The sequence below is a fragment of the Rhopalosiphum maidis genome, chromosome 3, assembly GCF_003676215.2.
Source record: "Rhopalosiphum maidis isolate BTI-1 chromosome 3, ASM367621v3, whole genome shotgun sequence".
Classification (NCBI taxonomy): Eukaryota; Metazoa; Arthropoda; class Insecta; order Hemiptera; family Aphididae; genus Rhopalosiphum; species Rhopalosiphum maidis.
Genome location: NC_040879.1, coordinates 66117006 through 66189094, shown reverse-complemented (window position 1 = coordinate 66189094; position 72089 = coordinate 66117006). Strand labels below are relative to the sequence as shown.

Sequence of the window (72089 nt, the reverse complement as noted above, 5' to 3'; positions counted from 1 at the left end):
TATTTGTAGATTTGACTTCTTTATCAATATTTTCTAATTTTATAAAAAATTGTTTCACATGTTTTTTTTTTTAAAACTAGCAGTATCAGATTAAACTAATTTTTACTAGTTATACACCATATTTATTAAAATCACTCAATATTTTTATTTAAATCATGTAACATAAAAATTAATTTAACATTTTTTTTTAAGTGAATTATGAAAAATAAGTTAATTTAACCATCTAAAGATAATTTCAGCCAATATTATATAATATTCAGACCTTGACTATTAATTTCGTTCCATACTATACTAAATCTGAACTACTACTACTTTCTATTTTTATAGAAATTGTAATCGGCACTTATTAATAAAACAATCAAACTTAGCAAAATCTAAATAAATAATAACATTGTATTTCATTTTCACCATAACATTAAATTAAAATATAGGTATTTGTGTTTTTCTTTATGTGTTAAACATTAAGTTTTAAATTTTCTTTGCAATAATAAATTAATCTTTTCTTAGTAAAACTTAATTTTTCATTATATTTAAGAATAATTAAATTGTTTTATTTACATTTCAACTAAAGTACTATGATTAAAATTCCTTATAAAGAATACCTTAATATTTGATTTCATTTATATATATATATATATATATTTATATATAAGTATATGTATTTATTATTTATTATTAATAATTATCTATAAAGTGTAATAAATGGGTATTGTTTATTATATTTATGAAATCTAATTAATAATTTATATTTTGTATAGGAACCAGCCAACTACGAATTTTCTTACGAAGTTAATGCGCCGGAATCTGGTGCTATTTTCGGTCATAAAGAAAGTCGTCAAGGTGATGAAGCTACTGGAGTGTATCATGTATTATTACCCGATGGTCGAACACAAATTGTTGAATACGAAGCTGATGAAGAAGGATACAAACCTAAAATTACATACACTGACCCAGTAGGAGGATATGCCGGTGATCGCCAATCTGGAAATAATTATGGTGGAAATGGAGGCATTGGTGGTTCAGGAAGTTTTGGGGGAAGCGGTGGTAATTCGGGAGGTCTTTACAATAATGGCGGTGGATCTAGCAACAATGGTGGAGCGTATGGTGGTTCAAGTGGAAGCAGATATGGGGGATCTGGAGGAAGTGGTTTGGGAGGAGGATATGGTGGATCAGGTAGTTCAAGTGGTGGGCTAGGGGGTGGATATGGTGGATCCGGTGGTTCAAGCGGTGGTCTAGGAGGTGGTTATGGAGGATCCGGTGGATCTGGTGGTTCAAGCGGTGGTCTAGGAGGCGGATATGGAGGATCCGGTGGATCTGGTGGTTCAAGCGGTGGTCTAGGAGGTGGCTATGGAGGATCCGGTGGATCTGGTGGTTCAAGCGGTGGTCTAGGAGGTGGATACGGTGGGTCCGGTGGTTCGAGCGGTGGTCTAGGAGGTGGATATGGTGGATCTGGTGGTCTAGGAGGTGGCTATGGAGGATCTGGTGGATCCGGTGGTTCAAGCGGTGGGCTAGGAGGTGGATATGGTGGATCCGGTGGTTCAAGCGGTGGTCTAGGAGGTGGATATGGTGGATCCGGTGGTTCGAGCGGTGGTTTAGGAGGTGGCTACGGAGGATCAGGAAGCTCAAGCGGTGGACTAGGAGGTGGCTACGGAGGATCAGGAAGCTCAAGCGGTGGACTAGGAGGTTTATATGGTGGATCCGGTAGTTCAAGCGGTGGCTTAGGAGGTGGATATGGTGGATCTAGTGGTTCAAATGGTGGCTTAGGAGGTTTATATGGTGGATCCGGTAGTTCAAGCGGTGGTTTAGGAGGTGGATATGGTGGATCCGGTGGTTCAAGCGGTGGTTTAGGAGGTGGATATGGTGGATCTGGTGGTTCAAGTGGTGGCTTAGGAGGTGGATATGGTGGATCCGGTGGTTCAAGTGGTGGCTTAGGAGGTGGATATGGTGGAGCCGGTGGTTCAAGTGGTGGCTTAGGAGGTGGATATGGTGGATCTGGTGGATCCGGTGGTTCAAGTGGTGGCTTAGGAGGTGGATATGGTGGAGCCGGTGGTTCAAGTGGTGGCTTAGGAGGTGGATATGGTGGAGCCAGTGGATCAAGTGGCAGCACTGGAGGAGGATATGGTGGATCAGGTGGTGCTAGTGGAAGTGGTTTGGGAGGTGGATATGGTGGATCTGGTGGTTCAAGTAGTGGTCTAGGTGGATCTTATGGTAGTAACCGTAATAGTTTAGGAAGTGGGTCATCTTATTAATACTATATTTATTGCTCAAATTTATAATCATCTCGTTATAAAATCTAAACTAAACGTTTACTATTACTCATGAAATGAATAAATATTACGATACCATTTTTTAGTTGTATCGATATTACTATTCCATTGATAGTATTATAAATAGTGATTTTATATTCACAGATTTTATATTTGTGTGTTTTGCACAGTTTATTTTTTGTTTGCTTTACACGTATTTCTGTATACTATTGAGTTACACATATTTGTATGTATAAATCACATTTCTTTTTTTATCGGTGAATGTACAATTTTCTATTATTTTTAGAACTATGGTTATGATGTTTATTAATTTTATAATCATATATTTAACATTAATTTAATCATTTTAATACTTGTTTGATTTATAATTGTTTTATTTGAATAAATCTTATTTTTCTATTGAAATTATTATTATTATTTTTTAAATTTATTCTTTACATAACAGCATACCTAATATGCATTAATATTACACAGGTCATAAATATGTTTTCAATTGATTATCACTGCAGTAATCAATACAGAAGAGTCATTATCTATAAGACATAAACAGCATACAAATAATTGCAAACCATAATTTTTAGATAAGTGCATAATTATTGCTGCTTTTATATTCCAAATTCTATTAATATCTAATAAGTTTTAGTTTACTTCCAATAAACAATATTCATAATTATATTTATTGTTTATCTACAAATGATTTATTGAAAATAACAAATGGATAATATGTATTAGGTACGATATAATTCAGTATTTTAGATATAAAACAAATTAATAACATATATGTATAATAAATCCGTTAACAACCAAAATTAAAATTAAAAGTAAACAACAAATACCAAACTACATATTTACTAAATAAATAACTATTGTTACGTGGCAGTAACTATAAAACGTTAAATACTTAGCTATATTTGATATGGTGTATCTATGACAGATTAATGCCAAACAGAAACGAGGATTTTAATGTTAAAAGGCAAAGGTTTATCAATGAGGACCCATAATTTTTTATCTAACATCTTTTCTTTAATTTACCCATTGTTCTGGTTCTAATACATTGTATGGCACAATAAACATCTTGTGTATATAGTGACATAAGAAGACTCGTTAGCACCCCCAACAAACTTACTTATTACTCTGACAAGATATATTTTTTAAGAATACAATTTATACATTATAATATAACTATCAGTTATTATTGAAAATTTTAAATTTTGAAAATTTTCTTTTCTGGCTTTAAGGGTGGGAAATTCATAAAAATTTAATAAACTAGTAAATTTTATATTCATTGTCATTTCATATACATTTCTTTCCTGTATTATGCATTTATGCATGTGAAATTCTTAATAATAAACACACATTTTATACCGAGTAAAATTTAACATAATTAAGATAAAATATAAATTAATATTATTTTACTTCTCTGATTAATAATATATAATCAGTGAATATGAAGTATTACAATACACAGAATATGTCATAAAAAACTTTTTCAGTACACGTATATGTGACAAAGAATTATTATTATACACTTTGTAAAGTAATCACAAATATTTATGTAAGAGAAAAATTAATTTTTCTATGTACTTATACATATTCATTATCTTGTAATTATAATTATTTATGTATTTCAAGTGCATGTTGTGAACCAATTCAAAATCATGAAAATCGTTAACGATATAAGCAGAAAATAATATTATTTGTACTATTATTTTTTTCGAAAATCTTGTTTTTTCATGACTCAAAGTTATGTAAAAATATATTTTCAAAAATTTAAATAATTTTCAATATGATGATTTTAGAAAAAAGTAAATTAAACAACAAAATGTGTAAAAATAAGCAGAAATTTTGACTATAAAATGTAAAAATATAAATATTGACTAGTGTAGTAATCGTAAAATATAATAATATAACTTTAACTGAATACGTTTAAGATTCCATACACGAATATTTAATCAACTAAAATTTAACTTCAAATTATTAAAAAAGAAATCATATACCTATCTATTTAAAATATCATTAAATGTCTATAAAAAAACTTACGTGAAATCGTATTAAATTTTCAAGCTCTTTGATTAAGTCTAAACATTTTTATCCACACTTGGAAAAAATAACTAAAACTTACCTGTCAATAAATACCTTACAGTTAGTCAGATATTTTCAAATTTTACCATAAATATTTTTAGAATAATATAGCAAAATAACAAAAATCAACTATGGATATTTATCTTTATTATATGTTTGAGTATCCAATATCACTTAAATCTAAATCATACATGAAAAATGATTATAATTTTTCGTTGAAAAATGTGAACGACGTGAAAAGATAATTTATTTAGTCAACGTCCGAGATTGATTTGTCGTGTAGACTATAAACGCCTTGTAATTTTATTAATACTCAATTTAACTTACATTAAAATGGAGTATGGCAACTCTGATGTAATATTTATGCATATTATCCAAAGACAATGAATTTTAAATATTATGCATAATAAATTAATTGTTAATTAAAAATTCTTAACTGATAATTGTAAGGAACGATTACGAGGAGAAATGGAGATAACAAAGGGAAGGTCGGCGTCGCTCTGATCAGCATATTATCGCATATTATAATAATGATCAATAGACAGTCTATTGATGGAAGAAACTGCTTTTTGGCTCAAACACTGGACATATTATTTTTTAATTTCCAGTTAATTATCTTGGTACGTATCTTGTATCAAATTTGGTGATAAAATAAAAAAATTGAAGTAAAAAAAATAACCATCGTAGAACCTTTAATAAATGGTCCAAGGTTGTTTACTCGGAAACTTAGATTATAAATAAGAAAACTATGAAAATATAACAAATAAATAAAAATGATGGGCAAGTAGGTACCGCTTTGCTGTATTGTAATCGAGTGAGCACTGTTATGAATGTGATGGATGTGTTAAATTTGAATTCAACGTTGTATCATTGTTTGTCAAAAATAAATCTAAAAGATTTAATCAGAAGATGGTCTTTCGGCCTATATTACTAAGTATAGTGCATGTCATGGGTTTTTATATTGCTATTAAAGTAATGTATTTCACTGTTACTATGATGGTAGGTTAATTTAATTTTTGCTTAAAACATTGCAAATTTACAATCATTTTATCATAAATAATATTTATTTTGATTATAATAATATAAATTTATATGCTGCATATTATACCATACTATATTATTGTTGTCAATAATAACACTTTAAGTCAATACCAACGTCCAACTTACTGTAGAAAAATGTGAATAGGTTCATGGTATTATAAACAGTGAATGTATTAAAATTAATTTACATCAGTGTTTTCCAACCGGTGGTCCGTGGATCTGTCATAGGTGGTCCCCGATTCTGCCGATTCATCCGAGAATTGAAAACTGGTCACAAAAATCATATTAAAACCATTATTAGTGTAAGATAAGTAAATAATTTAGTTTAGCATTAACTATTGAGTATAATAATAATAAAATAACAAAATGTAACGTCAAGTCGTACAATTATAAATATACACATTTTCTTTTAAATTGGGTTTGTGTAATTTTTTAATCAAGGCGGTCCGTGACCAACTAAAAATTATAAAAGTGGTCCGTGGTGGTAAAGAAGTTGGGAAATACTGATCTACATACTTAAAAAATGTAATTGCATATAGTGTACGTTACAGATGTAAGTCCCTGCATATATATATTTTTTTAAATATATTTCTTTTTTAGAAATCATAATTGGCTATGAGAATAATATAATATGACTTTGCATATTAGTGGTAGTCATAGGCATTACAGTGAATACAGTGAATATAAACTAATATTTCTACGAAAATTACATTATTAAAATTGTCAAAGTTTTCGAGAAAAGGCTCTTGTACGTAAATAACAATAAAACGATGACCACTTACTTTTTTTCATAGACATTTCGCAAGAAGGAGACGAAGGGCTGTATAGGTCTCTCAACTACCCCCATAAATACGTATGCCATTCACCAAAGGTGTGAAATCGATTGGGTTCGAGTGGTTCATATTATTATAATGTTATATTCTATCACATTAATTGTAATTGTTTGTACACATTATGACAGCAAATACACTTGAAACGTATAAACGTGGCAATAACACACGCGTCTAGTGGCAACCGACCATTTTATTAATGACGTTGAGAAGTTGTCTTGGACATAATAATATAATATACGGACGAGTGTTTGCCGTGTCCGTGCCTTTAAGACGTATATACTACGTCTTTGATAGCGGTAGGTACCACGAAAAACGACCTCCCCGATTTGGTGTCGTCGCCGACTACCTACTACTGGTTGTGTACGTTTCGCCCGTCGATTTTTTCGTCCGAAAAAATATTCGCGAAACAATCACAATCGCAATTTATTACAACATTGACGAGTCTCTCCGCGTTCGGCGTTCGACGGCATCGCCATGAACGGTCACGCTGTGTTGCTGTTCGCCGTAATCGCCGTACAGTTGTACTTGGCGTCTGACGAGGTCCGGTCGATGTGGACGAACGACGACCACGCCGAGACCGGCAACAGTTTGCACACGGTGTCGACGAACGCGATCGGTGCGATCAGCATGTTGCTGACGGTCGCGTTTGGCGTCCGACTGCGGCACGTCCAGCACTCGCTGAGCCGCGTGGAACGGTCACTGCAAGTAGCGGACAACCGGAACGGCGAATGCGCGGGCGTCGTGGCAACCGGACGTTGGTCGATCGAATACCGAACCCGCGCTTGGCTGGCTCTGGCCGTCGTCGTGTTCGGTTATCTCAAGTACGGTCTGCTGATGGAGCACGGCCGGAAGAACGCGACCGCGTCCGCCGTAGTGGCGTTGCTCAGTACGATATCGATAGTCGGCAACTATTACGTGACGCTCGTGTTCGTGGATCACGTGTTTATTGCCAAAAGGTCAGTGACGCACCACCTACTCTACAGCTCTATATAGATTCAGGAATGCCTATAACGTTCGCGTAGCCCATAGTGGTCGTAGTGAAATTATGTTTGCTGTTTTTTGCTCCGAATCAAATAATAATATTATACATGATTTGTATAATGGGATATCCATAAACATCATATCCGACGATTGGGTATTGTCGGTATTGATAATTGTATAACATGTTCAAAAAGACAATCACGATGATTTATGCTGCACAAAACACAAATACTGCTTCAACGATTCACCAATATTATTGCTAGTTTAGTTTTACTATCCCGAGTTAATGATAATAATCATTATTCATTAGTATTGTGATTAACATTAGATAGTGGCGGTATTACGTTTAATGAGACTTGTAGATACAATTTTTAGAAAGCACTATTTATAATATCTGTAATCCGATTTATTAACCATTGAGTAATTAATTTTAATAATTCTAATTGTTTAAAAAAAAATGTTTCACAATTTTAATTATAATTTTTGAAGTCATTATTGTTTTAGATTACAATGAATAAATTTAAATATCATTATTATTTTTTTTATTAAGGTGTACTGACTTCAATAAAATGGATTATTCTCAGTGTTGCGTTGATTGAAAGCTTCTTCTTATGTTGATTGTTGTTTGTTGAAATGTCTTGATGAATGATGTGTTTAATTGTTATTAATAAGGAAGAGAGGGTTCTTTATGTAAGCATTTTTTAAACGTAACATAATGTTTAGAATATTTTGACTTTTTTGAGCTATTTAAAGATATTTTTTATTTTTTAATTTTATCTTTTTTTTTAATAAACGTCGATAAGCAATTTTTTGTCAAGTCAAAAAAATTAAAAGTTTAGTACAAAGTTCCTCATTAGTTTTTTTATAGCCATTTAAAATATTTAAGTTAAATAGAGATGATTTTTTTTTTATGTATAAGCATTTGCAGTTAACATTATGACAAAATTCATGAAAATTTGCTAAATATTTTGTAGTTATAGGTTCATAAAAAATTTCTTTTTTTATCTTTGTACATTATTATATTTTAAAAACGTAATTAAATTTTCAAGATATGTAGATCTATTTTATCATAAAATATAGCTATAGTTTATAGGCTCTTTACTCAGTCATTTTCGTATTCAATAATCCATCATTGAAATTGATATTTAATACAGACATTATAGTGACCTACCCAATGGGCAATGATTACATACGTACACTAGACACAGAAGACACCTAAAACTATAAACAGCAAAGCAGTTACTTACTTTTCCAGAGTTTAATACTGATTTTATATCTATACTTTAACTATTCATAATCGGTGATGGAATAGAATATATTATAGTTATTCAACACAATTTCTAGTTATAGTATTAATGCAACTTAAATGTAATTACTTCAATTTAAGCAATACTTTAATACGTTAAATTATTAAATAATGAAATTAATTACAGATTTTAATCTGTTACAGATAATAATAATCTTAGCGCATAATTACTTTGTTTTTAAGGAAGTGTTTAGTAAGAAAAACTCAAATTAGAAATCAATATTTATAATACACATATTTTATTTTAATACATAAAATTAGTTCATAAAACAATAATTTAATAAATTAATTATAATTTAAAATTACAATGTTAAGTATCAATACCCATTAGATCCTTGACCAGAAGATTCTGATGAAAATCCTCCTGGAGAATTTTTGCCGAATCCGTTATTTTGTCCGGACCCGCCAAAATCTGATTCTCCGTATTGCCCAGATCCCAAACCGTTACCAATACCATTTTGTGCACCATATGGAGAAGAACCTCCTCCATGAGAACCAAAGCCTCCACTATTTTGGCCACCGTATGAACCAGAACCTCCTCCGTTCAGTCCACCATAAGCGCCAGAACCTCCATTGGTTTGACCACCGTAGGATCCAGAACCACCACCATTTTGACTACCGAGACTGCCAAAACCTCCATTATTTTGGCCACCATAGGATCCAGAACCACCACCATTTTGACCACCGGGACTGCCAAATCCTCCATTATTTGATCCACCGAATTGTCCTCGGCCATTTCGTCCGGATTTTCCAAAATAGCTATTGAAACTTACTTTGGCAGCAGGAGGAGCATTTTGATTTGGATTAAAATTTCCACCATTACCTCCATTACCCCCATTTCCATATCCTCCACTACCTCCTAAACCACCATTACCTCCTAAGCCTCCATTACCGTATCCTCCATTACCTCCTAAACCTCCATTGCCATATCCTCCTGAACCTCCTGAACCACCATTACCTCCTAAGCCTCCATTACCGTATCCTCCATTACCTCCTAAACCTCCATTACCATATCCTCCTGAACCTCCTGAACCTCCATTTCCATATCCTCTACCACCTCCTAAACCACCATTACCTCCTAAGCCTCCATTACCATATCCTCCATTACCTCCTAAGCCTCCATTACTATATCCTCCATTACCTCCTAAGCCTCCATTACCACCTAAACCTCCATTTCCATACCCTCCACTGCCTCCTATACCACCGTTCCCATATCCCCCGTTGCCTCCTGCACCGCCGTTCCCATATCCACCGCTGCCACCTAAACCACCATTTCCATAACTACTACTACCTCCTAAACCATTATTTCCACGTCCATTAACACCTCCACTTCCGTATGCTCCACCACCACCACTACCACTACTACCAAAACCTCCATTTCCATATCCTGCCCCACCTCCTGAGCCTCCACTTCCATATTCTCCATTTCCTCCTGGAAAACCACTGCTTCCAAAACTATTACTTCCACCCCCATAATTTCCACCGCCATTGGAACCACTATTTAAGCCATTGGTTCCATATCCTCCAAAACCGTTATTGGATCCACCAAAGCCACCATTATTATCATTGGGGCCACAATTTATGCCACCTGCATTTTGACTTCCTGAATATCTTGTGTTTCCATTTAAACCGTTTCCGTAGCCACCCTTTCCGCCTTGACCTTGGCCAGGAAAACCGGATGTAGGATTATAACCATTGGCACCAGAACCACCATTTGGTCCTCCGAATGCTGCAGACCTTCCTGCAGAGGAAGGAGAGTTATATTTTCCACCTGACGATGAATAACCTCCTTGTCCCCCTGACTGTTCATATTGCTGGCAAATACACAATCTCAATAGACATACCACAATAATTAATTTCTGAAACAAAAATAGTTCTACTTATTTATTTATTTCCGTACTAATTTATTTATAAAATATTATTAATGAACCAAAATGTTATATTGACCGATAAAATACATTATAAAAAATAATGGTTAGCAATAACCTATAATTATATCTTTAATATAACCTAAAGTTACTCAATAAATTACTGATTTATAAGAAAGTTAAGTGTAATAAATAATAATATATTGTATTCAAAAACTCGTAGTTTATTAATGTACATTTCGGCTTGTGACTTTATCAAGTATCCTATATTATACAAGGACAACCAGTGGCGTACTAGGATTTTTTTTCTTAGGGATAATATTATGTATTTACCCAGAACTCAGACACTCTAGAAGATTTCACCCTAAGATACCTTACAATTGTGACTTTATACCTAACGTTTTAATTTATAAAAATAAAATACTTTGGCTAAATTATATATACATCTAACTCGTTACCTGAAAGATTAAATATGTTGTAAAACAAAATTAAATACTTATTAATTATTACTATTGAGTACGTATACATTGCATTGCAAATATAAGTGGCATTTAAATTATATTGCTTTATCATATGATTTATACATATTTTACGTCATAATCATTATTCATTAACATCAATATCACAAAATTAATATTTATATTTTATAGTCTTACTCATCAATAAGTTAATCTGGCAAAATCTTGATATTCTAGTAACATACCAATAATATCAACCCATTTAACCTATATTCTTACTCATGTGGCTGAATGTACTATTCTTATATTTTACTCGTAGTAAAAATAAAAATTAAATAAAATAAATATGAATAAAAATAATTAAAAATAATAAATATTTATATTTAAATTGACACATTAAATATTTTTTAAATTTAAAATATTGCATGTTTGTTTACTCATAAAGTCTCATAAATCATAACCAATATTAATTTTTTGAGTACATCGTATCCATGTATAACGTTTACATCTTGCTAACGCTTAACATTACCTTTAAATATTATGATAATCGAATATTTAACTGTTGTTTTTAATATTAGACTAAATAGAATAATTTTCTATCTAAGTATTACGTCTTTTAAATTATTTTAGTTATTTTGTATAATATTTATTATTCGCCGTAATGACATTTTAAGACGAAGAACTATAAGTACGACATGTATTTTTAAAATTAAAAAATACAGCCATTCATTTAAAATTATTTAAAAATTCAACGTGATATATTTTGTTTTTTTCTCTTGGACCTACGTGCAACATAATATATAAATCTCATTCATATAATACTATTTACATAGTTTTTGAGTAATCTTAGAGTAAAAATATCTGTTATAAAATTTACAGAGAATAATATTTTTGAAATTTTTATATTTTATTATTATTATTTGACTTTAAATTCAACTTTAAAAATAAAAAAATAAATGTTTATAGATTTAAATGGATATTAAAGCAAATTGATATAATACCCTTGAAAATATTATTCTCATTTTTTTTAACAAGTTATTTTACATTAAAATTAATCAAAAACATAAAAAAATATTTGTTGTGTACGCGCTTTGTGACTTGTGTATATTGTGTGTGGGTCAATGAAATAAAATAAAAAGTGCGTTGACATTATATTAAGAAATTTATTAAAAGTGTGCGAAATCATAAAAAAAAAAGGTTAGGTTAGAGAAGATTCAACTAACCCACCCATCTTCTTTAAATGAGCCACTGCAGATCATAAAACTGATTTAGAGTAAATTACTCTAAAAACTGTTTTTTTTTTAATTATATCATTAAAGCATGTCAAACTCTTTAAATAATAATAGTAATAATATAACTCATTCTATACCACCAACGAGATTTATTTTAAAATGTTTAAACTTTATCTAGTACATACATATTCGAGTCTACCCGATTTTAGTATAAAAACGTACCTATCTTAAAAACTCATGATTCTTGAAATAGTCGGATTTCTTTTATTTTATAGATGAAGACTTTATACAAATCAAATAAGACTCAAATTAAAAAAAAATACTTTACAAGTACTAATAAAGTTAAAATTTAAAAAAATTTTGAGTTTCACGAAATAAAATTGTTTTGTCACTATTTTAAATTAATTCAAAAACCAAAGTTCAAATGTGAACTAAATAATAAAGTTTTCCTGTTTTAAATATAGAATAAAAAATAAAATATAAAATCTATACTACTTATCTACGAAGAGCTATCATTTTCCTATAAATACATTTTTGATCGTTCAAGTGATGTGATTCTATTTTTTCACACAGTAAGGCCCCCTCTGCACCACGAGATAAGAAATTTCCTTAATTTGTATCATTTAATAAATAACAGGGTTTGACACGCTTAAAAGGATGCCACACGCCACTGCACAATCCATAACTTATCTATGTAAATAGTTTTGTGTGTGACAAACTCACGGCGATAATATTCATTGCAGCTAATTTTCTGCACATATATCGAAGAAATAGTTATTATTTTTTTATTATTATTCAAAGAAAATTTGGCTTAGTTACAGCCTTTAAATAGCGGGGATGTGATGTCTTTTTTATTAAAATATATTACACGAATAGTTTAAATTAAAAAAAAAAAACATTTTTGATTGAAAATAAATGTTTATAATATTTAATTAATAAGCAATTGGTAAAATACATTACATTTGAACATTTTGTGTCAACAACCAAAATAATAACCAACATTCGTTGACTGTTACATTTATAGCATAGATATCCTATATAATATTATGTAATCATTCAAAACAAAGATGTGCAACTGTAATATACATGTATTACCTAGTTTATACTTGGTAAATAACAGTTAAATTAAATACATTTGAACTATTTTAAACATTTTATTTTAATGATTGTATATTAAGAAATATTATAAGCCGCAATAATGAAAATTATAAAATTCGGAAAAAAAAATGGTTTTCAAAACCAAATTTTGGTAACAAAAAGAAACTGTCACATCACATAAGAAGTGTACAAATTATAATGATATACCCTCCTGCGGGGGTTTAACGATTGATATATTATAATATTTGCATTGAATATATATTAATCATTGAAAAAGATTAAATAAGTTATGGAATACCTGCCCACAAAGAAACGTAACTTTTTTTAGAAAAATAATGTAAATATATTAAAAGTAGTGATGATATCTGCTGTATATTATGAAAGATTTGTATAAAACATTCAGTCATATAGAGAATATAACCGATACAAATGTGTTAACCTAATACACCTATTAAAAATAATAATAATAACATTTAGGTATAGCTAGAGGTGTATGAGTGTAAATTTGTATCTAATGTCTTGTAATCTGTTCAAAAATAATTTTTTTTTTTTTTTTTAGAATTTTAGTGCCTTTAAATTGTTAGTCACTCGAATTGCCACTTCCTACCATCAGAGTACACAGCACTGTAACGTAATGTCTATCAGGTATAATGCAAAAGGCCGGGTCGTATATACATATGGGAGCGTCGTCTCTCGTGTCGTGTACTCTCGTGCGCCCTTTTTCGAAAGTCCGTCGTAATCGCGGTATCGATAACTGGTCCACTGCAGACCACCACTCTGCAGACAGCAGTTAGACCGAACTCGACTTTTAGACACACGACACAGAGGGCGACAAGGCGTAAGTGAAGAAAATGCTATGGTTACCTTGTTAGCGGTCGTCATCGTTGCGGGAGCGCGGTGGCTCGGCGTGCGGCTGTCGGCGGTCGGCCGGTTCGGCCGTCACGTGGACCAGATGGACGGCTGTCGCGGGACGTCGTCGTACAACCGGCGTCGGGGCGTGGACGTTTGTGTGTGCGTCGGAAGACGGTTTTGAGCGGACGACGGTGGCGGCGACGGCGGCGGTTGTCACTTAGACGGTCGGAAGCGTACGAGTGTTGCGGATCGTGTGCCGTCCGGCGGTATATATACGCGGCCGACTGGCGCCGGGGCCGCCGGACAAGAGTGGTGTGCCGCGAGTGTGCGAGTGTGCGGCCTTCCGAGCCGCCCGGGAACAATGACAAATCGCATTAATATAATATGATAAACGGCGATGATGTCACGCGCCGCAACCTTTTCGCGCCGTTTACGACGCCGTCACGAAGGGTCGTCTCGAAGCGCACGCACAATAGACGCCGGTGACGTAGTCGCACGCGACGCGCGCGCACAGTCGTTCGCCAGATATTATATCGGGTCGGGCGGCGGCGAGGAATCGGTTCGCTCTGAAAAGCGCGCCGACGGTCGGTACCGAGTTTGAGCCTTGAGCGGATCACCGCCGAGTCGCACCCACATTATGTCGTATTATTATTATTATTATTATTATTATTGTCGCGCGCCGCCGCTAAGTCTCCGGCAATTTCGCGCCACCGGACGAGACAAGCGGAAAAAAAGAAAACCAGTCACCGCAGACGACGATAACGTTTACACATCACAGTGACATTAAGTATATATATATATATATATATATATATATGTGTGTGTGTGTGTGTGTATAAAATAATACAAGTCGTCTCGAGGACTCTGCCGCCGTCTGTCAGTCACTATCACGAGCGACGACCTTCGGCGCCCGTCAAACAGCCACCTACTCCTCCCCAACCCCCCCGCCACCCGACACGTCATTCGCACGAGGATACTCGTAATACCGTAATATGCGCGTGTGTTCACGTCATATTAATGTTCTAATATGTTAGGTATCTGTAGGGGAACGCAAACTTTATAACAATACATTTTCGATTATCATTGAAAATTTATTAGCCCCAAGAAATCATGTCCGGACGCTTGTTTTCCACACGCATTTTTTCAGAAATTCCGTGTTCGCTTTTACTTTGGCATGATCAGTGTTTAACGCCAACGAATGTCTCGTTTGATTGTAGGCACACCCGCCCACTGCATTATTTCGTATCGATAAAATACATTAGAACAATCAATGTAAAACAATTGATTGATACATTTCTACGTTGAAGTTTTTTTCGGAGACATGGTTTATGCGGTTGTAGTTTTAGAATGGTTATTGGTCATATTTATACAGTTAAATTTTAAAAAAAGAAAAGTTTCTAAAATATGTGCCGGTTTGAATTCTTTAATTGTTATTTGTCATCATAATAATATAATATATTAATAGGGTATAGTATACACAGATAGTATTTCTATCTGTTGAGTGTTATAGGTAATAGGTATACATTACAAGGATTAAATGAATGTAAGAATAATTATTATACTAATGAATATTTCAGTACTTGACGTCCATTTCAAAGTTATATAGAAATCGAAAATTTCGGTTAATGATGTTCAACATTTAAAAACTCAAATTGATAATTTATATCAAAATAATAACCTATAGATAGATAAATTTGAAATTTGGAAAAAAAACTGAATTTGACAATTGTCAACGCTCAACGGGTATATAAAATATAACTATAATAATAATAATAATAATAATAATCGGTAAGAAATCAATAAGTTAGAAGTGCCTAATAACAAAAGTAATAAATACTTCATAGTTGTAATTCGTTTTTTTTATATAATACGAGTAGCTATACCGATTATTGGTACGATTAACAATCGTTTTGAGCCCAGATATGATGTATAACATACTGATATTATTAAGGAAATGCGAATATCGCCTATAATATGATTCTTTGATTGAAATGATAATTATACTGGTTCATATTAAAAGTTTTAAAACTTTGAATAATACGTATAATAGACCCCATTTCTATACATCCGTTATAATACTTTTGTACCTATAGTATTCTTATTAATAGGTATTTCGTGTATCATATCAAATATTTTACAACGTTAGGTTATATAAATATACAAATTTGTATATACAATACAATAAATAATATAATACATAATAGTCTCGTCTCACGTAATCAACAAATTGTTATATTTTCATTAAATTCTTCTGAACAATTTTGTTAAGGAAATCCACGATTATAATAATATAATATTGACAAAAACGGTTTTTATATATTTTTCTCTAAAAAAAAATATATTAAATTTCTACTTATTATTGTTATAAATTATCATAACTTATATAATAAATTAAACTAATAATTTAAAATACTTTGTGGTAGTACAGTCCACATGCATAAATACATAATCATAAAGTCGGTTCATTTTTGAGTTGACCTGTTATTCTATGATCGGTTTTTACATTCCTAATAAAACTAGTATAAATACAGAGGCAAATAGTCCATGTAACATTTTATCTATTTCGATAATATACTTAGCCTAATATTGAATTTTCGCTTGGGACGACTTTAGCTAGTTCAATTAAACCTTGTTTTCGACCTTGGCGTTAAACGAGTTGTTGGTTTAACCTTTGTAAAGTTAGTTAACTCGCGAGCAAACGCAGAGTGCACCTTATATCTTATGTACCGGTATGGAGAATACTATTTGAGTATAGCCGTGTCCCATTGTCCCGATTGATAGAAATTGGTCACTTTTGTCCAATAATTTTGTTTCAGTATTACGAAATTTATTCGGTTATTCGTAACGACGTGCCTGTACAATACGTATATATTAATTCATATTATTACTATTTTGGTCTATCTGTCTACGGACGAGTTATACCGGGACAGTGGGACACGCGTCGCATCTGCTATTTGTAATATTGGAATTCAATAATCGTTTTCATCATCAGAAGCATGTATTTTACGACGAGGTAAATGGTATAATGCACATCATTGCAGCCGTACGAGTACTAAAAGCTGTCTAAACATGAATCGCTGCTATACGTAGTATCGTATAATTTCGTAACTGCTCGGGCGAAAGCCGGCGGCGATCCGAATAAAAAATATCCGAACACGCCGTATAATATACGATATAATATTATTATATTAATAATATGTCAACGGTATTGTATTTTCAGACTGTTGTACAAACTGAACGTCAAGATAATGGATACGCTCGGCTCGATTTCGGCATCGTTTCTGTCGGGATTCTCCGTGTCGACCGCACGACTCGCGTACCTGGACATATGCGACGTTTGCACAACGCTGACGAGAGCGTTCCAAACGCAATTGTTCATCAACATCGTCGGCAACGTGTTCGGCGTCACGTTCATGATGCTCTCCGCGTTCAACACGCTCATGTCCGACGGCTCCAACACCATCCGAATCACGCTGTACTTTCTTTACGAGTCTCTCGTACGCACGCTGCAGATGTACTTCATCATCGACGCTTGCCATACGACCGTCGAACAGGTAACAACCGCGTATACAGTAGATTCTCGTTATGTCGAATCTCGGGGCGGTGGGGGGGGGCAGGGAAAAGTTCGAAATATCGAGTTTTATTAACATTAAAAAAAAAACTGAAAAATTTGGTAAATAATTTGAATGCTTAAAATTCGTAATTTAAATTCTTAAATTACTAATAATACATAATATTTTATATCTGCAATAAACTATAACAACAATGAATAAATTATTTTTTTTTTTTTTAAATCTGTTAGGTATCAAAATTTGTTTAATATTATTTTCCTTTTTTTTTTTAAGAATGTAAAAAATTAATTGTAAGAACGTATTTTAATTTACGCTTATTTTCCATTTTATTATATGTGTGTAATGTGTGTACGAATGACTACAAACGCGTGAAATCATAATCACTATACTGAATGTACTGCTTAATACTTTGTTTTTACCGTAATAAAAATATTATTTTTGTATATTCGAGATAACAAAAAACGATTAATTTTATTTCGAGTTATCGAGAGCAAAACGCTATTAAGTGTAATGGTCGTTTCAAGAGGATTTCGATGTAGTTCGTGATAGCGAAGTACGAAATAATAAGAGTCTACTTTATTATAATATATTATGACATAACTTTGCGACGAAACGATGACGCGTACAGGTCACGTAAAATCGATCGACTTATTTATTTGTACGCGAATCGCGTTGTTTTACGCAAACGACTCAATTACGATGTCATAATATTTGATTTATTAATTTATTGTTAAAATTATAACTTTGTGCCACATGTGCACGCATGTTGGATATAGGTATACTATGTTAATGTGCGTATAATAAATTATCATACCATAGTGTATAGTGTGTACACTGTATACGTTGGCGCCTATCGTTTTGTTTTTGGAGCTATTTCTACAGCTGTAAAACGTGAATTAAATAACAAATCAACTAAATTCGATCTCCACGTTCTATTAAACCATCTAAAAATAGTATACTAAATATACTAATATAACATCTATAGCCAATCGATTTAAAGTTAATTTTATATATACACGAGGAGAACATTTAATGTATATAAATCTAGTAAAAATATTGTATTAGTTTATAGTTGACTTTTATTAACAATATTGATGGCTAGAGAAAATAATAATATTAATATATTGTTTAGGCGAATTTCATTAATATCACATTTCAGAAGAAAATTAATGAATATAATGAAGTAAACCTCACAAAAAGAAAGGTATGCAATATCATAAATTACAATATACATATTATATACTTATTAATATTATTATTATAATATAATATACATGTAAATATTAAATCTTTTTTGTATCCTGCAGTAAGTTAGAAAATAAAATATTACCGTTCAAGAGTCTCTCATTTTCTAACGCAGTAACGTCTCACGCATTCTGGGGTTTTAATCGAGCTCAATACACTTTTTAAATTTTAAATTGTCAACCCATAGGTAGGAACTTATACCCTCCCAAAAAATACTCACAGTACCCTCCTACTAGATTTATTTTATGATATTAATTTGATCATTTTGTCAGTTTTGTGTATGAAATTTTAGCACTCCATAAAATTTAAAAAAGTCTTTGGCTATATGTTCATTGTAACCTAACCTATATGATTCCCCGATTATGTAATTTCATGCAAATTTCAGGCCTCTATTAACTAATTCTCTATTAAAATGGCCATGAAACTTCAGTTATATGTATACTACAATTTACTACAATATAATAATTATTGATGTTAAACCTTTCTTATAGCTGATGCCGGACTTAGGAATTATACAACCTTTACCAATAACAAAGTTTTTAGTTTAGGATACAAATCAATTATATAAACTCTTGAATTTTCAATATACTTGCGGTCTAGAGTCTAGACCTATTTGTGGTCATGCATAAATACACCACTGCAGCATAAACAGGACACAGCCTCTTTATACTACATTAAATATTCAAACTTGATTAAGTTTGCCTTAAGTTTAATCGTGTTGATTGATAGTTTATTAATAGCATTACGTTCTAAGAGAGGTTGTTAAAAACAAAAATAATGATAAGATTTTTTACCAACGATTTATTATATCACAACATATTTGAATATTGATTAGAAATTATAAACTGTTTACTAATTAATTATTTATTAATACTATCTGTTTTTAATCTACTCACTATTGATTTAGGTTGATTAAATATTTCGGTACACAATCTTATACAAACATGTATTGATTATCTATGCAAAATAACATTTTTACTACTTTCAGTAAAGAAAAAAAATTGCAGATATTTTTACTTAAAAGTAGAACTAATACTTTTTTATTTGTATAGGTACAATTATTCATTTTGGAGATGTTGGATCATAAAATAGAATTTGTTATTTATGGTTTCATATGTCTGGACTTTGAAATGTTTGTATCGGTATGTCATAATACATTCTAGCATTATAAAGAACTATTTATATGAAATTTAAAATATTATAATTTCAGATAATGGGTACCATAGCTACGTATTTTCTGATTTTGGTTCAATTAGGATCTTCACCAGATGTCTTGGTAAAACCGTTGAACACAACAATACCCATTGCAAATAATACAAAATTAAACTAAATTACTATTATCATATATTATTGTCTATTAAGTAGTACAATTCCATTAAAATTAATGTAATGTTTCTTTCAGTCATGGGATACAACTTGTTAGCTATTTCAAAATTTTGAATGACTTGTTATAGTAACTACAAAATAAAACAAGCATATTTATCATAATAGTCACTGGGTTGAATGATATTTTTAAATTTTAAAGCAATTTAACTTTAACAATGGCGCTAAGCTGTACACAGTTTGATTTTTCAAGTATGAAAATATATTATGTTAAATATAAATTAAAGCTTATACTCGTGAATGTTTGTCACAAATTTCTTAATAACTACAAAATAATAAAAATTGAATAACTGTATACTTATAATAAGAGTATAAGATTCACATTTATTGCTATATAAGTATATTATAATTTATATTTTATTAAAATTCTTTTTTCTATTAAATCACTTTTATAAACGCCTAAATAAATAGGTTTTCATATTTGTTTAACATTAACCTTAAGCCTAAAACTAAGAGTATAATAATAATAACAAGGTTTTTAGATATGCTTTTCCAGGTTCATTGTTGAAGGTCACAACTACTATGGCATTATTACGCTTGACGTCTGTCCTTTGGTTAAAAACATAGGAAACTGTCAAACAGTGTTTTTGATTTAACTACTGCAACCAAAAAAACTTTCAAATATAATATCACGATCGTGATTTGTAAATAAAGCAAAGACATATGAATAATATTGTTATAATCTTACCCATTCAAATGGATTCAGATTAAAGTATTATACCAATGTAAAATTAAACAATAAAGGTGTATTTACGTAGATACGATAGATCGTATAATATTTATATTATATTTTGTTTAGATATGGCACATCAGACATAATTTGATATACCTAGTTTATAAGTTATATGTTTATGTATTCAATTAATTAATAATTATAAAAAATGTACTATAGACTTCAATGTTGTTGTAGTTTTTTTTTTTAATAATTTTTAATTTCTAAAACCTACTTATACCTACTTCAAATTGTACCATACAATAGGTAAACTATTGAGACAAATAGATTTTAAGTTTGCGTAGTTGAAATCTGTTCGAATATTAAATTATTACAAAAAAATATTGAAAATGAACATACTTACCATTCATTTAGTATAATCGAATAAATAATTGAATATGAAACAATTTAATTTTAAATGTTTTTATTTAGTATAGATGCGTACAAACAATAATATAATTATAATCACTGTCAACTGAGTTTTAAAATTTACAGGAATACTGTTAAACGGTTACTCAAACATAGAATGAGTCGCTTACAATACAAAGATTAGTTGACTTTAAAACGCAATATATTTACCCGAAAAAGAGATAGAGTGTCCGTTTATTTAAAAATACATCGGCCTGTAGTACAGTTTTCTTTAAAATTTACAGTTAGAACAACTCATCTAAACATTTTTTTTAAGCTTATTTAAATACAAATGAATTCAAAATTGTGGTTTTTAATAATCAACACTTTTATATATAACTGTATATAACTTTATAAATAATCTGTAATAGTGAATATTATAACATATTATCATATTATAACTACTATAACTTATTATTATAATATATTTTACTATTTTTATAGTTGATGTTATTGTATAAAAAAATTGAGATCATCTGTAGATTATAATAACAACATCTGAAATAAAAAAATAGTTTAGACACACTTTTGGATTCCGGTTTTTAAATTTACAAAAAGAACCAAAATGTTTGTAAGTGATGAAAAATTAAAAAACTAATAATAAATTAAGAGAGCTTTTTTCCATTTTAATATTTGGCAACAGCGTCAGAGAGTTTAACTAGAACCACTAATAATTCCTAGTCGTTTCATTCAATTTTCAATATTTTTTTTCATTATTTCTTCACAGTTGTGTGTAATAGTTTTCACCTTTAATCATTAAAAATCAAATTTTATTGTATATAATTGTAAACCTATATTTTATACTTGGCCAAAACCACCAAAATTTAGATTTATTGGAATTTTTATAAAAAAAAGCATAAAACGTAATATTTTAGCGATTATTTATAAAAAAAAAAACGTCTTACTGTATAATTATTAACTTTAAATGAGGTTTATCTTCTTCTTCTTTTATAAGTTGTTAAATAGAGAACTTATTTTATAATATTGATGTTTCTAAATCAAAATATAAACGAGTAGTTTTTGAGTTACTTAACTTGAGTTTTTGATGTGAAACATCAAATGGCGTGGTACGGTAGTGAGACCGACTGTGACGTGGCGCCACGCCCCACTCGTGGCTTGTCAGCTCAATTCACCGAAGCTCGGCAAAAAATTGATAATAATAATAATTAAAAAAAAATAAATAACAATAATTATAATAATAATTTTTAACATTATTATAAAAAGAAAATTGTTGATGTTTCACATCTGCCAGGCGTCCCGCGACGGCTCAGTTTTTAAATAATTATTCTAACCAAAGTTAGAAGGTTCATGATAATTAATAAGTTGGAAGATAATTATTATTTTACCAAATCCTAGTATCTATATAGCACTTTGTTATAATGATAGAAATAATTTAAAAATTGAGTTTAAACATATTTTTAGTGAAAAGACAGTATTGAATATTAATGACAAAAACTTATCATCATCTGCGACAGTTTATTGTTTTTATTATTTTAGTTTGAATTTGCATAACATTATAAATACTTATATACAGATTTTACCAAAATCTATTGATTATAAAAATAGATAAAACGATAAAATATACATTATATTTACTACGTCATGTAATAACCTTATTAATGATGTATTTTTATTAAAGTATAAATGTTAATGAATTTTCATCTACAAAAGAGCCAAAGTATAAGTTTTAAAATAAATTATACATTTGAAAAGAAAGTTTTGGAATAATACTTTTATAGTAGAAAAAATCTAATGAAAATCATTAAAAGTATAAATTTTATCAAAAATTAATACTGGAAAGGATACAAAACATACCAGATAATGACCACTAAGTGGTGAAAAAGGCAAATTATTGGAAAAAACATTTTTAAAATCAAGATCTATCTACACTACTTAAAGATAAGAAAAATACAGATACCTAACCCTGCAGGTCTTACTATTAGGTAAGATTAGGCCGATTAGGGTCAGTTTTTTATGAATATAAAATATTATATATAGTATAATATACTGACAAAATCTAAGACATTTTTGTCAATCAAAATGATTGAAATATTTTTACTTGAAATTAAAATTGTACATTTGGTTTAATTAATTATTAGACTACGAGTGATGTAATAATTAATGTATTATTTTTACAGTGTGCGAGCTGCTATCTTGGTAGAATGCGTTGATTAAAGTTTTGTGTAATCTAATTTTTTGATTAAAATAATCGCTTAGTGATTACAAACTACATAAAAACAATGGAAAAATTCAAATGTTTTGCTATAACTTAATTAATCAAATATTTTGCTTACTTGGTATTAAGCGAGTATCCTGAAAAAATAATAAATATAAAAATGAAATGTGCATACAAATCCGAGCATATCAGTTTGTGGTATTTTATCACCAAATGTATTTTTTTTTTAATCAGTTGCTATAAATTTTAGTTTTTTTTTAGTTCATAAATTTCATGCGTCATGCCTATATTTATTAATTACCTACTAATTATACAGTTAGTAAACAATCTGTTTTAAACGTAAAAAAATGTATGTATATGCGACATAACGAAACGTGCGCAATTATAAAACATAAATTTATATTCGTTATGTAAATGCATTCAAAATAAACATTATGTTAATAAAAAAATATAGTTTATAAAGTAACACAAAAAAAAATCGCCAGTATAATATGTAATTCGTAAGAAATAAGTATAGAGTATATGATAATAGATCTGTAGCAAATCACCCAAATTAAAAATGTACTTTTACATTTCTGTATCTTAAATTAGTATCATTCTTAACTTAACAATAAGCAATATGTGCATAATCTCAAAATCTAAAACGTGAACTTTCTGTTTAAAATAAATAGATTATTTTCAACAACAAGAAAATAAATTAAACAGAATAACATACATGAAAGTGATTTTTATATAAGATAAAAGAATAATAATTTTTTAATAACGTACAATATTGTGATTATATAATATGAGTATAAAGCAAAAGGAAAAATTATCAAACAACAATTGTTAAAAATATCGGCCTTTTACATTAACCCAGGACTGATCCTGATATTTGACAAATCTCGTAGCCGTACATAAAAATCCGAACTACAAAAATATTAATCGGGATTTAAACAAACTATTTTATTTATCCTACGTTTAACGAAATCAATTAAATTCAAAGACAGACTGAAAGCCAGAGCCGAATTATTGGCCCATCGGGATGCCTGAAGGCTGCTATGGCCGCAAACGGTTTTTAATTTTGCCATAAATTGTCATGAATTTTTTTTTTTTACACACCGAACAAAATATCATTAGTTATTTTAATAATATAATATTGTCAACGGTTAACAACGTTTATATTGTCAACTGGAAAATATTTTATACAATTGGTCGTGTGAATTATAGAAATAACACTAAATATTATCAATCAGAATATATATATATTGTTATTGTCAAATAATGTCAATTGATTATAATCAAATTTACAATATTATTATCGTTTTTAATAATTATCATAATATTGACAATAATTCTTATTTGATCGATAAGAATCTAATACATTTTCAATGTCTATTCATTGATATGTGTCTATAGTACTCGTGTAGTTTATTTCGATTTTCGATGGTTATGTGAACAAGTTGTTTCCTGCTGTCTCAGTTTGTTTAGTTTGTCTCATTGTTTAGCGTGAACTCAAGTTAAATAACAAACTAAAAGGTAAATGAAAATGATATGTTTTATTTGTAAAATGATTGTTGGATATTTATTGCAAGCTCTAAATGTTCATTATAAAATCATTCATATGTTAAAACCGGATAGTGCTTAAACATGCTTAGAAAATAATTACTCTCAAACATTTAATTGCTTGTCTTCGTTTAAACGGCATTTTAATAGAAAGCACGTAACTTTTAATATTGTTACACAAAATGCACTAAATAATGACGTGTTAATGTCAAATGAAAATAATTTCAATAATCACATATAAACCCCCCACAGTGTGGAAGAACCCCAGCAAGAATTGATGATGAAACTCGAGGTATTTTTAACTTTGAAAATGCCACTAATTTAGTATATGAATCAACCGTTAAATTTATTATAAGTTTGTATAACAATAACAATTTTAATAAAAGTGATGTACATTACATCCAATCTGGTATAAAAGAAAATATTTTAATGCCTTTGGCTTCTATTCTTAAAAATACTGTTGAAAAAAATATTAAAGAACTAATATTACGAACAACTTTTAATGAAATTGAGAGCTTAATATTGGATCCTTTTACTTACTGTAGTACAGAATATCACTTAAATAATTGGTTGATGGAGAATAAATTGTTATAAAATTTTCATAAATGCATTTATTAATATTTATTATTTACTAATTTATCATATTATAATTATTTTAATTTCTGACACGGACTAATATATACTATATTTACTATCTAATACTAGTTATATTATATCTTAGTTCGTGATTTCTAACTTCTTATCATGGCTACGGTGATTATACGTGTATAATATGCCTACATATAATACCAACGTTGTAGCCGTGAATCGAGCTATGATAAAGAAATTATCTATAAGTTAACTATATTTTAAGTAGGACTAACAAATTGACAAAAAATAATAATAACGTGTAGATAAAAACATAAGTTTTTTTATATCATAAAAAATTGTATATTTAAGTTGTTATTTAATCTCAACATTTTATTTATTGAAATATATATATTTATGTTGAAATTAACTAAAAATTAAAAGAAAAGGAATTGGATTTAATAATCTTTGAAAAATCTTGGTGCTCTTGTTTTGGATAGTTTTTTTGAGTTAAAAAGAAAATGCATTACTTAATAAAGAACTCACATTAAATTGTTTTGCTACATTATTTATGTGCAAATTTTATTTTAATAAATATAAAAGTCAGTAAATAAAATTGTATTTGTGGGGGGGGGGATTGAACCACCTATTGCCTTAAGAAAACACTAGTACGTAATATTTGTTTATGTGTCGGTCTAAATAATTTTCCCGGGCCGAAAAATTCTGCCAATCTGTCCCTGCTGCAAGCCTATATTTTTAATGATATTTTACTATTTTACATTTATGTTTCTGTTAAGAAAAGGAATTTATATTATTATTATATCACTTATGGATATACGTGTAGTTTCCATTTTACTAAAGCATAATAATATGACAAATCTTACCTTAAAAAAAATTCATTTTACACTATTATTAATATTATAGGGGACATTATTAAAGGTATTGAAAGGTTTAATTGATATTTTAATTTTGAAACAAGTTATGATGAGTATTATACAATAAATAAAAAAATAATATTTATAGAGTCAATAAACTCTCTAATGTATTAAAAATATTTTATAGACCTAAATCCTGTTAGCGAAATATTGAAAATTCTAATCGTTATCATACAGAGACCCCCAAAAAATTACATTATAACAAAATCTTAATAACTGATAATTATTAACAAATATTATTAGTAATACACCACTAGGTAGACACATTAATATACTATAGTAAATATTTGATATCAGTGTAAAAAATATTATGCGTGTAAATAATTTTCCACTTTTTTTATAAAACTGTCGGTTAAATGTCTTATTACGATATAATAATAACATAAAGCTTCGTGATTCGAGGAATTCATACACACTAATTATACGATTTTTTACACATTTATACAGAATTTCCCCGCAAATCGCTATACAATTGTAGTACTTAAATTCAACCTCTCTAAAACGATCCATTTTCATTGAGTTTTTACAAACTGCACAAAATAAACTGAAATATTTAAAATGTATAATATTTATATAAACACTTAAAATAATTAGAAATTTAATTTCTATATTTAATAATTATACATTAATACAATTCAAAAATGTTCTTTTAAAGTTCATTAAACTTGATTTTTTTTTTTACCAACTTTTAGTTTTTAGTGTAATTTTTGGCGTTTTTCTATTTATAAATATAATTAATAATTATTCACCAAATAAACAGTTTGTTTTTCAATTTTTAATTTAAAATAAAAATTATATAAGTACTTGCAGTATTATACAGCGTGCGAAATTGCAAAACACATAGATACGTATACGTATTATTTACGTTGTATTATATAGCTTTCCAAATGAATACTATACCAATAAAAAAAAATTTAGATTATTTAATTAGAAACATATTATTGTCAGAATAAAGGTAATATAAATTAGCTAATTATAAAAATGATTTATATGGTTTAGGAATATAGTTAAATAAAAATAATATCTACATCAATATGTATGAATAAAGTATTAGGTTTTTAGCATACTACATACAATTCAAAATGTTCATTTACAGTTCTTTACTTTTAATTCTTATTATTCTTATCTTAGGAGTATGTATAGAATCTCAAAATACAAAAGGTGAGTTTCTGTTTAAATAGATAATTTTTAATATTATTCAATAAAAAAAAAAAAGATTAACCAAATGTTATCTTTAAAAGTTTTTTTTTTCAATTTACTTACTGCTATTATCTACTATAATTGGATTTAGTTGACTCTTTGTAAGAGTAACAATTTTCAAGTACTTTTTTAATAATCGATAAAAAATAAAAATAAATTAAGAAAAAAGAAAAAGTTTTTGATAAAAATTGATTCTTTAATTTGTTATAATTTCAAAAAACGAATAGCCGTAGAAACTTGAAATTTTCACAATATTTATATTATCAATATAATTTTCAAAATATTTTGACTCTTTTTAAGCTATTTATTTAGACAATTGATATTCCATACTTTTTTTTTTAATTGTTTTTGTTTTTTTTAATTTCAAATAAATATAGTTTAAAAGGTTTGAAATATTTAGTTTATGGTTCCTCATAAATTGTTATTAAAAAAAATAGAAAATAAAATTGAAAGCAATGACATTTTATATGCATTTGCAATTTGAATTCTAATAAATTTGATGAAAAATCGTGAAAATTAGCATATTATTTTACGGTTAATAATTTATAAAATATTGAATTTTTATAACCAGAACTTAAATATTAATGCCTATAAAAAATGAATACTAATAAATACAAACCTAAAAATATATATGCGCAATTTTTTTTTATAGATATTTTAATTTAAAATTTTAACGAAATTACATATTTTAAGTATAAATAATCATGTAAATTATTTTGTTATAATTCAAGAATATTATTCGTGAACACTTATAACTTTTACGTATATTATGGTTCTTAAACAATACGCAATTACATTTTAAAAGTAAATATACATTAATTTTAAAATATTTTCCATTTATATCATGAAGACACGGACCTATACATATAGTACTAGCACCAATAACATAACATATAAATATGATATTATATACTATTACAACTATTAATTAATAATAATATAATAATTTTAAAGTTTTGATAAAAATTAAATAAATATACCACAATATACTATTAGTAAAATAAATTACTTAAATAATACTGCCAAAATACATATCATTAAACGTGTTTTGAACACATTTTTTATAGACAATAGACCTTAATCCTGTATGGATATTGAATAATATAAAATAAAAAATACTTTCTATCAATTTATATACTTTACTTTTCAACATTTTTTTATGGATCCACTCACTTAACCATCTTAAATATCTGTGTTGTTTGAAATTTGATTCAAACTTTCCTGAATGGAAATATTTAAACATCCTAAACTAACACTGATTTGCTTATTACGTTTAGATTCTTAAATCTAAATACACCGTCTGTTGTATCCAATTATTTACAGTGTAAACTAAGTACAAGGTTAAAATTGCACACTCAAACCGAAATTTACAAAACATAATATTTTGTACTTTTTTTTTACAATTGAAGTTAAGTAATACAACTAGTACTATATCTAATATTTTATAGCTACCATATTATATAATATATTATATGTTTTGTAGTTTAAATATCTTTATCTGTGTCCTATGCATAAAAATTTCCTTGAACAATAAACGCACTTTTGAGTTCTTACTAACTCAAAAATATATTAACTGAGAAAGAAAAATCACTAAATCGTTTTCACCCGTTAATATTTAAGCCTGTTGCAGTACTTATATTTAATTATATTTTGGATTATATACATCGTCATATGCAAGAAATATTACATACAAAGTGATTCTTTTATCATAAAACACTCATTATTTCAAAAAGTATTCATGTTTTTGAAAACATTTTTTTAACATAGTTTCAAGTTGTTAAAAAACAACATTTTTACTAAAAAATTATATTTTTTTACTTTTTTACTTTTTTGAATGACAGCATAAAGTAATATAAGGATAAAAATATTTAAAAATATAATTTTTTAATAAAAACGTTGTTTTTAACCAATTTGAAACTATGTGAAAAAATATTTTCATAAACATGAATACCTTTTGAAATAATGAGTGTACAATGATAAAAGAATCACCTTGTATAATATGATTTTATTGTTTGGTTTTCAGGCCCTGGAATATCATCATGTTGTTATCATGGTGATCTGCAAACGGTTTGTGGTTTTCCGCCGGTACCAATTTCTAACGTACCATTAGAATGCACGTCCTTAGTATATGATGGGGCTTATATTAATTTATATCACTACGTTTGTGATAACATTACTAATGGCGATTTCGGTAATATAATATTATTTAATTTAATAAATACATAATATACAACGAAAAGGCAGAATTTAAAATGCTATTATTAAACTTAACTTAAGATATCAATTGTAAGAAACTTGGAAAATATATTATGTAGGTATAGGCCCCCATTACAGGTATTATAACCCATGGAAAAAAATGGTAAGCTTGAACACTTTAAAAACTAAATTGAATAAAAACAATTTTTTTAAATAATTGAATTTTTGATTTGAAAAACCGTCAATTTAAATTATTGAGTGAAAAAAAAATGCGCAAAATCGCACTGAAATTTATAAAATCATAGGATAATCATAAAAAAAATCATTGATTTAAATAAAAACATTGCTTATTGTCACTATTCAATATTGGTTCTGGAATCATAGTCATAGGTTTAAATAAATTCAAAAAAGTTTGGTTTATTCGAATAAAGTATTTTAAACAACTGTTGCTATTTAAAATTCAAGTTATATTGCGTGTACGAATAACTGAAATAATTATAAATATGAAAATTATCAAAAAAAGGGGAATTTTTGTATGTCTATCTTCTCTCTGAAACTCTATACCAATCCGATATCACCAAACTGACACTATTTAGCTCTTGTTGAAAATTTCAAGTTTTTACAAAACAAAGAAATAATTTCGGTCGAAAATTGGTTTTGTGTAAAAATTCCTGTTTTTTCTTAATTTTTATTTTTCCCGATTATTTTAAACACGAGGAATTAATTAACTAGATCCAATTGTCTACAATAAATCACTCTCAAAGTTTAAAATTAAAGCATTATAATTTATAACTGCCCTAAGAGGCGATGACAGAAAAAAATACACTCCATTGTAAAATTAATGCATTCATCGCTCCATATGATGTGATGCAATCATTCAATTAGACTCTAGATCAGTGGTCGACAACCGTTTTGGACTCTCAGGCCACATTCACGAATTAAAAAGAATTTGCGGGCCGGAAAAAAATAAAAATTTTATATTCTAAAATTATTTACTACGAAAAAAAAATACTGTCTAGAACATTAAAATAAAGGTATACTTAATATTAAATATTTTTAAACAACATATATTTGCGTGTTTAATATTTTTATAGAACAATTAGATAAGATTTTGGTGAGTGGTAAGTCTGCATATTTATACTTCGGTCATGCTTCTCAAAAAGAATGGAGTATAAAACTTGCTAATGAAACTTGCAATGGAGGAAACAACTCGAAAGAGGACATGAAAGGATTAAAGGTTTTCTTTGACAATCATCCAAATATCACTGGTCTTATTATTGGAAATTTAGAGTACACAGTAAGGACTAAGGACTTATTTATTTTTAATTTTTAAATCATAAAAAACATCTGATGTTAACATTTTTTTTGTATGTTATTCACTCCGAGACATGCAGGTACCTATCTAAATGTATATTTGATTTTACAATTAAGGTTAATTTTATAATTCTTAAAGAAGAAATCTTATAGACTCATATAATATACATAAAAATTTTAATTTTATTATTGATAACTAAAAAACGAATTTAAATGCTCTAAAAAACAAGAAAAATGCCTTAAAAAAAAATACAATTTAATACACTCATAAAAGAATTTTGAAATGCATTAAAAAATGCTCTTAAAATTACCTTTAAAATTGTAAAAATGTGATTAATTATAGAAATCTTTATTCTCAGGTACTAATTATTCATCTTCTAGTTTTCCAATCTTCTTTTTACTCTAAAAATTATTTTCAAAAAATGAATATACAATTTAGATTTATAAATTTGTTATTTTTTTACCTTGTATGTTTCAAAACAGCACTGTATAATCAGGTGCTGATTAATTTTTATCGAATTTTACTAATTCCTATTCAAAAATGATTTAAAAATATAAAAATGTCAAAAAAATGTGGAATAAAAGTTACATTTTATAATTTCTTAGTGTATGAAATAAACTTTGTGCTTGGAAAGCAATTATGTTTTTTTGGATTCAGAAAAAAATGCAATTCGCATTTAAATCCGTTCTCTAGTGAAATCATAAAAAGATAATAAAATTATATCTTTTTGTAAATTTAAAATTTAAATATTAGATAATTAACAAATTAAGCTATTAATGATTTTTAATAAATGTTATGTTTTATTCTTTATCTTTAATTTTATAATTCAAATCAATTAATAGAAAACATTTTAAGTGATCAATAGTTTAAAACGTTATGTAAAATAATTATCAAATATTTTTTGTAACCAATTTCGTTTATATTATAGTATTATTCCGAAGAATTTCCGACATATACAGAAAATTTAAAAATCTATCTCGAGACGATGAGATCAATTTTTCCAAAATTAATAATTGGTCTAGCTTTCAGAGGAGTGCTTCTAATAGATCAGTTTACCTACTCATCGTTAAAATGTACGTAACTATTTATATATATTGTATATTGTATAATGTATTGTTTAAAGTATAATAACGAGTAATGTGTATAAAAATTATAAATGTAATAATATAACTCATAAGCTTGTATATAGACTATTACAAAGTATATATTTTATCTATACAAATTAATTTTTTAATAAGATGATAATACTAAATATTATAATAATAAATGATGAAATAATACATTTTAGATTCTGAGGTAAAACGATATAGATTATATCGAGTGATTACTTTTACAATAAACATGCACCTATATAATATGGTAAATTACATATTTCAAATTTTAGTTCCTAGAGCTCGTTAATTATACAAAATGTCGTAATGCTTACAGAAAAGTTTCTAAAAGTGATTGATGCTTTCAATTGTTTGCTTTCAGGAAATTTAAAAGTGTAGTATTCGATTTTGCGATTTAGGACAAATGGACGTAGCCGCTTGGACGTGGCCATTTGGGCGTAGGGATAAAATTGGGGAAAAAATAAATATATAAATCAATAAATAAAATTAATAAGCCACTTATTTTTATTAACATAAGTCAAAAATTAATATAAAATAATTAAATATACAAATTGTTCATAATATAAAATAGTAAAATTAAAAATATATCTAAAACAAATGTTTTATTATAATATGTACGCCAAAAATTAAAATACAATGTCAAAAAAATTATTTATTGTTTAAAATATCTAAACAGTTTATAAATGTCAAACATAATCATTTATATTAATTATTTTTCTTATCTTATGTAATAATATTAAAAAATGATCAACATTTTGTTTTAATGCAGAGAAATATTTTGAGCGATTCCGCGTAAAAATGATATTTTAGTTCTAGTATCATACTTTGAATAATTTGTAAATTAGATTAATATATTTTGATGATGATCTATTATGATATTATTTATTTTCTTTTATATTTTTTTTACGTCCAAACGGCTACGTCACTGACATATTATACCAATAGGGATATATTCGTTTATTTTGGATTTATTGAAGTATGAGGTTCTATAAAGTCTTTGATTAAACACAGATTCAATTTTATGGCGGATTTTATGTTCATGGAGAATTCTTCAAAGGTTTTATTGACTTTGAAATATTTCGTAGTCTGAAATATTATATACTTACGTCTGGCGTAGTGGCGTGTGTTCTTTGGATGTTATTTTCTGTCATTAAATTGAAAATTATTCTGCTTGATTTGTTTTTATTATTTCTAAGGTCAAGTAACGATTTGGTGTGAGAAATAATGATGATTTTTCATTTGATGTGTCATCGTCTTTGGTGGTTTTTTTTTTGGGTAAATGGTAATCTAAATTTACTATCGGATTTCGGGGACAGCGAACTGTAGTAAACTTGATTCGAGAGGAGTTTTTTTTTATGACAAGCCAGAGGACTATGTATTTATTGAAAGATTTTAATTGAATTTAATGACATGTACGACTTATTTTGAGAATAATTGAATATGAATCAATTTTGGATGCGTGTAAATTAAATATTTAGCAAGCTTATCGTTCAAATACGGCAGTTGCGACTTTGCGAGTCATACAGTTTCGTGTTAATGTACTTTGAAACTAGTATACATACTAGATTTGCATCAGTGCAAAATAGATTTTTGATAATGTCATCAAGAACTAACAGTGGTTAAAGTGGTGGGAGACGGACGGGGGCGGAGTCCCCCTTCTTATTTACGTTAAGATTCCGCGTCCCCTTTAATTTAAGTTTCCAAAGTCCGAGGAGACGCTTAACAAGAAATGTATTGTAAATTTATGTTGCGTGTTAATTTTAATAATTTACTAATTAAATGGCTTACGCACACACACACATCGATAATCACCAAATTTAAACATATTTTATTTCGCGCGAATAATTTCCACGTTTCTGAAGATGAAGACGCGTGCGATAAGCGATAATAATCATAGTTTAATAGTGTCATAGAACGAGACGTGCTCTATGGTAGTGTGTAATCCATATTCACGCTGTGTCTAGTTATAGATACACCCGGTCGCTTGTGCAGATATCCTGATAACACGTAACGGGCTGTAGTGCTGTACGGAAAGATTAAATAATATTTATATAGCTTATGATAATATGTGATATAATAATTATAATTTAAACAAATTATTAAACTGAAAGAATACGAATAGTGATATTTATTATAAATTATTTGTATTTGTTTTTTTAATGAAATGTTTAAAACTAGAATGTTAATACATTTTTTTTAACATTTCAGATACTGTATAGCAATTTATTTTTTATTCAGCAGGCATTATATGTTTAAAATAATTTTTTTATTGAGAAAATATTATTTTACATACTATTAACATAAACTTTTTATGAACAAAGGTGCGTGAAAGAAAAAAATTATGGAAGTTTATACCTAATGTGTTTCTTAAAAAAGTTTGGTTAGATAAAAACTTTGGAAGAAGAACTCGGGAACGCTCCTCAATTTTGGTGACTTTGTCGCCCCTCAACATTTTTCCCACTTTAACCACTGAGAACTAATAAAACGGTTCGCGAGATTAACGTATGGCCACTACGGTGTCCCGCCGCTTACCGAAATACTGAATAATAATTATATAATATGGTATAACTAGTATAAGTCAGTATAATAGTTAATACAATGTTTAAATTGCAAAATTTAATTATCCTTCTATAATACTAATAGTAAAAAATCACTTTAATGGTTATATCAAAATACGTATTGTGAAATATATCTATATAGTGATAATATATAGGTACAGGCGATACATGATTAATGAGTACAACGAAATAAAATGCACCATGTATAAAAATATTGGTTCATTGTAATAAAATTAAAGTATATTAAATATTGAATATATGTAATATAAAAAATATGAAAAATTAATATATAATTAATTAGTTAAATATTTGTTTTAAATATTTTATAAAGGGTTGGATATTGGTGTAATAGCTTCTGTTACGGATTTTTTCCTTATTGATGCAGTGTTACTAAATGAGTGTACTAAGGACTTCATAACTACTGGATTATCTCCAAAAACGTCATCATTAACAATTTATACATTGGTATTTAAACATTATTATCAACCAACCACTGCTGATTTGGATCTTATAACCAATTATATTTTTCCAGGATAAATTAAAAGATGTCTTAATTCAAGGATCATTTCCAAAAGAAAAAACATATTTTAAATATATGATAAGTCCGAGATCATCCGACAATACAACTGAGGATTGTACTTTGACTCTTGAACAGGTATAAAAATTTAACATTTAATACTAATTAAATAACTTTTTAGCATGATTATACAACATTCTACAAAAGTTTATCTAATAGTAAAAAATTATATACGCGGAGAGGGGGCTAAAAATATTTTAAATTTATATGCATGTCTCACTTTTTTAATTATTTTCATTAATAGATACTTGTGATATACTTTAGCATGCTATAAACTTTAGACCAAAAAATGAAATAATTTTTTTATAATAATTGTTTTTTGTATTAATGATCATTACGACAACGTATTCTACGTATTTATACATGTATACTCAGACAAGGAAACTAGTCAACCCACTACACCCATCCTACTTCCAGACCCGACCAAATCAATTATATCCTATATTTTACCTAATTTTTACTTAAACATAAAAATTAACCCAGAGGCCTTTGCAGGTTACTCTCCAAGGTTACCTAATCCACCTCTCCCGTTTAACCACCATTGAGTGAATCCTTGAAAGATTTTTTTTTCCGAAAGTCCGTGAATCACAGCAACTGATATAACTTTTATTGAAATTTATAAAGTCATGTATAATTTATAAAAAGAATAGATTTAAAATACCAAAACATTTTTGAACATTTTTTATTTTTTTATTCGACCATTTTAACAAAAGTATATATTTATAGATGTGTTTAACGCCACAAAATTCATGTAATTGGTGTGTAGAAACCGAATCATCGTTAAATGAAAAAGTAATATTTTTTTTGTAAATAAATCTATTTAATGTACCAATATTTTAGAATTAAATATAAAAGAATAATATTTTCTCAGGGTAAATTTGCAAATGAAAATGGAGCGGGATTTATGGTTACTTTTATCGATATAAATGACCCTAATAACCACTGTGGCTGTGAAAAACCATATTCTTGGTTCTACGCTATACTCGATGGCTGGAATGGTGCTATAACAAAAGTTTGTGATTTATTAAAAAGAGATTAGAAAATAACATCAAAATCATACTTAGAACAATATCCAGAAACCAGAAGCATAACGATTTTAAAAGTAAAATAATTAAAATATAATAAACATTCACGTTGTTAAATTTGTTTCCATACATGCGGTATACTAGCTAGTATACTTAAATACAATATTATAATGATTAAAACAAATCTATTTTTATGAATCATCAGATTATGCTTACCTTGTATTATTTTTATACTAACACGCAGTTTTTAGATTATTTGTGTAATTATCTCAAGCATGAAATAATTGGATATATATTTACAAAAAAAAAAAAAAATAAATACTAATTAGTATTAAGTTCACAATTACGTTGTGCCATTAATTTCATTATTCAAAAATCCATAATATTAGTGTTATTATATTGATATTGAAAAAGTGTAAAAATACTTTTACTATAAACATTCATGTAGTAGTTTTTATTATTTTAAATATAATTGATCACATTTAGGAAAGATTATTTATAGATGGTTTCTTCACCAGACAAATCTGTTTTTATAATTGCATAAGATTTATGCATGATGTGTTCATCACTTTTTAATTGACGATTAAAAAATAAACAATCACTTTGTGGCACATACTTGTCCACAGTTTTCATAACTGTTTCCGGAAAATCTCCAGCTACCATTCTAGTTTATAAGATAATAAAAATAATAATATAATATAATATAGGTAATAATAATTATATATATATATATATATATGTGTATACTTAATATTTTGAATATAATAAATATTTCAATGCAATGTAAAATTAATATTATAGTTTTATCTTACTGTATTATGTCTTCTGGGAAACAACAATTTACCGCCTTGATTACTTGAAATAATTCTGATTGTATTTCTGGTTTAATATTTTGAATCATTTTCAAGTATCCATTAGTAATAAAACTTCGTCGAGCTTGAGAATTTTTAGGCAATATCTATAAAACATTCAACAGTAATAATTAAATTTGACTACAAATTCATATTATTAAAAATAATAAGGCAATTTTAATTGTATGTGTACTTATTTATTGATTTAGACTTATACCTATTTTAATATTATAAAAGGGTGCCTGAATATATTACATTATTATACAAATAAAATTTTATCAACATTTTCAAATTAGATACTAAATTAGTAATTACTTATCACTACGTAATTATACTTAAACAGTAAGAAAAAGATTTATTTAACGTAAGAAACGTGTTATGAGTAAATCGTAAATTTCATCAGTCTATATAACGTTAAATCATAACGTTTCATGTAAAACATATAAAGTTAACTAAGAAATACTTTGCTTATTTTATCAAGTATGATTATCATTATTTCGATAGGGATCGACGGTGTCAACAAGTTTTCTAGAACATTAAAGTCATCACAATTGTTCAATATTTGTTCTAGAGCAACTATACATTTGTGTCGGCTCTCGTTTTCCAAATTTGAATCCATGTATACCTGAATACAAAATGAATATTATTTACCAATATTGTGATAAATTATTGTTTTTAGTTTTTACCTTACATTCATAATATTAGTAATAGCGTCACAAGAGCAAATATATCTCGCGTGCTCAGCACTGTGTTGGCCTATCATGCCTAATGTCCAAACAGTACCAGCTTTCGTTAACTTGTCCGTATCACTTTTTAAAATAGTAGTCAAATGCATCAATACCTTATATATATATGTATATATATAAAGTTAATAGATTACTTCTATTATGTATAATTAAACCAATTAAAAAATGCATTTAAACCTGAGACTGAATTATGGCTAATGCAAGTTTTGGTGACATTGCTGCAATATATCCCAAAGCAAGTACAGCGGGAATAGGAGACAATTCTTGACTACACGAAATAACATTTAACAGCTTATCTATTCCGCCACTATTAACAACCATTTGAGCAATCTATAAAAACAAAAATTTATAACTAATCAATAATATATATGATTAAATAATAATAATATGGTAGTAGCCAAAACGGTGTTTTATGAAACTTGTATGCATTTAATTGCTGGTAGGTATACGATATAATTATTACTATATGATAAACACAAGTTATAATGCATTATAAAATACATCGTACAAATACATTATCCTTATATCATAATAATAATTAATATAGGAAGTCTATTTATTAAAATATGATATATTGATACAGTTTTAAAAATTAAATAGTAGCTACCTATGGTAATATTGTACCTGAACACTGTGTTGTACTACTTCGCGAATTACTTTGGCCGAATTACTACGTATCGATTCGTCTGGATGTGCCATCAAAAATAATATTTCTGGGAATAAATTTGACTCGATTGCATTTTCAGTTAAGTACAATGAATGCTTAACAATATTTTTTATCAATATCAATGCACTTTTCTAAAAAAAATAAACAACAATTTGAAAAAAAAATCAAAACATATTAATTATTATTACTGTAATGTAATTATGTTATTTTTGTTGTAAATCATGCATATATTCACAATTTGTGTAACAATTTTAAACAACATGATACATAATATATAGTATATACATAGGTATGAGTAAGGTAAACTTTAATCCAGTGGTCGGCAACCGGTGGCACGCGCATCTATTGTATACGGCCCGCTTTAAATTCTACGACAACGAAGTTTAATTGAATATTAAAAATTTTTATTTTTGTCTAGCCCGCGAACTCTTATTAATTTATGAATGTGGCCCGGGTGTCCAAAAAGGTTGTCGATCACTGCTTTAGTCCATACACAAACACACGTATGACCTTTAGAAAACTAATTTAGTTTCAAAGGCATTATAATAGTTCATAAGGTATACGACTTATTTTGGTATACCTTAAAGAGGAATAAATATTTATTGTTTAATATCATCTTTTTCTTTTTAAAATTATTACAATCATGAGAGTTCAATACTAGATTAATTCATATCAATATTTTCAAACATAATGCAATCTTTTTGAAATTTAAAAATCGATACTAATTTATAACTATTATGAAAACTATGAAATTAAAAGTTTTTAAAATAACATGATATACATTGTGAGGAATAGTCCAGTTTTAAAACGTTAAAAATCAATTAGACTAACGATATTTATTTAAATATGTTTAGATGATAAATCAAATGTAATGTATTTTGTACATATTTTTATAGTTAGTGTCACAATATTTAATTCCTCTATAGAATATTATTTTGAACACTAAGTCAAAGTAATGTAGTTGCATGTCTTAAGAACAATCAATCATGATAATTATAATTAAAAAAAAAATTAGTATATGAAATAAAATTATAAAATTGGAAAATATACCTGAACTTTTTTATCTACAAAGTTAGGCGTTAAAAAAATTATCACATGAGGTAGAGTTGATATATCCACAATTTTTATAGCCAAATCTTCGTTATTTTTGGCCATTTCGTTTAATGCAGATAAAGCATATAATTTCAAGCTTTGTTGTTGTTCTTTTAAACATAGAACAATTTGAGGTAATACGCCTAAAAATACAAAACACGTATCTTATTTCAGTATTAAAAATATGTTTTTTTGTGGGCGTTCGACATGAATATGGTCATCCATAAAATATTATACAAACATGTATATTGATTAACTGTTAATTTATAAATGTTATCTGATTGTTTCAGTAAATAGAAACTTTTTTTTTTTTTTTGTTAAATTATCCAATTTTATCAAAATTAGTACTTTAAATATCTATAAAAATATCAATTATATCATAATTTATAACTACAAACATTTAAAATGATTGTAAAAATATTAAATATTTTTGTTCTTTTTTATACATTACATATAATAATAAATTTAATGCTTCTTCAATAATCATGAAAATGTATTTTATTCATAAGATTTTCTAACAAATTTATAAAAATATTAAAAATATATTTCTTAGAGACACTATGAGTTCTAAATTTTATGAAATTGGATATTTCATGAAACGTTTTTAGTTATTAGGTTTTAGTAATGTAATTAAAAAAGTATTAGTGGAAGGACTCAGTACTTTTTTTTATTACACTTATTATTGTTTTCTAAATAATGAAGTTTCCAAAATATGAATAGAAGAATTCATAAAACAAACCAATTTGTACCATTACGCATTTACGCCATTGTTACGCGCGGTATTGACTTTTAATTGAATAACAATGATATATAATAAAATATATGCTATAATAATTAATAATATTATATCTAAATAGTACATAGGATGTTTATGTTTTTGAAAATATTAGTTCAAACTACCGTCTTACTAATAAGAAAATAAATTATAAATATTAAAATATCTTAGAAATAGAAGCTGCAGGTTTTGTGTCAATACGTTCATCAATTTCGTTTTTTGTTTATTGATTAATGATTGAATTCAAATTTAACACAGCCGACACAGTAATCTATTCAATAACGAGATAAACTCAATAGTGTTATACAACGTAATGTATATCATACATTTAAAATTATTGTTTTGATTAATTCTCAAAAATTTTTTTATTTTTTTCATGTCAAAATTTAAAACATTCTTTTATTCAAAAATCTGATTAAACCTATTTTTATCATGTACTATTATTATTACAGAACAATGAATTAAATATAAACTATAATAATGTTAATATTTATGAAAATAATTTGGCTCATATTTTAATAAATACCAGAGTTTACGATTAGTTGTGATAGTTTCACGTCTAGGCGGGTAATGCAGGTAATTGCTTGCATAGCAGCTTCTCTGACCAATGAATCAAAGTCCTTCATGCATATCAAAATAGCGTCTATTCCTCCACATTCTTTGATTACGATTTCAGTATTTTCCGATGAATATTTAGAAAGATTTTTAACAAGGTTCATGCAATTTTTTTTATAATATTTCTATAATAAAAAAAATATATCAGATGGCAATATAATAATAATTATTATTTAACCTATATTTCATAAAATTTTTAAAAATAATTGACGAATATTATTATCAATAATAATGTATAAAAAAAATACTTACATTTATATTTTATGGCATTATAAAAATATATTGGTTTTATACCTTAATGTTAAAGTTTTGAACTTTTTACCTATAATTAATAATTGTAACACCTAGTATTTATTTTGTAAATAAATCAAAGTTAAAAGTAAGCCGAATTTTTCTCAGGGTATATTAAGCATCATAGCTAGTGGTAAAAATAGTAAAATGCCGTTTTTTTGTTTTTAAATAAAATTAATTTCTACGCAATTATATAATGATCAAAACATTTTTGTTATGGTTATTATGTTAAGTTGGATTAAGTTATATTATGCTGAGTAATGCATTTTAAGTAAGATTATTTAAAAAACTATTTACGTCTCTGAAAAAATTGTTTTTTCTTAATTCAACGTATTTTTTTATACTTGTAGCAATAATTTTTTTTTTATTTTCTTATGAAAACATGTATTTTTTAATTTTAACATTTTTTAGAGTACTTTGGCGAATAAAAATTAAATTATGAATAGTTTACGAGTTATAAGTATTCAACGTTTATGAGTGGGTGTGGATGGTACCTCTGTACTCTACATTATATTATTCCAGTACATCATTCATCTAAACTTTAAATACTTATAAATTATAAGTTATAACTAATAAACTAATTGTTTGAAATTAAATTTGATTTAGATCAAAATACTCCATATTATAATCTACTGCTTAGGAATATGAAATTTAAAACAGGAAAAATAGGTAACCACTTTGTTATACATTATATAGTAGTATTAGAGTGTACACAGACGAGGTATTAAGTCACTGTAATGAATGTGTTAAATTTAAATTCAATAATAAATAATTATTGCATATTATTTTGTATTTTTTTTTTCAAATTTTTCATGTAAAAAGAAAAAAATTTCCAACTTATAATTTGCAAATTTTTGTTAAAATTCTAACTTAAACTCATATAAAAAAATATTATGATCATTTTAATGTTTTTTAATTGGTAAAAAATAAAAAAATATAAAAAATATAAGGAGTAACCTTGTAATAAATTTTCAAATTTGTTGACTAAGCAATACAATTATTTTTCTTGTTATTTTTCGTGTATAGAAACAAACACAAAAAACATTGTAAAATTTATTGATTCAAAAAATTAATAAGTAAAAATAATAAAATGATAAGAAATAATAAAAATAATTAACGACTTAAAATTATGTAAAAAAAATATTTTCAAAAACGATGGTTTTTTTAAAAATAATAACTGTCTTACGGTATCATCCCGTGTTATTACATTTTTGTACTTTAACGTGATTCACAAAAAATATCTAGGGAAACGTAATTTCAAACAGATATGTTTTTGCAGATAAGAAAGGGCCCGATCAAACTTCTTTTTTATTTTAAAATACAATCTCAAATAAATATGTAATACAAAAAAAAATATACATTCACTAATATTATATTATTATACTCTATAATTGTTATATTTATAAAATATAGTGGTATAGATGTATGTAATATTGTGTATAACTACATAAAATTTGACTTACATTTTCCTTCACAAGCTGTCCGAGTAACCGACTTAATAGATTTTTCGAACATACTATTTGTTTGGCGCACGGCTCGCTATTACCAGCCAATCTTACTAAACACAATACTGCGTTCATTCTAACAGTAGGATTTATGTTAGTCACTAATGGCAGAACTATCTTGACAACATGGCTTTCGTACAAACATTCGATGTACGCAGGCTTGGCAGCTAATTCTGCTATGTTCTGCACGAATGTCAACTGACTTTTTGCATAGTTATCAAAAGCTATATTTTAGTGAACGAAATACATTTTTAGGTAGTGTTAAGTTTATTTTTTTTTAGAATATCATGAAATAGGTTATTATATACTTTGTACGACGACTTTTGGAGATGGACTCATGGTATTGAAAATATTATTATTTATTATTTACTAGTAATATATTTAACTCTTTCAAATAACCTCGAGAAGAATTCTAAATATCTAATATACAATAGTTTACATGTTACTATAGAAACATATTATACCTATGTAATTATCTAAAATCATTTATAAATATCTATATTAAATTATAATAACAGGTGTAATGCTATTATTTATCACTTACCTACAGACTATACCACGATTTTATCAAAAAAGTATCTATAATTATAAATTATAATAATTTGATTTAACCATGGTCTATATTCTATGTTGATTTACGCAGGTACCTACCTAAAATGAAACGAGTGCCTGTAGACTGTGGTTCTTTTTTATCCAAATTTCTTAATTTATTTGTATTTGTACGAAATTAAAAAATCAAAACTTAATTTTAACTTGTTTTTCGATAATTTATAATTGTATTATATTACATTAATAAGTAAATAATAACTAATACTAGTACAAATGAAATATGAAACTATAGGCATATCGTGTAATAAATAGGATTCAATTTTACAATTTTAACCAAGCCTACATGCATATGATAGGTGTTAGTAGGTGGGTATTAGGTATATATGAGTTGTATTCATAAATATAACCTTTATAATAATGTGTATTTATTTTCCTTCAAAATGATGATGATTTTTTTTAAAAAAAATACAAAAAATTCGAGCACCATGTTATAATAAAAGCGTCGCACAAATCCACCGGAGCGCGGACATAAACGTGTGCATAATTCAATATTTATTAACAGATAACAACAAGGGTTTAGCTCTAAGAAAAAATCGAATAGTATCTGTATAGCAGCAGGTACCTAGTACCTATACAATAATATTATTTTATTATAATCTGTAGAAAAGAACATTTTTGCTATATTATTGCAGTATTGTTGAGGATTAGGTATACCTACGTATCAGTGTACGGCATTGAAATCTAACAAACCCGACGAACGTGAAGTTGTGATTTTTATTTTTTTCGAGTGGGTAGTCATCAATCGTTCATTCGAGCGGAAACACTCGTGTTTAGCACGATTAAAAAGTGAGTTAATCGACTTATCGACACGATTTTTTTTTCGTTGCTTTTCGCACAGTGCGACGGCGGCGGCGGCCGATCCCGTCCGAGCCGACGACGGCCTCGTTCGTTTTTACGACTCACGACCACTGAGACAACGTCAGCTGATCGCTATCACGTAACGACGTAATCGCGTGCGCGCGTGTGTGCGTGCGTCTGTGTATAACAACAGTAGTGTAACGCTAGAAAAGTCAAAGGTACGTCAGTGCGCGTTGTTGTTTTTGTTGTCGCTGTCGTCCTTGTCTCCGCTACCGTTAATATTATTGTTGTCGTTAACCCGTTTGTCGTCGTCGTCGTCGTAGTCGCTAGCGGTTTCGGTGGTTTCGCGACGACGTCGGTAGGCACCCGATCTCGCGTATGGCCGCCATACTTGTCTCGTCCAATGTCGACAACAACCACTGTTGACGTTGCTCTATTGCGTTGTCGTCGTCGTCGCCGCCGCCACCGCCGATGGATAGACCATCCGCGATTGTCCCGGCGGGACCGGCCGCGACTCCGTCTGCAGCCCCAGCCCCGGCAGGGTCGAGCAAGGGATGCGGCGTCCCGGGATGCCGAAAAACCAGCCAAAAGTGGTGTTGCGGCACCGAACAGTGTCCGATGTGCCATAGATTCCGCAAGTTGTTCCACTGCAAGACCTGTGTTGGGAATGGCGACTTTGGACACTCATCGGCCTTCGACAAGGGCAGGTCAGTTCAGTACTGTGCAAGGTTACAAGTGCACTGTAGCGGCACGATTCCACTGATATACTATTTATATTTTATGTTTTAAATAACAATATGTATAACTTAGTGATTATGTTACGATCAGAAGCCGAGTAGCCAAAATCCTTACTGGTCAAACAGATATTTCAGACCACTTAAGTTTACCCTTACCACCACCACTTTAACTAATTAAAAATATTATGTTTTTATCGGGATAAGTTTTAAAATGTGTATTTGATTATTGCAATTTTTTTCACAGTATTATTTACCATAATATAATTTTAACTAAAAAACTTTCTGTATTAGTATAACTTACAATCTTCTACGACCTTAATAATAAATAAATACACTTAATTGATTTTACCTACATAATATTTGCTCTATACAATGTATTTTAGTCATCTAGGTATTTCTTGAAATTCTCAACTTAAATAATGTATGATTCAATATAAATTTTATCAACTATGAAAATGTTTAAAATGTTTAAATTAGGTATCTATTTATAAAAAAAAAAATGATTCATTTAAATAGAAATGTATTTGGCCAAACATTTACTAAACCATATTTAAAGGATCATTAGGTACCTCAATATTGATTCATTAAATGCTAGTGATTATTTATACAACTCAGCATTAGTAAAATTTCTTCAAAATGAATAATATTATGCTAATATTAAATCTATGGTTTTATTTAAGTTACCATATATTCACTTGAAATGAGGTCTATTTTAACTTTACACTAGCTTTTTGCAATTTAGTATTGCAATTTACATATTGTTATTATTTGCATAATTTTGGTATTAAATTAAATACAAGGTACAATAGTGATTAAATAATTGAAAATATTATTTTTTAAACATTTAAAAATTGTATTAATATTTATCATCATTACATAAATATGTTTAAATATTGAATGTGTTAACCTATAATTTATTAAGCTAACTTTTATTTATTTTTTTAGGTTTTTCAAAAAACAAATGAAATATCAAAGTATTGTCTATAGTTCTAATTTGTTCAAAAATGATTGTGCTAATATGTTTTCAAAAAGACAGTGTACTACTTTGAAGGTATAAATATTTATTTACAATTACATTATTCAAAAAAATCTTTTAAAAGTGAAATGGTTCTATTAATATTTATTTTAATGTTTTAGAAAACAGAAACTTCAATATTACAAGAAAAAATTAGATTATTAAAACTTGCTATATCGGACAAAAACAAAACCTTAACAGATAGTAAGAAATATGACACTAACATAAATATTAATATAGTGAAGTCACGATTCTTTTAATGCAGGGAATTTTTTTTGAAGTTACTAATATTAAATTAAATTAAACAGTGTTCTATTATTTCAAATATATAACATAGATATTCACTTTCCTTGTTTAAAGTAACACTATATTTTTAAATTTATTTTAAAAGCTATTTAGTAATTTCAATAGAATAATTTAATTTCTGTATGCAATAGGTACTGTAATGCATGTCAATCTAAATCTTATTCTATTTAATTTTAATTAAATTATAAAAATAAATTAATTTTATACTATCTTAGTTTATATAACAATTTTAATTTTAAATCTTGGTTTATTGACTTCTGTAAATTAAAGTCTGCGTAATATAAAATGACTAATGAAATATAATATTTTACTTATAATTTTTCCTACTAATTAATTGAATTTATCTTAATTGTTCTGTTCTAGAAAAAAATCAACTAAAAAAAATTAAATTAGAAATAGATAATCAAAAATCAAGAGTTGATCGATATGGAAGACGTGTAGTGCGATTAGAAGATTTTACCAAAGGTCAATTATCAGTTTTAAATGATAAAAAAAATGAACTATTTGCTATTAGACCCAATTTAAAGAATGTAATTCAAACACGTGTTAATCAGCTTGTTACTCATATATTCTCATTGAATGAAGTACATCCAACTATTTTACAGTGAGTATAATATTTCATAATGCTTTAAATTGTATTTATAAAATATTAGATAACAAGCTATCAATTATATTTCTTAACATTAATATTGGTGATAAAAAATCAATATTATAAATATTATTGGTTATTGCCTAATATGTTATTATTAAGAGAATGTTGTATCCGTTGGTGTTGTCTCTGTCTTACATATGTACAATATAGAAAATCATTCAGCAGAACACATTTTATGTTGTTAACTTTAATATCAGAGTCAATTCACTTATTATCAAACTTAAAGATAAGAAAATTATCCAGGACATATTATAATATGTTTTTATTGATATTATTATTCTAAATTGAGTTATGAACATTTTAAAGTTGTCATATTTTATAAAGCTATAACTAACTTTAAAATGATAATATCAATAAAATCATATGACATATACTAGATAATATTCTTACCTTTAAGTTTGATAATAGGTAAATTGACTTTAATATTAAAGCTATCAACATAATATGTATTTTGCTGACGCAAATTGTGTATGATGTACAAAAGACAAAGACAAAACATATGAGTATAATACTAATAGCACTAGGAATGCACCTAAATTTATGCTTTGAACCAGCTAAAATGTAGGGGGGTAGATTATTAAAATAATTTATCCAGTGAAACGTATACTATTACTTATTAGTAAATAATATGTTATTATTTTATATTGATTGTTGATATGATTATAACATTGTATCATAATATTATTATATCAAATTAATAAAAAAAATTTTGGTAGTTTTTACTCTAAAATAGATACACTTTTGTAAAATAATAATTTTGAGTTAATTATTTTAAAATTGTATCAATGTATGACTAACAGCCAACCCCATTATTTTATGATTTAAAATAAATATATTGCCCCATATAATATAATATATTATGACAAATCATATCATACAAGTATAACTTCCTATACATAGACAGTAGACACTTGTCTAAAAATTATTGCCTACACCTGTCCTATTAGTTATACCTACATGTATTTTCTCAGTCTTACTTATGTTTAACACATCAGCTAAAAAATTCAATGGTATTAAAGTTAATTGTTCTCTTATGAAACTTTAGATTTTTATGTTACTTTAATTTATAATTTTGCAAGTCTGAATATTTAAAGTATTATTATTTAAAAATGTTGATAGTATACTGAACAATTTAAATATCTTCAAAAACCAATGAAAGAACACAGTAATATCCATACCTTAAGGTTTGCTAATAAGTCAATTCATTCAAATATTAAAGTTAACCACACAAGATTAGAACGGCTTTACATGTATTTTAGTATGTTATGCGTTGTTAGAAACACTTGTAGGTAAGATGTCTTCTTAAGCCCTTAAAACAACAGATTTATAAATGTATAAAACATCTTAAAAATACAATTTTAATCAAGTCTAGTACACAAATTGAGTTGTCAGGAAAAAAAACTATATTACCAAGTTATTCCTTTTGAGTGTTTTTGTTATATAAAAATATCGTAAAACCATCAATGATAATTTCTTTTTAATTGAATAAAGGCTCAAGTTGTTGCAACATTATTAGCTAATTGCTAATATTATTATACTTTAAAATACTTATTTTAGGATATATTACCATATTTTATCTTGAAAGTTTAAGTATTATTTTTAAAATACTTTGATTAAGTGTTTTTTAAATTTAAATAATTTTTACTTTATATTTTGTGATAGGAATGAAGAATTGGAAGCTACTAATAGTAATAATAGTTTAAGTCATGCATTAGCGGAAGCTTCAAAACTAACGTATGTATGCGGTCAATGGGTAGATACTTGTGAAGAATGGTCGAGGCAAACAGAACTTGGTTACCGCATCGTAGCACCCACTCTTCCAGCAAATGGAGACTACTCTGCATATAATGAATGGGGTTTATATTTAAAATAAATGTATCTAATATATTTAAGCAATAGTACAGTTTAATAACGCTCTTTTCATTTTTATTTGTTTTCCAGTTTCAGATAAGAATAGGGATTATGCATTTCATCAAACTTTTGTTGAACCAAATCCTGCGTGCACAATAAGTGCTGCTCTTACATATACCTCGCAGTTAGTAAAGCAACTTTCCTTTTTTATAGACGTTTTTTTACCTAGACGTCCAAATTTTAGGTACTGTAATCGGTAAACATACACTATATACCTTAGAATTGAGGTATATTACTTAATATTTATATATTTGTAGTGAATTTTGTGGTAATGAGCTGAATGAAACAAAATTTGCAAAATATGTTACCCACTTGAATGCTAACATACTTTACTTGTGCTTTTCACAAAATGTTGACCCTAAATTACTACATCCTGATCACACATTAAAAAATTTGCTGCAACTATTGGATACATCTGTTAGTGATCTAGGAAGGTAAAATTAAAATTTTTATTAATTATGAATACTAACTTTAAGCTATTAAATAACTTTAAAAAAATTAATTATGTTACATAATCTACATTTTTATAAATAATATTTACTCGAGTGAAATTCTGAATAAATATATCATTTGTTATAACGTATTTTTGTTTTAGGGTGGATCCACCAGATATTGATAGTAAACTATGCAATGCATTCGAAGAAAAGATAACTTTTCAATTGTTTTCATTTACTGGAGACTCGGACTCTGAAGAAGACAATTATTATGAATGGGAAGCTGTGAGTTTAAAATGACTGACAAATTAAATTTCAATTTTTTAAGTGTATAAATGTATTGTTTTTTAAGGTACCAAATGTGGAATACCCTGCAGATCATACTCAATTGTCATCACAGTCTGCAAGTAGTGTTGTTAGAGCAGGCCTTGTAGCTAGTACAGCAGCCAGTTTAGCCTCCATGTGGCGTGGTTGGACTAAATAATAAGTGATAAATTCTAATTGACAAACGTTTTCTTCTTTATTGTATTATCTAAAAATCCCACAAATTTGCACTTGCCTAAGATTATTTTTGTGCACATCACAAATTTCATCATCTGAAACAGTGCAAATTTAGATAGCAAATACAATCTATTTGTTTAGATATTATACTAAACCTCAGCTTTTTATTTTTTTAAATTTATGTTATATTAATTAGGAACAGAGTAAAATGTATTTTGTTGTTACCAAAATTGTATTATACCTATATTATTCATGTACTCATTGATTTCAAAATATTGTTTCATTTTTTAAATCAATTATAATATTATGTTTATATATTATTATAAAGTCATGAACTAGCTAAATCATTATAAAATGTTGAATTATGATAAGACCCCAAAACAAAATATTAATGACCAATAATCAGAATATAACATTAATAAATTTATGAAACTTTTTTTTATATTTCAATTAAAATTCACTGTAATTATATTTGTTACAAATTTCAAATTATTTTTCTAGGATATTACAATTTACAATCTTAAATAAAATATTTATTGTATACCAATTGACAATTAAATGAAGTTTTTAAATATTACCTTACATAATTAATTTGTTGAAAATAAAAATATTAACAAAATATGAAAATTTAGTTGTTTTTAGTTATGATATTCAAAATCCAATTGTATTATAAATAAATATTTAAATAACGCGACAATAACAATATCATATTCCACAGAGATGATTGGAAAATATGTTACTAATGTTACAACATACAATTTACAATAACCTATATATAATACATATTGTCCATAACCACACTAACAACCTCATTTTAAAGAGGTTCCTAGCTACGTCAGCTATCGTATCATGTGATTTATAAAGCGTACATAATGGTTATAGTTTTAATTAAAGTTAGGATGTTTATGCACTAAAAAATGTATGAATATATATGCACATATGCATTAAAAAATAAAGAAATGTGGACAAAAAAAATGCAATAAATATATAGACAAATTTAATTATTAATAGAATGTAAACAAATTAGGTTGGCACTATTCTTATGTGCTCATTATATTAACTATTGTCTATAACATTTTTTAATTTTCTTATTTATTATATAAAATATAAAAAAAAAAAAAATACATTTTAAAAAGAGTTGCGTTGAATAATAATTATTGTTTGTTTTAAATGTTTCATTGTAAATCTTAGTCTTTTTGGTGCTAATACGTCTTTGAATCTATTAGAAGCAAAATTTCTAACACTAAACTCGCAGTATAGGTACTCTACATCAGTTGTAGACTAGACGGCAACTAACTACAAATTATTAAATGTTCTGTTAAAATATTTGGCTTACAGTTTTAAGATAAGTTTTGATTTTTAAAATTGATGAGGGTTATTGAAAATTATATTTAAGTATACTCTATTCGCAATGAGATCGTACTTCAGCGGCAACCAGTTTTCTTCGAGTGGCAGTCAGACAACATCTGTTTGTCCACCCTACCAAGTCAACTATCTGCAGGACTGCTGTGTAGTAAAGCCATGCCCATGCGCACACATTGGCTGCTGAGGTACAATCTCATTCCGAATAGAGTATATATACCTTTACTGCGTATAACCATATTCAATTCTCAACAATAAATAAGTGATAATTTGTAAAATACTTTGTAATAAACAAATAATCAAACTTATATCAGATTCAGTTAATAAAATATAAAATTACTTTTTTTTTCAGCATTTTGCATCGAAAACCATTAAATATGTGCTTAAAAATAGAAAAAACACAGAAATTATGAACTTTTAAATAAAAAATGGTAAAATATGCAATTATATACAAAATATATTTTTGATATTTTGAATATAGATATCAGATATCATGAAACATATTTCTATACAAAAATGGAAGCTATTGGACAACCTAAAAGAAATATGCAAAATCATAAATATCCTAACCATGGTTATAATTAGTAACTAGTATATTAGTTCATCTGCACTAAACTGTCTCAACACACTAATTAAAAAAAAAAATCGAAATTATTATAATTCATTTATTTTAGTATAACTCAATACCATTGTATATGTATGTGACGTTGACTATTGTTTTCAGTGTTTTCACTAACTAAATTGTACTAATTAGATATATTATTAATACTTTTTATTAAAAATAACACACATTATTGTATATTTTATATGTTTAACTGGTGTTACTTAATTTAAATTATTCTGTGAAAAATATTCTTTTTTTTAGTTTTAAACAATTTTAATATGTATAAAATAATTGGACTAATTGGAGGAGTGATCTATGAATTTGATAAGACAACGTCAAAACAACAGATCCAAGAATTATGATTTCATGAATTTTTCATTTAAGATATCGATCGACTATGAATCTCAATTATCTAAGAATATGCAATATAATATATCTATTATCTACCTTTTAATAGTTAATATTAAAACTGTTTTTAAAGTTACCATACGTTTACTAATAATATAATAAGTTAAAATATATTACATTTACAATCAGTTGAAAAAAAATAAATAAAAATATGTAGTATTAATAATAAATTATGATAAAATTATTTTCACATAAGACTTTAATATAATATTTTCATTGTATTTTGAATACAATTTTCCAATTTTAAACATTTCTATTAATTCTATTCTAAACCAATGTAGAAAACAATATTAAAATGCCTAATAGTTTATAGGTATCATTAAGTGTATATTACTTGACAAAAGACAGTTAAAATTTCAATGTGTCAAATAAATGTTGTAAGTACCTATATTATTTTAAATAACTTAATTATAAATTGCACTAATTGCAGCTATATTAACTTATAGAGTTTATATAAATTGTATGAATGCATATTTAATATTATTTCTTCTAAAATCATAAACAATATAATTTCCTATGTATTAATATTGTGTACAAATTAAAAGTAAGAATCGGTATAAGTTATATTTGTCAATAGTAAAACATCAATAATTGGTTTCAGTTTCTAAATAGTTTATAACAAATTCTAAAAATCATTGTAGGTGAACATCAATACAAAAAATTTTTTTAAGGAATTACTTATTATGTATAAATACATTTAACCATATCAGCATCATCTATACTACAAAATCTTTTTCCCTAATAACTGAAATAACTAAAATTGCAAGAAATGGTGTAAATTGTGTATAAATATCAATACGATATTAATAAAAAAAAAATGCACATATTTTTATTATTAGATAATATATTTTTGATTGTAACATATTACCCGCTTATATTTGAATAAATTCCTCCGCTAATATTATATTTTAATCCTAAGCTAAAACGTGCATTATACTGTTTATACATATCATAATTTTTTTTAGAATCATTAGGGCGACAAATGAAAATCAATACATATAGTTTACAGTCACCAAATGATGTCAATATCGAGATTTATAAAGGCTAATATATGTGAACAATACATAAGTGAAATCTAAGTTTTACGGGAAAAATAATCTTTTAGTGGTCATCATCACAGAACTGTATAAATAGTGGTGCGGAACTGTGGAAGGAAGAGAAGGTTCTCAAACTCTCAAAATTATCCTACTAACGTTGATTAATAAACTAAAAAATGATAAAAATTCCTTGGAAATTATGTCATTTCTTTCCGCTTATAATAATAATTGTTGTCATTTCCTAATATATCAACATTTCCGGGACCATATATATATTTGGTATATACGTTTGTGAACTCAAATATTATATTATTATTTTGTTGGACCAGAATGGCCATATTGTCTCATTACTGTACATTGGTTAGTGGTTACCAGACTTATTATTGTTATCACAATTTATTGCTGAGTTACCTGCTTAATTTTAAATCATGTACAAAACATATACAATATACAAACCTTAACCAACACACTCACAATCATTACATTTTTACATTACATTAATTATCAGTATTATAAGATACCTATCTGTCGGTTGGCAGGTATTTTGGTGCACGCAAAGCATTTGATGGCCGATCTCACGACCTATTATTGTCCATGTCCGGCCTGTACTATTATAGGTATCACAATATTTATTTTTATTACGAAATTAGTTACAAATTACTATAAAAATAGTGTTTCTTATTTCTGATTTTATATTCCATTAGATCATAGAAATATAACATAAAAAAATTTAAATGTACATACATATATTTTATTATATAATATTGAATTTTTTACAAAAAATGTTTGTTAATTAATGTATCTATTTAGTATTTGATAGTTAGATTTCACTTTTGCTTGATTGTAAACATGTAATATTTTTAATTATTATACTGTATAATATAGATATAGGTACTAAGTAAAACATAAATAATTTTTAAAAAAAAGTACCTAACAGTAACCTACACTAATTGATTAAAAAACAAAAAAAAATAGTTTTATAGACATCCGTATCACTCATTATACCGAATAGCTTTTTTAAAAAGATCTTTATAAAACTCATTAGTATGTTCATTGTTTGTTTTATTGTGAAAAACACAGTAGGTGTTCAACGGTCCTGGAGTGTCATCAAATTCTGCAAAATTAATTCGGATTTGATTATTCGATAGTTTATTGACATATTATCTTAAAACTCGTGTATATACGAATAATACGAATACAAGGTTTTACTACAAACCCTTAACGTTTAATTCAATATTTTATAAGTGCAATAATTCCGAGATCGACGCTCGACTGGGTAACTAATTTAATTCGAGGCCAATACTGATCCAAATTATTTGTATAATATACAAAATTATTACTTGTTTCCAAGGCTTTGCATCCGTTTAGCCCGTATACCCAAAACCGAAATTAAATTTGGATTTTAACACTTTTAACCCATAACCCGTATATAAAAAAAAATAACATTTTCTAATAAGAAATAATAATTATTTATATTCTAAATCTAAGGTGTAAGTGTGTAGCTATCGTAAGTTGTTGATTTTATTTAGTTATAAAAGTTAAATGTATTTCCAAATCTAATTTTAATATTTTATTCAATAATTGATTTAATTTAATTTATTATTTTGCTGTCAAAATTGTTAAATCAACTATTGTAAAATGAATCTTAATCATAAAATTAAATAATAAAACAATGTGTGTTACTACTATATTTATATTGAAAAAGTCTATTATATTTTGCTTAATCAAATTTGACATCTTAAGCACAACAAATTTGACTTATCACTCGATTTTTTATAACCCACAACCCAAATAAATCATTCTGGTGCAAAGCCTCGCTTGATTTGTATAAACACAAATTATAACAGAGTCCAGTTATTATTGTGCAAAAAGTCACATGATTACAACATATATAATGTATAATATAGCCACAAAGGTATTATTTTATTATTTGTAGTTAATATTGGTATACAATAATCAATAATACATACTCGTGAAATTATCACTGTAATCTTTTGCCAAACCTGTAAAAATAAACTTCATTATGATAGTTATCTATAGGTACTTACTTAAATGTTATAATTATTGTATATAAGAAGTGTGGGAATATAACTAAAAAAATACCCGGAAAATTGATAAATGGAATAACACTGACAAATAAATATTAAGATAAAAATGAGGTTGCATAAATGGTATTTATCTAGATAAATATTTTATTCATTAGATCATTTTCTTACGCTTATTTATATTTTTATTATTTAAGTTTACAACGGCACGACGGCATAATAATTATGATAACAACGGATTGTTTTTTTATTTATTTGTCTTTTATTATAATCTCGAAATAAATCTTTGATTTTTTTTTTACGGAACATGTAAAATATAAAACGTCATAACACATTTTAACATTTATACCACTTTTCAAAATGACATAGTTAATTGAACTTTTAGTCTTTATTGAAATAATTTTACACAACTAGTATCTACTTAATTGTGTATTACGTGCATGCAACAATTCATACATTTTAATACAAATTAATTATATTATCCTGTAGAAAGACAACCTAACCTTCAACATAAATCTTGGTTATGTATATATATATATATATGTATATATAAGTAGGTACTTGCAGTCACTGACAATATGCCAATTTTATTGCCAATGATGATGTAAAATTTTCACCTTAAATATTTAAAAGAAATACATTCTAAATATGTAGAAAATTTCAAAACTAGATAGATAGTATCTACCGAGTACCTACTAACTGTACAACACGAATATAATTAACCACCTACCACGTTTCATGTGTGATTTTACTTCTATATACCTATTGATATTTTCTTAAGTCTTAATTGAATATCTAAAATCTAATAGTCTCAACCAATCAAATGTTCTATTAAATGATCTATTTTTCAAATATACCCATGGGATATAATACACTATAATATCTAGTATTTAATTACGACTATCGTAGAGTGCACGACGCAGGTATGTAATCATAATATACTTGTTGACAACAATAAAAATATTAGGAAAATCGTACATTTCTTCTTAATTAATATTAATACTAGTGGCTAGTATAAATCAATTGCAGTGTTTACGGCTACTTGGTGTTGGTCTAAGTGAATGTCGTTTCAACGAAAGCGAGAACTTACTTCCGGAAAGTCTAAATGCATAATAGTAGGAAGCCAAAATATCAATAATATTTAAATAAATCGATATTCTTTTTTGTCTAAATAAAAAATTGATAATCATAATAGATACTCGAAATTTTTATAAAATAATTTTATTAACTATTTCTATAGATAGTTTAATTTTCTAAATATTTAAACTCTTATTGACACAAAAAATTTTCAATTTATTCCTATCAATGATTTCTAGACTTCAAAAACTTAAAAAAGTAATTCAATATCCCATAATAATTATTCTTATAAGTATAAAAAATATTTAAAATAAATAAGCATTATTTATTTTTATAAGTATTCAAAGTTGACATTTTTAAACTTTAAAATTAAAAAAATAAATAAGCCCAATATTTTAAGTTCACGTTATGATGAAATTACATAATTACACGATGGATAGTAATAAGTATTAAAATGTTTGTTATAATTCAAAATTTATAATATATTTGGATTGGGGCAATACCGATGCACGGTATAAAATCATAAGATATAACAGGTTAGGTTAAATTATTAAAAAAAATATACAAAGTTATTTTTTATTAACCTAAAAAAACCCAATATTTATAAGTAACTATTTTATTATGATTATAGTATAAAATGTTTTATAAATTGCCTATATATTTTAAGATATTAACTTAATTAACAATCGATTTTGCCCCAAAGAGCATATTATTATTTACGAAATTGTTTATTAATGACACAATATTGTAGACAAGTATAGTTTAGTACTTTAGTGAGTGGAATAAAATCCTTATAAGTCCTTACAAATCCTTACTACTATACTAGTCACTAGGCGTGTACGATGCTTGTAGTATATAGTTTTATCATAATTAAATCTTATATTCAAAATAAATAAATATAATAATAATTACTATTAAAATGTTCATTATTAAATAATAATTCAAACTAAAATGCAGCAGTTAAGGGCTATTATCTATGATATTATATATTATAACCATATAATTATTTAAGCAGTTTTGTGGTGAGGTGGTATTGACTCAAAAGTTAATAACAATAATATAAATCTATATTATATATTAATTAAACGCTAATTATACGTAGTATATAATATGAAATGGTAAGGATGAAATTTAAATCAACCTACTGTACTGATAGTATAATACACTTTTTGAATAGTAATAAGAAAAAGTATATTTAGTGATTAGGCTGACAGATCGTCTTAGCTAACAATAGTTTTTTGTGATCTATATTCAACACATTTATTGTTGTAACACAATTTACGTAGAGTATATAAATTATATAATTAAATAATTAAAATTTAAGAACTATAAACTAACATGATTTTTTTATTCAAATCAAAATATTCTGCAAGTTATTAATTTTTATTTTATACTATAAATTAGTTATAAATAACTTAAAATTTCACAAATGCATATTCTTTTTAGGGGTTTTAAAGTGGAAAACAAACTCTAATGGTTATACATATATTTTATACACAATTAAGTTAAAAACATACGTACTCTTAACTATGTTCTCTGAAAAGAAAATTAATAAATTGTTATTTTAATGTGATTTATTTTATACATAATCCTTACGTATAATCAAGTATAGAATAAAAACAAAATACACACACACACACGCTTTTAAAGTTTTAAAATTATTTGTTATACCTAATGCTATTCATGAAGAATCAACAACGTTCGTGAAGTTGGCCCATACACTTATTTAAAACAAGTTTTATGATAATAATAATCATACCCAATTATGTGTGTCAATCTCTTATTAAACGGTTTTATTTTTATAATTTTTAGTAAGTCATTAGAAGTTTAAAATAATATGGTGATCATTGTAAAAGTTACGAGACACAAATTTCATTAATTGAGTTACAAAGTCCCATTTATTCAATTTATAATAAAAAATATATGTATATATAATGCACTTACTCGTATATACTAGAAATTAAATTATAAACATGTTAATTAATCAATAATATATTATAATTTATGATAGTATCTCATCTCACAATATTATAATTTATAATAACAGAAATTACGTAGCTAATATTGTTTTTATACAAATAGGTAATCAATACGTAAAAGTTTACAATTTACTAATAATTACATTTTCAATTCTGAGCGGAGCGATGAAGGTATATTTATTTATTATAAATTACTGGTAGTTTAAATTATAACTATAAACAATTAAAAATTATAATTTACTTTTACACAATTTTAAACAATATCACACATAAGTGTTTTTATAGATATGTAAAAATATTTCAAATATATCAACACAATTTTGATTGAAACTTCAATAATTAGCTTATCCCGAGTAATTTATACTGAAAACTAAAAATGTACAAAATACAATAATATGTATAGGTACTTGCAATATTTTTCATGGTTATTTTAAATTGAAATTTGATTGTTAAATATTACATTCTTAAATCATAACTAACGATATTTATTATATTTTAGTAATTAAAAAACATTATTTATTAGGATATACAACTTTTACGTATATTATTATAAATTATACTGATATTTTCGGCAAACATTACTTCAACATACTGTATAACTACTAATATGAAAATAAATTATTATACTAAATAGCAGTGTAAAAAAAAAAAAAATAAATAAAAATTAATAAATATAAAATGGCATATACTTAGTGATATAGATTGATATACCGTCTCCGCTCAGAATCGTTATTCGTAAATAATGATTAGCATTAAATTCAAATTTAACACATCCATGTGGGGCCAACACACTTACACACATTTTTTACACATATAAAGCTGCATAGTTAATATTTTTCATAATACTAACTACTATACATCAAAATGAATTCAATGGATTTTTTAGTTTAAACTCATAACTAATATTAAGAAAACCTTGAACTAATTTTCTATACCACAAGTGGTACTCGTAGACGGTAGACATTACGACCAATATTTTTGAAAACCGACAAAATTGAATTTTGCATTTTAAGTACATTAAAATTGACTCGATTTAGGTCTACATAATAAACTAAATAAGAAATAAAGTTTTATGTTAGACATTTTAAATATTACAAGATAATAGTCTTGTACACGATTTGTTATTATAACACAGTAGTTGTAGACTTGTAGTTATCGAACATAATATATTGGACCGTCCAATTTGGACGTCGAATTGCTCAATTTCAAACAAGCAATAAGCGTACAACTAAAACATCTACCTCAAATTTTATGTAAATGTTAAACTCTGCTACCGATAAACTGAGTATGAAATAACTAATAAGTGCATACCCTTCGTATTAAACATAAGATACGGCATTCTTATTTTCACTAAGCTAATTGACCAACATAATACAAAGAGAAACGATGGTTATGGTCCGCACAAAACTTCCGAGCGTTAAAGAATCTAAAATTTTAACAAGATTTTTCACTCTAGAGATGTAACGATGTTGCGATAAAAAATGTTATCAGTTATTTGACAGAGAGATTTACATATGATACCACATCCATAAGTTTAAAATCAAAGCCGCTAACTTAATTTTAAATGTTTCTTAGATGATAAAACTAATCACGTACTTAAAATGTCTGTAATAATATAAAAAAAAAAGTAATAAATAATTGTTACAAAACATTCATATAGTTGCCCTACTTATAAGGTAAATTGTTGTGTTTAATATTAATATATAAAATTGAGGTTAATCGGTGTTAAAATAATTCCGTAGATGAGCTACTTAATCTACAAACTATAATACTTTTGTTTAAAGTAAATACAAAAATATCAATTAATAAATAATAATAATAAAATATGCTACACAAAATCATTTGGTCGTGAAATTATTTTTTTAATCAGTTAGAACTTTTTCAACCAGTATAATAAATATATTATGTTTCCAGGGAAACATACGAATTTGATATTAATAATAAATAATAGTGTTAATAATATATTTAACCATCAAATTATAGTTACACAATGAATATAAGAAATTATTTTTTTGGTAATCTCTGTTTTATTTATTTACGTAGATAAATCGTATTTCTTTTAACACTGTAGTTTATAACCAAACAGTATACACCTATAAGTATAATTTGGTTAACGAATGGTATAATAATTTAGAAAATAAAATAATTACCATCATATTCATCTGCAAAAAAAAGGTTATTATAATTGTTTGTATAAAAAATGAACAATAAATGAAGGTGTTTTTTTTAATTATTGTGATTTTAAAATATCTAGTTGGAGTTAATTTTTAAAATTTAGCGAATTTTTGGTATTGATTGTCGGTTCTAGACGTTGAATAATAAAAAAAAAAATAAAAATTCGATCAATTGTATTGTAGACAATGTTGAAGAAGAAACATATATACTGTTTCAAGAATTTTTTTTTTTTTTTTTTAGTTTTATTAGAAATAAACAATCTATACATATAATATGCACAATAAGTTCATGTAATGAGAGAAATAACATGGCGTGAAAATTTGAATAAGAAGCCACCCATTGGCGACACTTAGCATGATTTGTTGTAAATTCTAATTAATTAATGTTATAAATAAATTGTTTTTTTTTAACGTTGATATCTATTCTTGGGTTGGTAACTGTAGAAGGTCACGACACCATTTTCTTTTTAACCTGCGCCTAGGTTTCAAGAAATGAAATGAAAAACACATATTCTTCAAAATTGTCCTCTCTAAATCAAAAATTGTAGGCCGCGTTTCACGAGAAATACTATAATTATACACAAAATAAAAAAATAATACGTACTCGACAATTCTGTAGACAATAATTTTTTAATTAATTTGTAATATATACACGCATTATTTAGGTACATATTATAGTATATTCTTTTATCGAAAAACACTTATTAATTAAATTATATTAATGTTTTTGAAAATATTTTACATGACATTTAGTTGAAAATAAACAACATCTAAAAGACTAAAAGTTATATTTTTTGAAAAATCGCTTACATTTTTAATTTTACATTCTGAGGCAGAATACTTTTCGGAGTACTTCGATAAATCAAAATTGAAATTCGATGAACAGAGTGGAGTGGTGTACGAGATGTCAGTAAAATGTTGGTCTAGTACACCGTAAACTTAAAATAAATTATATTACTAAGGTACGGTACTTTATGCATTTGAATATTTGTTCGGATATTTATTATAATAGATAGAAGAAATCGGATTCAATACATATTTATTTTTTGATATAAAGGTTTCAAATTTAGAAAATTATATTGCATATTTTAGCATATTATAGGTTTTTTTCTTCATATCGTTCATACTTTAATGATTTATTCGTTTTTATTTCATTTTCCATGGTTTTTAATTTAATTTATATGAAATATGAAATTATAAGATATAGGTAAGTACTTATAACTTATAAATACTTATAATTTATAAATACTCTAAAAAATATTTTTTTCAGAATATATATATAAAAAAAGAAAAATGTATATTGTCACAAATGAAATACATGAAAATAATTATTAATAAAAAATATTTAAAAATCAAATATTTTTAAAAATATGTTTAATTTTAATGGATATTATGTAAAAACAATATTTTAAAAAACGAAATTGCATATAAATAAAAAAAAAGTACTAATATAATTTACGTACGGCTTGTACTTTCTAAAAAAAAAAATAATTAGAATTTTTACTAATAACTCATTAATACGTATACAACTATTGAGATGTGTATAAAAACGTATGCATTTTCTGAATTTCAAAAAATGCTGTAATTCGTCAGGAGAGCTACATAAATATTTTTTAATAAAACTTTTTTTTAATATTTTGCTTATATGAAAAAAATCCTTTTATTATTACGCTTGTTTTGTGCCCATCGCAGTATTTCACATATATTTACAATAAATTAATGTGCGTATCATGTACTCGTCGAACGCTATTTTAAGCGACTGAATATGTAATGGATGAATTTGAAAAAATTGAGTGTACCTACATAAATTCACATTCAATTACATAGATTATATTTGGAATTTATATGTGTGCAGCTAAAATGAAGTTTTTAAAAATATTAGTCTTTTATCGCAGGAGGCGTGTGTTGGGGCAAAGCCTCTCATAAGTTTCTGGTAGTTATCTTTAGCATTTGGAACGCAATTTTTAAATCGTTAGGTTGAACTCTTCTACTTATTTTTTTTCAATTATTATTTAAAATTCTAATTAAAAAAAAAATATAAACACATTATTTAAACTTCTTAACTAAGAATCTAAAATTATATGTTATGTTTCATGCAAAATACCTTGATAATTATTAATTTACGAGTATTTAAGAAATAAAAAAAGAATACGTACTTCTATATTCTGTGGATAATAATTATTAAATTAATTTTGAAGTATGTAAAAAATAGGTACTCGTTATACACATATTAATATAATTAATTATATATATTAGTTATAATTTATTTATATAAATATATAATATGTATATCTTCTTTTATAATAAAACGCTAAGGTCACGCTCATTGTCCGTCAGGAACGAAAAATCAGAAAATTAGATTTTTATTAGCCCCGCTCACCGGGTCCGTAATACCGTTTCGTTTTCAAAACAATAACTATAATTATTTTTTATTTTTATTATTATATTATAATTATTATGTACGAGATCGTGTCTAACATTGTCCGCGATCCGACGCAGTCGCTTCGCCGCCTAGGTACCTGGGTGACTTTGTTGCTTTTAAATCGATTTTCCCCGATGATAATTGACAATAACTTAACTCAAGTGTTAACATTCGACTTTAACTTTTTCTCCTATAATACAACATCAGACTTTTGATGACAAGTGGTATGAGAATCCGTTGTAGGTGGATTTCTCAGCCAGATATAGATTTGCACCGATTGAGGACTGTTAGCTAGACACTCAATTACCATTTTCTGTTAGGTAATCGACTTTATCACAATTTTTAGTGACCGATTTTTAGACAACCTTAGATTACCTTCCCTTACCAAATTTCCGGTGAAATGATTTTCACTCGACTATCTCGAAGGCGAGAGGCGGCTTTTATACACCACGCATCGGAATCGAGTTACACTGACATCTAGTATGAAAACTAAGAAATAGTCTGTTGTCTGTTTAGAAATGATTTTGACATGTGTATAAAATATTCTAGGTACACTTATTATTTAAAAATATACATTTATTTTAGTAATATCGAAAACTAACAGCCTCATCAAATCAAAATATAAATTGTTAAAAATACTACTACCGAAGTAATGTTTTAAAGAATCGAATCAGAAATAGTTAGTATAAATCGCGAATGATAAAGGTCATCAACTAAATGGTTTAGTGATCATTTGCTCTTTCCAATATTGAATTTTTAATTTTTAAGTTCACGAAACCGTGAACCAGGCATGTCAAACACACAGTCCTCAGCTCATTTTTGTGTGGCCCGCGTTTACCAATATTAATGGACAAAAAAAAAAAACCTTCAAAAACTACAATTTGCTACAACGCACTTGCAACAGATTAGGAATAATATACAATACATGCCACGTTTTTTGATTTATGTAAAAATAGTAAAAACGAAAAACGACGTAGTGGTCGAGAAGCATAATTCGACAGAACGTGATAACTGATAACTGTCAAACGGAAAGCATTGTTGCCAGAAGCAGTATCGTAACACGTAAAAAACCGATATCGCAATCACAATGAAATTTATTACAATATGGTTACCAAACAGTTAAGTTTTAACAATTAATAAATTGGTTCTGTGTTTAACATATAGCAAAAACTAGATTAAAAAAAAAAAAATCAATTTAACATGTTTTTGGTTTAGAGCATTTGCAATTGGTCAATGCAAATTTGAAATGTCATAAAAATAAAATGTAAAAATAAAAATAATATCTACGTACCAGAAATAACATCTAAAAAAAATGTATAATATTACTTACTAATTTATTAGATATCAATAACTATTGAAATGTATTAAACATTGTGAATTATCAAAATATCAAAATATATTCAGTAATTCCGCAGGAGAGCTGCTTAAACTTCAAACTAATAATACAGTCTTTTTAACTAAATAAAAAAAACACTTATTTATTTTATTATGTAGATAAAACTTATTATAGGATTTAAAACCGAAGTTCAGAACCAAACAGTTCTATTTATATCACAATAAAATAATAGCTGAATTAAATATCAATTAAAAATTAATAATAATGACATACTTATTTCAACTACAAAAAAAAATTAAAAATATGATTGTTAGTGATAAAGTAATATAAAAAATAAAACAAAACTTTAGAGGTAATATAAAATTTATCTACCTAACCTATATTGTGCAATTCGTTTTTATAAATTTATGTTAACTCCTTAACATTGCAAATTATAGACATATTCAAAGGTCCTGTTATAAAATCGTTGTCAATGAGCGTGTGGTGTGCTATCACTATGTAGGTATTTAGTTGTTGCTTCGTTAATTATAAGTCCAATATTCTTACTGGATGCATTTCTTTTTTTCCAAAATTTGCATTGTCTTCTGGCGACTATTACCTTATAGGACAACTTCATCCGTTTACGTCGACATTGTCACATTTTATTTCAAAATAAGAGGATAGCTCTGCTTACCATCGGACTGTGTAGAATGTGTCGAAATTGCAAATTTTAATCATTCTTGATGCACCCCGTAATTTATCTGTCATAAACTTTTTAAAAATCAACGAAATCCATGTGGTGTTCATTATTAAATTCATAATAGAAGTAGTTGACTTTCCTCTTGTAAATTAAATCCACTTTGTATTCTTCGATTATATCTGCAGTTGTATTATATTTTTCTAGTCTACCGATAATTGTCAAGAATTCATCGGTAGTTTCTGACTTTTGCCGGGTTTCACTTCTTGAAGATTGGACATATAGTTACCATATTCCAGTCCGTTGGTACTTTTTGCTCTAGTCCAATCCTTATAGATCAGTTTATGTATTTCAGTTGATAATTGTTTGACCATCAATTTAATTAACTCTGAATATGTGTTGTCCACACCTGGAGTTTTATTATTTCTTAAAGTATATAGAATTCTAGTTTCTGTTTCATGTACAAAAGTCTCTATACATTTTATTAAATTAATAATATTGCACTATCAAATTAGCATTATAATATGTAGGTGCTCAAAAAATATTAGATTTTTTTTTTTTTTTGTAATCCCTTATTAATATTAACTCATAGAAAGAACTTATTTATATAAAAATTGTAGTAAAAAACCAAACAGTTTTATTTAGATAAGATAATTTATTGTTTGCTTACATCAAAAATCAACTTTGTTAAGAACTGATGTTGTGTAAATATTCCCATTTATTTGCTGTTGAATTGTTAATTGTCTACCCAAACTATATCCGATAAATTCAGTTTTGTACAAAAAACAACCCTCAATGTTGCACATAGAAGCATTTTTAATTTTCCAAAAAAATAAAATATAAAACACGCATAGGTACTCCAAAATTCTCTACTCAGAATCTAAAATTGTATGCCGTGTTTCACATAAAAAACCATAATAATATACAAAAAAGAAATAATACGTACGTTTTAAATCTGTGGACAATAATTTTTATTAATTTTTAATATGTAAAAGTCTTATACAGTATAAACCTTTAGGCAATGTGATCCTGCCCAATATTTCACATGACCCGTAAAACATAAATATAAATTAGGCCAGCTTAAGTTGAAAACTGTTGAACCAATTTTCTCTCTTTTGTTGTCGCTGTAGATAGATTAGTCAAGATTTTCTAGAATATATTGGACATCTGGATAGATTCTCATTTATTTCACATAAAATCTATGAAATTTATTTTTAGTAGTAAGTATTATTTTTAAATCATTAATGTATCATTTTGCGTATGATATTAGTCAATATTTATTTTATTAATTTGAAAATCTTGTCTGTGTATTACTTCTAATAAATAGATCCTAACATTCTTAATTAATCATATTACGTGATGGTATTCATCAAGAGAAACAAAAAATATCTAAAAATAATAAATTAATAAACAAACAAAATATTTACCAATTCTTTCTGTAAAAAATATATATATGATATCGTAGTATTAATAAAATTATAATATAATACAATATTACATTTACAATGGTGTTCAATGTGAAGACATAAATTCTGGTATTTGCATAATGATAATATACTTCTTGATTCTTTTATCAAAAAACACTTATTATCTCAAAAATTATGAGCTGTTTTTAAAATAACTTTTTCACATAGTAGACATAAGTCAATAAAAAAAACCAATTAAAAAAAATATATGTATATATACAGGGTGATTCTTTTATCATAAAACATTCATTGTTACAAACAGTATTCATGTTTTTGAAAACATTTTCTTACATAGTTACAAGTTGTTAAAAAGACTATGTTTTTATTAAAAAATTATATTTTTAAATATTTTTTATCCTTATATTTTTTTAAGTTTTTTACTTTTTTGAATGACAACGTAGTTTTAATTTCATATCCCAAAGCAGAAAAATTTTCAGAGTATTTGATATATAAAAATCGAATTTAGGGCGAGTAGTTTATGAGGTATACGTTTTAAAGTTTAGACAAGCCGAGTGGAGTGGTACGGAGTTACCCCGCAAAATGTTTGTCCACTACTATTTAAATTTCAAATTTCGCAGGGTACCTCTCTGCCACTCAGCACTACTTATTATAAACACATTAAATTGCCTATTATTCAAAAACTCTTACTACAAATTATAATTTTTATGATTCAATGTATCCTGAAAAATATTCTTTTTAGAAATATACTATTATAATTGCATGTAATCATTAAAAAAAAGTTTAAAAAATAAAAAGTAATAATAAAAAAAATTGTAACAAAGTTTATTTTGGAAAAACGTTGTTTTTAATAACTTAAAACTATGTAAGAAAAATATTTTAAAAACATTTATAAATTTTGAAATAATAAGCTTTGTTTGATATAAGTATCACCTATTAGACTTTATTTTTATACGCATTTAAGAGTATTATTAAAAAATACTATTGTGTTTATTTCACGTATTTCAAGTTTTACGGGTATATGTTTTTTATTTTTTTTATTCCGATAAAACAATTTAAAGAAAAGTTTTGTTAGCTTATTGAATTATAGGAGAACTTGCACTTATAAAGTCAAAATGCTCTTATAATTAATGTCACAAAATAAAATTAAAAGCTCTAACAGAATAAAATAATACAATTTAATAAAATAAAACAAAAATAGACATACCAAAGAAATCTGAAAAAAAAAATGTAATAGATATATTAAACTGATTTAACCAATTTGAAAAAGTGAGATTAATATTTTAAACTTCAAAAAATAATTATGATACAATATTAACGTAGTATTTTTTTTTTGTTATGTTATGATAATGGTGATAACAAAAATTTATAAAATATACTACGAGAAACAAATCACATAAACGTATAAAATAAAATAGTGTGATGTGCAATACAATTAAAAATAAATAAAATACGTACTAAGTACTTGAACTAAATAACATAAAACATAATAAAGATATGAGTAATTAATGTTTATAGTTAATATAATTAAATGGAATAAACCTTATAAGACGAGATTATAGAAATTTAACTTACATGTTACACCTATATTTTCAAAATGCGTTAAAATATTTTGTTAATAACTTAATAATAAATGTAATTTATTATCTATACACTAATTACTAATATATATATATATATATATATTATATTTTACTGTAAATTTAAAGTATTCAGGTATCAAAGAATTAAAGATAGAAGATAAGTCGATAAGTGATTAATATACTACACGATAATACATATTATTATATCTAGATTTTAGACGGAATATAAAACAATATTATTTTAGCTAAGTTAATCCTGTTCCTTAAGTTCTGAATTTGTGTATGAAATATTATCAAGATGACCTAACCTTGTCGCGTAATGAAATCAAATAACGATAACCCTGTTTGAAATTTCAATTTCAATTGGTATTACAGAGTACCAGTGTGACATCACATCTAAAGCAAACAATACCCTTCATTTATTTTTAACTTCAATAAATCAAAGAACCTTACTTGACCAATCTGGATCAACTATAGTAAAAATGTATATAGTTTCTAATTAATAAACAATTCTAATACACCTGTATTTTTTTATAAGTGATTATATTCTATTTTAAAAACTAAGACGATGTTCCAAAATTCTATAGCTTAAAGTCTTATAATAGTCATCAGTTATTTAACTATCACTATCGCTTATAGTTTTAAATCTTTTGTACCTAATCAACTGTAGAAATCTTAATTTTCATTTATACGGGATTTCAATTTTTATGGGAGATCTATATTACACGATTACCATAATTATAAATGACATACAAGCATAGTAATTCTTTAAAACTACACTATTCAATACGTTGAGTGACAACTTGAAAATCAATTATTTTAAACTAATTAGTTATGATGATAAAAAATTTATCTGAAAAACAAATACTTACTCGGTCTTAGCCCTATTGCTAAAATCAAATAGTCATGTATTATTATACGAATAAAAATCTTTTGGAGAGAAATAATTATTCTATGGGAAAATGCTCATAAAAATTAATTTGGCTATCATTTAAATTTTTTATTTTATATATATATCTTGAAAAACGTATAAAGACCTTTACGTTCATTTTTCAGATCTTAAAAAAAATTTAGTCGAAATCTGTTTTAGCACAAAAATTCCGGTTTTTCCGATTATAAAAATAATAATAAACATTTTGACTACTTTAATTTATAGACTAAATCCAATTTGTCAATGTAAAATACCATTGTATTTTGTATCAATAAAATAAACAACAGATTAAATAAATTTAAAAATAAAAACTGCAGAAAACATTTCTTTTTCTCATCTTTAGTCTATGTTTTAGTCATGTTAGTATTTTTTTTTTGGAATTTAAACTATTTTAGAATGGATTAATTATAAATTTTCAAACTTTTTGTTCGATTAACATAAGTTTAATTTTTAAAATATTTTAATTAGGTACCCAAGGCTTAAGGGAGGGGCTTCAGCCCGCATATTTATATATGCTCGATTGTATAGCTTATATCAACAATTTTATTGTATTTAAATAATGCAGGTCATGTGTTTTTATTTTAATTAAAAATCGATAATAATTAATGGTCCTAACTATAAAAATGCTCAGTGGGTTTAATGACAACTTAAAATTCAATTAATTTAAACTATAATTAGTTATGTAAATAGAAAATGTATTTGAAAAACAAATACTTACGCAGTGCTGAATCTATAAAATTAAATACTCATGTAATATTATACGGTTGAAAAGATTTTGATTGTAAAAATAAATTAAGGTTCTACCCTTATAAAAGTACAAAATTATGAAAGATGAGTCAAAATCAAAAATATAGCCTCAAACTAAACTCGAACGGAACTTTTTGATCATAATAATATCTAGAACCCCAAAAATAAAATCAAGTATTTTTAATATTTTTATACAGATTAAGAAAAACTTATTTGCAATTTTTTAATATATTTTCAAGAATGTTAACTCATTGAATAATTTTTTATATCGAAATTTATAAAATAAACCTGAAACAAAAATTGAAAATTGTGTATGCCTATAAATAATTCAAAAATATTTTGAAAAGTTTGAACATTTATTGTAACATATAATAAAAAAAAAGTATTTAAACATTTTGTCAATATTTTAAGTATCTACAATTATTTGTTTTTCGAGTAACACACAAAAAAACCAAAATCTTTTGGAAAGAAATGTCTATTTTATAAGACGGTTAAAAATTTAATAATGTCATAAAAGTTTGAACTTCATTTGCTTATAAAAATTAATTTTGCTATCTGGTAAATGTTTACTTTATATGTCTTGAAAAACTCATAAAGTTCCTTAAATTAAATTTTTAAATATTAGGTTTAAATATATTTTTTTGTGTATTTCTAACTAAACAATTACTTGTAGTTTTCCAGGTTTTTTGCAAATTTTGTGAAAAATCTAAATTTAAATGCTTATAAAAAAATATTGTGAATAAACAGCTGTGATGTTTTTTAATTGAAAAATTAATCATTCATTAGAAATCTTGTATTCGATTTTCAATCTTGTTTACCCATAGAAAACAAAACAAAATCTAATACTTCTATTGTCTTTTCCCCAAAAAAGTCAACATATTTTGAAAATTATGCCATATATATATATAATATATAAAATAATAAAAAAAATGTTTAGTTATAATTTTAAGTTTCTGCGGTTATTCGTTTTTTAATTAATTAAATATCGATAGTAATTTATGGCTACGAACATTCCTCTAGTAATCATAAAAACATACACAATAAATTAAAATTTAATTAAAATCTGATACGGTTTAAAGATTACTAATAACAGTTGATGAATTTATAGTTAGTAGTTTAGATAGAGAATTTGATATTATAATAACAGTAAACTCTACGTTTTTAAATTTTTTTTTTTGATTATTTCATTAATATAACCTATAACAGTGGGTAATGTAATTAATGGATAAATTCTAATACTATAGTCTGTATTCTGTTACATAACTATACAAATCTTATAATATATATATAATTAAAAAAAACTTAATTTAAAAAAAAAACAGAAAGTACATACCTATATTATCTAAAAAAATATAGATAATTAATAATATTTTATAATAAGAAAAAGATAGAAACCTTTTGTTTGTATGTCTATGAAAATATAAATATATATTAAAATAATATATATAAGTAGATAACCAATTATTGGTGATAACTGTAATATTACGATATTTTTGTTTGTCCATTAATGTATATAAATATTAATTCCATTTAATACTATTCAATCAAAATTACAAGTTATAAATTTCAAATCAATACTCTAAGCAACGAGTCGTATTACGACCAGACCCTAAGTGTTTCCTAACCGTCTCGTCTTGTTTCCAAACGTGACTAAACCCTGGCCTTCCATCCAGACATTTAATTTTGTGCCAATAATAATTAGTATCTACTTATTTCTGAGTTCTTGACCACAATTTTATCATTGATGAACTACCATAATTTTTTTTATCGTGATCCGCGTTCGAATTAGCATTATTTCTAACCTTTATTTCTACATATTTTTCTTCATTAGATATTTTCTATTAACCGATTTTAATTTTACCAACAATTTGCTCTATACAACACTACCTCAAGTAGTCAAGTACCTGGATACCAAGCTAGGCTACTCGTTCGAACATTAAAAACAAAAATATCCTCCGATTTGCTATATGAAACATCACATCACGTAGATCACACGATTAACAAAAATGCATTTTGGTTGCTACTCGCTTGTTCAGAAATTTTAATTGAAAACATTTTATACTAAATGTTTACATAACAAAAAAAGTGCAAAAACTTTATAATTATCTGAGAGAGTATAGCAAAACCCATTACCTCTTATTCGGCGTTGGCGCATTACGAATTGCTCCATAGAAGAATCTAAGTAAATTCTCCAACACGGACTATTTAATCAAAACTATAAAAATCTCAATAGGC

General features: G+C 26.6%; 5 protein-coding genes across 6 annotated transcripts in view; 3 read left to right on the top strand and 2 right to left on the bottom strand.

Moving 5' to 3' along the window:
• LOC113556119 (glycine-rich cell wall structural protein 1.8-like) overlaps positions 1 to 2511 on the top strand; it is a 6411-nt gene extending 3900 nt beyond the window's left edge. The window contains exon 3 of the mRNA XM_026960884.2: positions 759 to 2511. Coding sequence (XP_026816685.1) covers positions 759 to 2249 — 1491 coding nt within the window. The 3' untranslated portion in view covers positions 2250 to 2511. The remainder of the gene's footprint in view (positions 1 to 758) is intronic.
• A 6316-nt stretch (positions 2512 to 8827) lies between these two features.
• On the bottom strand, positions 8828 to 14228 carry LOC113558093 (glycine-rich cell wall structural protein-like). Its single transcript, XM_026963608.1, has 2 exons — positions 14031 to 14228; positions 8828 to 10369 (listed from the first exon to the last, which is right to left on the bottom strand). The coding sequence occupies exons 1-2, from the start codon at positions 14046 to 14048 to the stop codon at positions 8828 to 8830; spliced, it is 1560 nt and encodes a 519-aa protein (XP_026819409.1). The 5' UTR covers positions 14049 to 14228.
• A 3038-nt stretch (positions 14229 to 17266) lies between these two features.
• LOC113558094 lies at positions 17267 to 36558 on the top strand. The gene is made up of 11 exons (XM_026963609.1): positions 17267 to 17572; positions 19888 to 19977; positions 20046 to 20111; positions 25312 to 25351; positions 29785 to 29952; positions 31052 to 31254; positions 32201 to 32345; positions 35274 to 35407; positions 35475 to 35597; positions 36246 to 36311; positions 36391 to 36558. Exons 1-11 carry the CDS (start codon positions 17267 to 17269, stop codon positions 36556 to 36558), a joined length of 1509 nt encoding a protein of 502 aa, XP_026819410.1.
• Positions 36559 to 37036: 478 nt separating this feature from the next.
• LOC113558095 (sperm-associated antigen 6-like) lies at positions 37037 to 43425 on the bottom strand. The gene is made up of 10 exons (XM_026963610.1): positions 43395 to 43425; positions 43045 to 43310; positions 41202 to 41415; positions 39859 to 40043; positions 38766 to 38939; positions 38319 to 38471; positions 38087 to 38236; positions 37859 to 38020; positions 37357 to 37502; positions 37037 to 37208 (listed from the first exon to the last, which is right to left on the bottom strand). Exons 1-10 carry the CDS (start codon positions 43423 to 43425, stop codon positions 37037 to 37039), a joined length of 1653 nt encoding a protein of 550 aa, XP_026819411.1.
• Positions 43426 to 44653: 1228 nt separating this feature from the next.
• On the top strand, positions 44654 to 50301 carry LOC113556734 (beclin 1-associated autophagy-related key regulator). 2 transcript variants are annotated; one of them, XM_026961859.2, is made up of 9 exons: positions 44654 to 45200; positions 46176 to 46281; positions 46368 to 46449; positions 46915 to 47155; positions 48866 to 49059; positions 49145 to 49310; positions 49372 to 49548; positions 49710 to 49833; positions 49901 to 50301. In XM_026961859.2, the coding sequence occupies exons 1-9, from the start codon at positions 44965 to 44967 to the stop codon at positions 50030 to 50032; spliced, it is 1458 nt and encodes a 485-aa protein (XP_026817660.1). In that variant the 5' UTR covers positions 44654 to 44964; the 3' UTR covers positions 50033 to 50301. The 2 variants fall into 2 exon arrangements, with proteins under 2 accessions (XP_026817660.1, XP_026817661.1); XM_026961860.1 differs by having other exon boundaries at positions 44965 to 45200; positions 49145 to 49298.
• The last annotated feature ends 21788 nt before the right edge of the window (positions 50302 to 72089 follow it).

What these genes read in the sequence shown, in the direction of transcription:
- LOC113556734 (XM_026961859.2), top strand. Translation starts at nt 44,965, where the DNA reads ATGGATAGACCATCCGCGATTGTCCCGGCGGGACCGGCCGCGACTCCG. An exon ending in TCGGCCTTCGACAAGGGCAG is followed by an intron (nt 45,201 to 46,175) that starts GTCAGTTCAGTA and finishes TTATTTTTTTAG; the next exon opens with GTTTTTCAAAAAACAAATGA. An exon ending in CTCTGCATATAATGAATGGG is followed by an intron (nt 49,060 to 49,144) that starts GTTTATATTTAA and finishes TTTGTTTTCCAG; the next exon opens with TTTCAGATAAGAATAGGGAT.
- LOC113558094 (XM_026963609.1), top strand. Translation starts at nt 17,267, where the DNA reads ATGGATACGCTCGGCTCGATTTCGGCATCGTTTCTGTCGGGATTCTCC. An exon ending in TACCTACTCATCGTTAAAAT is followed by an intron (nt 32,346 to 35,273) that starts GTACGTAACTAT and finishes TATTTTATAAAG; the next exon opens with GGTTGGATATTGGTGTAATA. An exon ending in GTACTTTGACTCTTGAACAG is followed by an intron (nt 35,598 to 36,245) that starts GTATAAAAATTT and finishes ATATATTTATAG; the next exon opens with ATGTGTTTAACGCCACAAAA.
- LOC113558095 (XM_026963610.1), bottom strand. Translation starts at nt 43,425, where the DNA reads ATGAGTCCATCTCCAAAAGTCGTCGTACAAA. An exon ending in TAGTACAACACAGTGTTCAG is followed by an intron (nt 38,472 to 38,765) that starts GTACAATATTAC and finishes TTGTTTTTATAG; the next exon opens with ATTGCTCAAATGGTTGTTAA. An exon ending in TACTTGATAAAATAAGCAAA is followed by an intron (nt 37,503 to 37,858) that starts GTATTTCTTAGT and finishes AATGTTTTATAG; the next exon opens with ATATTGCCTAAAAATTCTCA.